The following is a 72,089-nucleotide window of genomic DNA, read 5'->3' on the forward strand; positions in this document are numbered from 1 at the left end:
ACTAAAGGGATGAGGCAAAAATAGGACTTGACTGCGAATGAGCACGGAGTTTCTTCTTGTGGTGATGAAAAATGTTCTAAGCTTACATGGTAGTGATGGTTGCCAAGCTCTGTGACTATGCTGAAAACCACTGAGCTGTATACCTTAAATGGGTAAACTGTATGCTATGTGAATTATATTTCAATAAGGCTCTACAAAAAAAAAAGGAAGGAGTGAGCAACAGCAACAAAAGAGTGTTTTGATTGTTATGATTGGGGAAGTGGTTTACATGAATAAATAATATGGAAACCCAATAGGGCCAAGACATGAAGGATCAAGAATGAGGTAACTAACCCAGGGCTGGGCAGACAGTAAGGGCAAAGGGCAAGGTTGGGAAAAAAATGAAACACTGAAGGAAATAAAAATATCTGATAAGGGGTTAATATCCAAAATATATAAAGAACTCATATGACTCAATAGAAAATAAACCCAATCTGATTTAAAAATGGGCAGAGGATCTGAATAGACATTTTTCCAAAGATGACATACAGGTGGCCAACAGGTACATGAAAAGGTGCTCAACATCACTAATCATCAGTGAGATGCAAATCAAACCCACAATGATGTATCACCTCACACCTTGTAGAATGAGTACCATCAAAAAGACAAGGGTTGGTGAGGAGATGGAGAAAGGGAACCTCTGTGCACTGTTGGTGGGAATGTAAATTGGTGCAGCCACTATGGCAAACTGTATGGAGTTTCCTTAAAAAATCTGTAATAGGCTCTGGGTGTCTGCTCTCCAGAGGACACCGAACCAACCCCTAGTACCATTGGACACACCCACCACTGGAGTGGGCACAGCATGCCACCTTTTACTTGTGTCAAGGAAGACTGTGAGCTGTGGGTCTTGCCCTCAGAGGAGGGCCTCCCATGACCAGCTGCCTGCACACTGTCCACTGACTGCCCAGCTGGTGATGTCCTTCTGCCTTGAAGTCTCGCTCAGTCCATCCAAAGTACTCCATGGGAACGATGACCTCATCAAGAGCCCACAACATTGGACAACAACTCCTAACCATTCAAGACTCAGTTCCTAGGCTGTCTCCTAGAGAGACATCACACCTTCCAGGCCAACTTAGTTGTACCATCATCTTTGCGCGAACTTCTGTGTTAGCTTTCACTACAGAGTATTGCAATTGATCTATTATATTCAGTATTTACATTTCTGTCTCTTTCACTCCATAGCAAGACCCTCCAGGGCAATGACCAAGTTTGATTTCCCTAAAGACCTGTATGTTCAGCTGTCTATAGGAGATCTCCATATGGGTGTCCCACAAGTACATCACCATATCCAAAGCTGAACACATCTGAAGAAACCCCCTTAGTGTCCATACAGCACCCAAGCCTCTTTCATTGCATCTTGTATATTAGAGTGTAGTTTCCTATTATAGAACTATCTCTCCCACTAGACAGAGAGGAACTGAGGGCAGAAACCATGCAGATTTCATTTATCTCTGTATCCCTGGAGCCCAGCACAGTGCCTCTCACATAGGTGTTATTCAATAAATGGTCACTTAATTGAAAAAAATTAATAATAGAACTATCATATGATCCAACAATTCTACTTCTGGGTATTTATCCAAACAAAATAAAAACACTAACTCGGAAAGATACAGACACCTTCCTGTTCATTGCCACATTATTTACAGTAGCTAAGACATAGAAACAACCTACTGATACATGTCCATCAATAGATGAATGGATAAAGAAAATGTGGTATACATATATACATACAACAGAATATTATTCAGCCATAAAAAAGAAGAAAGCCCTGCCATTAGTGACAACATGGAAGAACCTTGAGGGTATTAAGTGAAATAAGCCAGAGAGAGTCAAATACTGTATGATTTCACTTACATGTGGAATCTAATAAAAAACCACAAGTGAATTCATAGATACAGAGAACAAAGTGGTTGCCACTGGTGGGAGGTAAGGGGGTTGGTCAAAATGGGTGAAGGTGGTCCAAAGGTGCAAACTTTCAGTTATAAGATACAGAGGTTTGGGGGCTGTTAACATACAGCATGGTGACTATACTGTGTTGTAGATTTGAAAGATGCTAAGAGAGTGGATTGTAAAAGTTCTCATCACAAGAAAAAAAATTGTAACTATGTGAGGTGATAACCAAACTTATCATGGTAATCGTTTCACAATACATACATACATCAAAGCATTATGTTGTATGTCTAAAATGAACACAGTGTTAAATATCAATTATATCTCAATAAAAAGAAATTTTAAAAAGAATTCTAAATCCTTCCCTCATAACCTCCAGGCCACACTCTTTCATTGATGCCCCCTGTTCTACATGACTTGGATGAAATCTGCAGCATTGGCCTTGAAACTCATGGGCCAAGCAGCTGAGCCTTGACTCACATAGAGAAGGGCTCTGTAATCTCTGGGGAGGCTGCCCCCAGGGAGAGAGTTTTGTGTGCAGTTCCTGGAGGGGAAGATGCATTGTGCCCCCGGGAGGAAATGAGTCTAAAGCTGCGTCGTCTTATCTGGGCTCTGGGGTCTGCTCTCCTCCTGGCTTCAGTTGTACATCACCAGGTTCATCCAGTGAGAAATAAGCATCCTCATTACAACACAACTTTAAACTAGTTAGCTTAACACAGAGCAGGGCAAATGGTACCCTCTTCCCTTGAAATATCTCAGTCTAGTCTCATCAACCTTTTCCAGCTAATTCCAACCCAAGCAGGAGGTCTCGGCCCTCTATTACAGCATATTTTCCGCTGCTCCCTGAATAGCTGGGCACTGAGAGGGACAGCTCAGGTCAACCAGCTGGCTGGGCCAGGAGGCTCTTTCTAAAAACTCACCAGGAGTAAGTTTAATGTACAGTGAGCTCATGGGGCATCCCTGGTGGCACAGTGGTTAGGAATCCACCTGCCAATGCAGGGGACACGGGTTCAAGCCCTGATCCAGGAAGATCCCACATGCTGCGGAGCAACTAAGCCCCTGCACCACAACTACTGAGCCTGCACTCTAAAACCCGCAAGCCACAACTACTGAGCCCGCACGCCTAGAGCCCGTGCTCTGCAGCAAGAGAAGCCACCGCAATGAGAAGCCAACGCACCACAAAGAAGGCCCAACACAGCCAAAAATAAATAAATAAAATAAATTAATTAAAAAAAACAGTGAGCTCCGCAGATGTTCCTTAGTTCCCTCCTGGATTTATGGCTCCCACACAATCCTCTGCTTTATTAAGCTATTGGAAAAAATAAAATCTGTCTGCCAGGATCCTAAAGCAGCCTTGGCAGCCAGCAATATATAAAGGCAGTAATTGGAGGCGGGGGGCCGGCAGCTTGGCTGGCCTTTGACAGACTGTTCAATAACCTCAGGGAGAGAAATGCCCCCTGAAATCAGGTGAGGAGAGGTAGCCTGGGGTTGTGCCCTGTCTCTGTGAGGGGAAGGTACCTCATCTCCACTTCTGTCAGGTAGAGTCCTTTTCCGTCCTTGGAGAGGTTCTGGAACGCTTCTAGGGTAAAGAGGAGGAGAAGAATCAGGACAGGCCTGGGCCCACGTGTGATGAAAGCCAACGTGGTGATTCTGTGGGAAGCCCTAGAGTGTGCTCGGCCTCCCCTCCATTTCTCTTTCTAGCCAAACTCTACACTCGTGGGAAAGCTCAGGCTCAGCCCTCAAAAGAGCCCCCTGACTGCTCTGCCCGACACGCCCCTGCCCCCGGCAGCTTCCTTACACTTTGTACTCTCCACACTTGGCTGTGGGGATGCGGGGACTTGTTTTAGCAGGTATCTCGGGGCACCTCCCTTGTCCAGCTGCGAATTCTCTGGAGCAAGACTGTGCCTCTGGCTTCTGCTTTACCCTCCCAGCGTTCTGCTCTCTCCACCTTGTTAATTGCCTGCCTCAGAGCTGCAGGGTTAGTGCCACATGGCAGGGGTGGTGCAAGGATGTGAGCGGAGGCCAGATCCCACTTCGACCTCAACCACAACAGCTCCATTTGGAGCTCTATTGTGGCTTGGGGTTTCACGCGAAATGTCATTTAAAACCAAGGGGTGTGCTGCTAAAAGGTGTCACAACCTCTGGCCTACACAGCTGGCTTTCTGAGGCCTTGTGGGGGGACCTACTGCTCCCACTTACTCGCTGTGTGTGTGCAATCCTTCAGCAGGGATCAAACCATTCGCTGCATGACTAAAGAGTAGGTTTAAACCATAAACACAATCTGGAGAGGGCCCACAGCGATTTAACCTGGTTCCTAAGAGAGGTGCTAGTAGGGTGATGAGGAAATGAGCGATCTGGGGTGGGGGAATGTCCTGGGGAGAAAAGGGTGCAGAAGGGAGGTTGGGGACTCCAGGCAACTACGCCATCACACAGGCTAACGGTGGCTCTGTCCCCTGGGACGAGCCCAGGCCTGGGGCTGGAGCGCGTTCCTGGTCCCCTCCTGTGTTCTTTGGTCACTGTGAAGGTCTCCAGGATGGCCCGGGGGTGACACTTACTTGTCATGGCTTCAAGCCGCATCAGGATGCAGACCAGGCTGGGGAAGCTGACCCTGCCTGTGCTGTCCCTATAGCAGACTCTCATGAGATCCAGCCGCTCATTGGTGACGGAGATCCCTGCAAGGAAGTCAGGGACACAGGGGGAGCCAGTGAGCGGGGAGGAGGCCGGGAGTTGGGGTGGTCCTGTCCTCAGAGCCGAGAGCTCAGGTGGTGGCCTCAGGTGGACGGGAGAGAGCTGCCTCTCCCTCTTCGAGTCCTGTGATCGTGCGTGTCTAGTTGTGAGCTCCAGGGGGGCACTGACCACAGAACCAACAACGGCAGACTGAAAATCAGGGGGGCCTGTGCACCCCGGTGAGCCAGCACAACACTGTAAACCAAGCCATCCATCAAGGGGACAAGCCTGGTGGCCTGTGGGCCCCATACAGCCAGAGACATGTTCGGTTTCTCCTGCAGAGCTAATAAAATGTGAATTTGAAAGCCTTTAGATAGGGCATGCCTCTGCAGCTTGCATGTTCTCAAACTGCCCCCTCAAGTCACATCAGCTCTGTTGCCCCTTTCAGTTACCGGACTGGCCCCTGCCAGCTCTTCAGCCAAATTCCAACTATTCTCTTTCTCCCTTTTATTATTCTGGAGTCATTAGTGAGGTTCTCCTTTAAAGGTTTCGTCTTTCACTGGCCATTCAGTGGTTCTCAGAGTGTGATTTCCCCAGACCAGGAGCTTTGGCTGCACTAGGGAACTTGTCAGAAGTACAAATTCTTGAGCCCCACCCCAGTCCTCCTGAAGCAGAAACTTTGGGCAGGTGGTGAGGCTCACCAATCTGCACTTTCACAAGCTCAGGCTCAAGTGTGAGAACCACAGCCCTCGGCTGTGAAAACAAGCAGCCGCATAGCACAGGGAGATCAGCTCGGTGCTTTGTGACCGCCTGGAGGGGTGGGATAGGGTGGGTGGGAGGGAGGGAGGGAGACGCAAGAGGGAAGGGATATGGGAACTGATGTATATGTATAACTGATTCACTTTGTTATAAAGCAGAAATTAATACACCATTGTGAAGCAATTATACTCCAATAAAGTTGTAAAAAAAAAAACCCATAAGGCGAGGATAGAGGCTGAAGCGGGGGTGCGGGCAGCAGCGCAGGTTTCTACCCGCTCAACAGGCTGAGAGCCCCTGGGAGGGAGACCGTGGAGGCTGCCCCTCCAGCAGGGGGCCTGCTGGAGCCTGATTTTACATTTTATTCAGGAAGGTGGCAATTTGCTGACTTAACCTTTTTGTGAGCCATTTCCCCCATGGGTACAGTGAGGATAATGATTCCTGTCCTTCCCAAGTTCCAGAGCTGTTGAGACAATCAAATGAGGTGACGTGAGTGCAAGTTCTTGCTGAAATAGGAAGCATCTGCGCCCTGCGGTGTTATTATCATTCTCCCAGGACTGAAAGCTCTTGCCTCCTTGAAGCAGACAGAGGCCATTTGATTTCACTTAGCCCCAGACCCTCTGTAAAGAGAGCGCATCAGCCCACCTGTGGGTATTTAACCCCGATGGCCCGGATGCTGAGATGGAAGCATCTTCAAGGCAAGCTAGATTTCTGGTAGGGTACCAACCATGCGGGGTCATTTTTACACAATTAGAGCTGTGCTGGGGAGAGAAGGCAACCAGGAGAATTGACTGGCAGGCGAGAACTCAGGCGGGGGAGGGTGGAGTCTGTTTCTGGAGCCAGGAGGCTCACGGACCCAGTGTAAACCAGGGGAGGGCACAAACACTGTGCTCTGCTTTCTCCCCGCCATGCCCAGCACCTCTCTACCAGCCTTGCCTAACACACACACACACACACACACACACACACACACACACACACACACACACACACACACACACACACACACACACACACACACACACACACACACACACACACACACACACACACACACACACACACACACACACACACACTCGCCTGCTTTACCTGTGTCCTTTACGGCCTTCCATAAATCCGAGCTCGGGAAAACTCCAGAGTTCTTCCGGGAGTGTTGGAAAACATTCTGATATGGGAGAAAAAGCAAGAAGCCCGTGTGAGCCCCAGTGTCCACCTGGGAGAGGATGTCCTGGGTACCTGGGTAGAGGGAGGTCCCGATAAATCTCGTTCCCAGCCCTGGAGGCTGCTTCACTAAAACACGAGTGGGCCCAGCTCAGAGGTCGGCAGGGTGCATAGCTGAGGCCGGGGGGTTGGGGAATGGGTTCTGCTTGATAAAGCTGACTGCCTGGCCGTCAACTGCGGGGCGGCGGGTCCCTCTCCCAGGCCCGCACCTTCCCCTGGCTCCCCCACCCTGCTCTCCTTCCTCTTCCTCACCCCCTAGACTGGGCTCCTGCCTCCCCGGGAGGCTTCCTGCTTTCCAGGGAGGTAGAGAGCTCCCTAGAGTTTGCCTAGGGTGGGGTTAATAGCACAGATGTTACAACCAAATCGCTGAGTATAAATCCCAGCTTGACTATTTACCAGCCTTGTAACCTGGGTCAAGTGACCTAACCTTTCTAGGCCTCAGTTTCCCTCTCTGTAGCACAGGGCCAATTACAGTACCTACCTCATAGGTTCGCTGCAAGGAGTAAATGAGCACATCTTTATAAAGCGTTTAGGGGCGTGCCTTGCACGGTAGTGAGTGCTGTGTAGGCAGCACTGAAGGCACGTGAGAACCGCGCCTGCGACCAAGGTGTGGGGTCACCTGAACACACCGATTTTGTACAGGGCGGCTCTCCGTTTGCCCAAGACTTCTCTCCCTCCCCCTAATTCTCACTCGAACCTTCAGGCTCCTCCTGCTTCCCAGGTGAGGACACTGGTGGGTGAGTAGCTTGCCTTGAATGAAGCAGGCAAGCAGCGCAGGACTGAACCCGGGACTCCTAATGTTGGCCTATGCTCAGCTGCTGCCCAGGAGCTGTTTTAAAGCAAAATACCCCCAAGCAGGTGTGCAGCTGAGGCAGATCATGGGAGCCGATTACTGTGAAATAGCGGCTTGACAACTTTTTTCTGGCCTTAGTTGGCTTTTGTGAGTTCAGAGACTTAGCGTGTTCTCAATTAGGTATGGACTCATTCATTCAGTCACGCATTCGTTGGGTCATTTGTTCAGCACTCTTGAGTGCCTTCTGTGTGCTGGACACTGTGGAAGGCGCTGGAGAAAAGGATGAATATGAGGGATCCCTGCCCTGGAGGACCCTGCAATCTAATGCGAGAACTGTCAGCCATTGCAGTGCCTGGTGAGAAACCAAATGTCCCCAATCAGGGATTAGGTGATATAAATAAATAATATGTAAATAGAAAGTGTTTTTATTGTATTGTTGTGGGTTCAAGTGTTAGGAGCTGAAGGGGGGCTCACTGGGCCTTAGGGCGGGGCAAGGCCCCCAGGGGAGGCCCCTCAGGGAAGGGGTTTTGGGGCTGGACCCGCAGGCTGGGTGGGCATCAGGCAGGCTCTGAGTGCAGGGACGGGAGAACAAGGAGTCTCATAGCTGGGGTCCGATGGGGTGAGCGGGATGAGGGAAAGGGCTTCTCCTGGACCCCAAAGTGGGTCCCGACTCACAGGATCTTATGTATAGCTGATGAGTTTCGACTTTGTCCTGAGAACAACGGTGAGGCCACACTGAGGCCACAGACCACAACGGTGATTCTGATGTATGTTCTGGCAGATGGAGGGGAAGGCGATGAGGTGAACTAGCGGCCGAGAGGATGCTGCAGTGGGCCCGGGGAGAAATGAGGAGGGCAGTGCTAGCTGTCAGTTTTAGCTACAGTCACTGTGACCCGTTTCTCCTCCAGCCTCCTAGAGCGGTCCTCAGCCTGCCACCTGCCCGGGCATTGCCTCGTACCTTCTAGTGGTGCATGTACAGATCCCTAAGCAAAACAGGGGCCCTCCTTGAGGGTGGGGGTGAGTTTCCTCTCCTTTCATAGCCCTCAACCCTGGTGTAGGATCGGGCTACCCTGTAAACATATGCTAAACCAGACAGAATAAGAGTGCTAGCCAAAAGGGAACGCGCAGGTACCTGGCAGTGGACAAGACGCCTCCACAGCCTTGAAAACTCCTCTTGGTCAAGCCGCCCATTCACCTTCAGCTGGTGGGGAGTTAAGAGTCAAGCAGTCCTTCGTGCAGTGAGCAGAGCAGCCCCACCCACCAACGAGTAACACAGTCCAGTGTCACCTGGATGTGGCCCTACACCAGCTGGCTCTTGCTGTATCTGAAAGGGACCTGGCTTAGATTTATTTCACAGGGAAAACAATCAATTGGAAGGAGAAGGCAGCCCTGAGAAAGGAGCGCCAACAACACTTGCACCCAGGGGAAGAGAGCGAGCCCCCAACACAGCCCTCACCCGTTGGGGTGGGGCCCCGGCAGGGGGGAGTGGGGGGCAGCTGGGGGGAGGAGAGCGCCTTGCAACTCTGGAGGCAGCACGAGACGTGAGCGCACCCGCTAAGCGTGCGCCAGTGGATGGACTGCGTCCTGTGTATTCAAGTCAGCCCTGGTCACTCCGTACGATGGGTTTAATGAAAACAATGGATCTCTGAGGAGCTGGAGGGGAGCTGGTGGGTGAGCAAGAGGAAGGGTAGAAAAGACCTGTCTGCTTTGCAGGGGTCCTGCAGACATGACCTCCCCTAGGGTTGCCTGCCCCAGGATGTGGGGCTGCCGAGGGCCATTGGACTCATCTGCAGGGATGAGCAGTGTCTCTGGGTGATTCCAAGCCACAACCAGCAGAGACAGGGCCTGACTGATAATTTCATCAGGAAGGCTTCTTGTTTGACTATGGCTGGCTTCACATCCCCAGTTGAGCCTTGTTAAGAGTGAAAGTGCCGGGGGATCCGTGTCACTCCAGGGAGACCGTGCACACCTGAGGGAAGAGCTGCAAGGCAGCAGCTGGGGGATACACCCACGAGGAGCCAGAGGGGAGATGGGGAGGGCAGGGGAGAAATGGCTCAGGGGAGAGTGGAAGTCAGGATGGGAGGCAGGAGACCTGGGGTTGGGTCCCAGCCCTGCCACTTGTGGCCATGGAACGTGGGCAGGTCACTGCACTGTCCCAGCCCAGTCTCATTTGCAAGTGCAGCACAATAGTAATAATGGGGTGTAACTGCCGTGCAGACTGAAGAGTTTTCTGCAAGTGTTGGTGGTTGTTATCTTTATTGAACTGGGGGCTTGCTGGGCAAGGAATTTAAATAGTGAGGACTCCTCCAGTGGTAAGGAGAGGTGTGTAAGGACGATAGTTCCCACAGGTGCTACAAGGAGGCAGTGAAGGATAATGTTAGAACATAGACTTTGGAGGCTGAAAACTCCAACTTCAAATCCAGACACAAACTCTGACTAGCTGTGTGATCTGGGCTGAACCCTTGTTTCTTCCATTGGATCATGGGACAATACTTCTTATATCACAGGGGTTATTGCAAGAATTATGAGGGAAAAAAATACATATCAGTACAGTTCTTGGCACGCAGTAGACGCCTGATAGGTGGTAAGTTTTATCGTTGCCATGGAGGTTCTGGAGAGCGAGTTGGTGCAGAATCCCCAGGAGCCCAGGCTCTTTGCTGAGCCCTCAGAACAGAGAACGAAAACAATGAGGGTGAGAAAAGTGTTCCTCAGTGTCCTAAATAGACCCCTGGGGAAGCCCACGGAGCAGACAGGCTCTTAGAGCTGGGGGAGGGGGGATGACTGCAAAGGATACATCCGTCAGAGCCACAACGCTCCAGCACTCATCCAAAGAGAATGTGTCCCCTGGAGGTCCTGAGGGGGAGAACAGGAAGGACTGAAATGTCAGAGAGGGTGGCATAGGACTGGCGTGGCCACGGGGATGGGGTTGGGGCCAGCAGGTCCCTCCTAACCTTTTAGGAATTCCTGGTTGAGAAGGCTCTGGACCTGGGTAGCATCAATGTCCGGCCCCTGATCCAAATGAGGAAGGGATGCAGGAATCACATCGGTGCCCAGAAGCAGAGGGGCACACCTGCCTGACTGTAAAAGCACTGGGATTTCTGAGCACTTAGTTCCCATCTCATCTTTGTCATGAAGCCTTCCCTCCCTCCCTCCCTCCCTCCCTCCCTTCCTTCCTTCCTTCCTTTTTTTTTGGCTGCGTGGCATGACTTGCCGGATCTTAGTTCCCTGACCAGGGATTGAACCCGTGCCCTCGGCAGTGAAAGCGTGGAGTCCTAACCACTGGACCACCAGGGGATTCCCATGAAGCATTTCCTGATTGCTCCAGGCCCTGGTGATAACTCCCTTCCTGAACATCTGTAGTGCTGATTACTCCTGACATTTGATACCTGGTGTGGGTCACTTTGCATTTCTCTCTCTATTCATTACTGGGCTGAAAGCTGTGTTTGCTTCCTCCCCACCATACTTGGCACTTGGGAGCCCCTCAGGAGAAGTATTGTTGAATGAATCAGTTCAGCCCTACAGGTGTGTTCCCCCATCTGCTTCCAGAAAGTAAGTGACAAGTTGCTCTAATTGAGCACATAACTTAGCATTAGTCTTCTCAGCCACAGAAGCAGAAAGGGAGACATCATGGTTTTCCTCGGATAAAAAACGGGAAGCAGCTGAGGTTGAGGGGAGAGAAACTTTTCCTGGCCTGAACTTCTGAAGGTGTTAACTGCCTTCACTTTTCTGTTGGGGACACTGGCCAGTTTTATGGGCAGCAGATTCTGTGACGATTTGACAGAGAAGCAGAGCTGTTCTCCATGCAGCTGTTTCTTTCACCCAGTCTGGTAAAAAGCCTAGGGCATGATGGGACATCACCACCCTGGGGAAGCTTTTCCACGGGAGAAGGAGTTGGAGTGAGGGCTCCCAGCAGGTGGCTAGTGGCCTGGCACTAGGTCAGGAGGAAGGAGGTGCCTCCTTGGGGTCTTCTGAGAACCAGCACCACACAGACAACAGATAAGCAGTCCCCAGGGTGGCCTCACCACCCAGAACAGAAAGCAAAAGCAGCCCTACAGTTTGTCCTTACTGGAGTCCTTTAGCTGGAAAAATTACCCCCAGTGATGTCACCAGTGCAACACATCCTGCCAGCATCTGAAATTGGCCCTTAGGTCATCCCTCCAACGTCTCACTGGTTGGTTACGTCAGGGAAGTTGGTGTTGTGTGCCCGCCATCAACTGAGTTTTTTCCTCGAAAGAATCATGGCACCTCACTATAAAGAGCAGTTGCCACGGTGAGGAATGCCAACTTACATGGAGTCACATGAGAATGTAAGCAGCTGTGGGGCATGGATCACATCCCCCACCCTGGGATAGCCCCTGACCTGGTCCCTGCACCCAGTAAACATCAGAATGTTGGAAGAGATGGGGCTAGGAATGGAGATAAAGGTTTTCTGAACAAAACGCCCAAAGAATCGCACGTTGGCCTCTACCACCTCAATGGAAGATGCCTAAGGACTGATGCTTTGCTTTCCTTGGAACATCCTAGGGTATTTGTACATGTTTGCTGATTGAATAAATGATAGATGATGGATGTGGCCTGTCCCAAAGGCTGAGTGTGTCCTTCCTTATCCCACAGGCGGAGCCTGGGTTATGGTACCACCACCACTACTATGGCTGATAAAGGGGTACAAGAGATTGGGAGACAGGACAGAGTACATGGACGAATATTTGGCTCTCAACTTTCTTTTGAGGACACAACCTCTGAGGATAGTTTTCAGGTTGTGCAGAATGATACCAGGTTGGCCCTGCTCAAGGGTGTCCACCAAGGGGTGAAAAGAAGTTGGAGTCCCGTCTGGGTTCTACTCTCGAGCCATGCACCTTGGCACAAAGCTCCATCTCTCTTCTATTCTAATTCCTACAAAGGCCTCATATGGGCTGCCAGTTACCCTCTATGAGAAGACATTTGGTTGTTGTTTGGAAAAGTCCTGATTAGGGAATCTGTACCACTTATCATATGACAAATTATATTTTGTATTTCAGAGGTGCAGGTTCATGGACCATGTTGAGGACTTTGCCACCTGCCCCTGAAGGAAGCTTGGTCTCGCGTATCTTAATCTGGTCCTGCTGATCACCTAGGGGAAGGGACCTTAGCTAGAGCATCTGCTCTGGGGAAGTAGATCTGTCTTAACTCAGTGCAGATTGATTGAGCACCTTCTCTGTGCCAAGGACAGTGATAGTTATTGGGGACAAGGAATGCGTACGATGTCATCCCTGCCTTCAGAAGCTCACAGAATGGGGACATTCACCATAGTAGATCCTGTTTTGCATCAAGTGAAGTGCTTTCTGAGTCAGCCCAGATGTGGGCCTGAACCCTGGGCTACTGTTGATTTCAAGGACGTTCATACTGAGCTGTTCCCTATAACATGTACTCTCATGCCAGCCACATTCTTCATCTCTCCTTATTTTTATCCCTGGGCCCAGGCTACCTGAATAACTTCCCTTTGGCTGCCTCCTGGTTACCAATGCCCTGTTAGCCTTCTCAATGCCTAGCATCTTCCTGTCCTTGGCCCCTGCCTGCCCGAGGCCGGCACGGTACACACGATCATCTATATGGCTTTCCGCTTCCCACACCGACATGAGGACTAATGGTAAAAGGCCCAGCGTGCAGAGCCCTTGGCAGCTGTTTTTTTTTCCTGACAAGTCAAGGAGTTCCTTATAACGGCTTATTAAACCATTAGGAAAATCCCTGGTGCACGTAGGTGCCTTGGCAGGAAGCAGGCTGTTGGTGCTTTCTGAAGCTGGCCAGCTCCCAAGAAGATGGATGCCATCGTTGGTGGGAGATGGCAGAATGGGAGAAGGAAGACTTCAAGGGGTATTGCCAATTGCTTGTTTAAAGATTTAAAAAGCTCACTCCCCTATAATCAGGCGCTTCCTTTCCAAACTACACTTCACCCCAGATGTCACCCAGGTGGGGCGCCCCGTCTCTCCAGATCAGCTCTGGACATCCAGGGAGAGAGGCTGACACGACCACCCATCAAGTCATCTTCCTCTCTCTATCCTGATAAGGACCTGGGAGAGGTTTCCTTCCCTCTGGCCCCTCCATCACCTGTCCTATGTAGGGCCCCTCACCGTCATGCTAACTACTGTACCTGCTGAGCGTATCTGTAGAAAATGCTTCATTGGGAGGCACTTCTGGACGACTTGCCTGGATCTAAGGAAGAAGAGCCAACATCAAATTTCTGGGGAAGGAGGCTGCCTGTCTGATACGGTGAGGGCCCCAGAACCTTCCACCTGGATCTGAGACAGAGGCTTCATCCAGCAATTGGATCAAACCTTTCTGGGGAATGGGAATTTGTGGAAGGAAGATGGTTGGGTCCAGCCTGGCCTTCAAGGCCTGGTCTTCTCACCTCATCCCTGCCCCTCTGAGTCATCACCAGCCCATTGTGGTATCTGTGCTTTCATTGGTCAGTGGCGAGGCAAGAAGGAAGGAGATAGAAGCTCTCGGGGAGGGGACGTGACCCAGTGAAGTTTGCCAACCAAGCCTTGCTGCACACTTACCTGCGGTGGTCTGAGGTTGAGATTATCGCCCAAGTTCCTAGAAAATCAGGGGGACAGTGTGACAAGGATGACCAGCTCACTATTCAAAGGAGGCTCACGCCTACATGTGGCAGGCACCCCTGCAGGCATTGGGCATCTACGCCAAGGACACACGTGGAGAGCCCTCAGCACAGCCAGCTGTGAAGTGGGCAGCCACGGCAGTCAGCAGACAGATGAGCATCGTGACCTCGTGTCCAGTCTTTCGGGTGTGGCCCTCCCCTGGTCTTCAAACCATTTTGTAAACTGCTCCTTTCACAACCAGATACACGTGTATCATAACCCCCATTGCCAGGATGGCAAATAAGATTGGTCTTAGGTTCCAACTCTGAATGGTGGCACAGTGACCATCTGGCATGCTGGACTGAGAAGGCCTCGTCCATGCTCAACTGTAAAGACTGCCATGATTGTAGTGATGTCTGCCTCGGGGCCAAGAAGGCATGAGGTGCCCAGCAGGGTGTGTGCTTGTTGATCCCAGTCTTCACTGCAGTGAAGAACCTCCACCATCAGACTCTATCACTCAGGCCCATGTCTCGCTGTCTCCCTGATGTACCCCACATTCTGCCTGCATTTCAGACGATTGCCATGCATGCCACGTACCACGTTCCTGTGTGTATGGACAACATCGCTCATTCTTCAACAAGCCCCATGCTCACCCACTTCCCTGCTTCTGCTCATGCCTTTTTCCTCCACCTGCACTGCCTTCCCCTGGGAAACACCGTTAGGTTTTCCATCGAGGACTAGCTCACATTCCAAGTCCCCCAAGAAGCCTTCCTCTGTCCCTCTTGCCGGGAGGGAATCCCTCCACTCTGTCCTCCCACACACCCCTGCACTTCCGTCAAGCAATGGCTGCATCCTGTTTGTGGTCTACTTATTGGTTCACAGACTCTCTCGCCCCCACTTTGTGCTGAGCATCTTGAGAGCGGGGGCCGTGCTGTGTCCCCTGCTAACAGAGTGTGTTGCTGCACAGAATGATGTAATGCGTTTTTATAAAATTAAGTAGAATAAAACGTTTAGAATCCCAGAAGTTCTGTACCTGTCACTGTCTGGCATCTTTAGGAAGATTCGGAGCAAGAACTCAACTGCTTCTCTGCCTGCGGAGACGACCACCACATAGGTCCCAGGGCTCAGGCTGAAACACTCTGTAAGGTTGCATGTGGTTTCAGAAACGATGTCTTCTCAGCAATTCTGAACTTGGAAAAAAATTGTGGACGGCAATCCCTCTCGGAAATGCTGGAACTGGAAGAGACGTGATGATGGTAAGAAACCCCTCTGTGCATGGGCCCCGGCTACCAGGAGAGACCCCTACCTCCCAGACCCCTCTCCATCCACCAAAACAGCACTACAGGCCCTGAAAAGGGAGACACTGTTTACCCGAAGTCTCGAAATGCAATAGAGTTCAGACTGTTATTTAATATAGATGCTAACACTACAATGTATGGGGGGAAATATGATACATGGTTTTACCTCATTAAATCTTACAGCATCCTGGGCTTCTGGGTTTATCTGCCTGCTTATATACAAAGACGAATCATGAAAACTAGTGAGATTGTTCCAATACTGAATTAATTCAGTAATTCAAAACCTAATTCAGTATTGGAATTTGGAGTCCTTTCTCTCTGGACCCTTTTGCAAAGCACTCCTTGGACCCCTGCAGAACTGCAGGGCTGGAGTCCTTTCACTCCCTCCATTTCTTCCTTCCAGTAAAGCCCTGAAATGCCTTCTCACTGGAGAATAATAGGCCCTGATCATTTTCCTTCTATTTCAATATTTTCTTAGAGATAAAACAATAAATATCATGCAGTTCCTATTACCGGACGTCACATACATATGACATGATAAAAACCCTTTACTAAATAAGTTTTCCCCAACACAATTGAGATGGGGATTCCATTTAGAATGGTCACGCAGCACGAAATGATTGCTTGTGAGCTCTGCCTTGGGGGGAAACAAGGAGACGGGGAGAGGGTCTTTTCAAGGGGTGGGGACCAGGCTGGGCTGCACACTGAGGCTACTGTTGCTGGTGTGCATCGGGGCGCTCGGCAGAGTCTCCAAACTGATGCTGCTGACATGATCAGCAGCGCTAGTGTCTCTGGAGCCTGCCTTGCTTGGGCCTTTCTGGCAAAAGAAATGATGAGACCAGTTCTTCTCCAGACAGCCAGCACTGTTCTCGTGTGTGTGTGTGTGTGTGTGTGTGCGTGCACACGTGTGCACATGGGGAGGCACTGTGTACAGACGTGTGTGGGCTTTGAGCCTCCTACAATCACAAGACCTGACCCTCTATTTCTAGGGATGCGGCTCATGCCTTTTATTCGATCGAGTCCTCACCTCGTTCTCCAGGCCTGGGAACTAGAACCCTGACTCGTTCCTTGCACCTGACTGCTTCCCTTGAAGCCCTTCCAGAAATTCTCATTCCATGACTGTTGTGCTGAGAACCAGAGTTGGATCCTAAACCCAGCTCTGTGGCTGGGCCGCCGCTATGACAGGCAGACCTCCTTGCTGTCTGCTTTCTGCCTGGGGTTCTGTGTATCCCCTGCTCAAGGACCCAGCCTCTGTCTCCCTGTTGGGGGACGTCTGGAAGGGCCGGAGGAGCTTCCCTGGACCTGCCAGCAGGCTGCAGTCACCACCCGTTGGCTGTGGCTACATCCTGCTCCCTCCCTTTTCCCTTCCATCCTCCTGGCACATGTACCTCCCCTTGGGCAACAGACGCATCACAGAGTTCACATCTAAAGGGGTTTGAGTGCCTGTGAGGTTGGGTTTCCCAAACTCCATCTTTCTGTCTCCATCCTTACCCATATTTTGGTCACCTTTCACCCATGCCAAGCCAGAATATTTACTGGCCGGGGGTGGGTAGGGGCAGGTGGTAGTGGGTGGTCGGGAGGGTGGGGAGGGAGGGTGGTGGCAATGATGTGGTTGTAAGAAGAGTTGGAGGATGTGCCTTGAACTTGCATTTGCATTGCATGCATCCTGGTTGTGGTGGGTTTGGGGGCTGACAAAGAATACAGAAAGCTAAAGATCCACCCCCGCCCCACCAGGGACCCATGAGCCCTGTCTCTCATCTTAAAAGGAACGGGAAGCGTCAGTCTTACCTATCATGGGCCAAATGCTTGAGGATGGTTTCATGGTTGCATTCCCTCTGGAACGTCAAACCAGAGAACAGCCTAAGGGATCCAGCTTTAGACAAGGACAGCTGAAATATTCCCTGCATTGTTGACCTGTTTGGAAGTTCTAAGCTTGTATCTATTACAGGACGTAGCAAGACTGAATTGGCAGCCACGGAACAGCGAGAGACACGTTGAGGTCAAGGGTGTTGGAAGAGGCGTAACAATACGGACAGACGGCAGCAGGGGCGGTGGCCATACCTGATAGTCGATCTGAGGGAAGAGAAGAAAGGCAGGTTCAGGAACTCAAACTAAAACCCAAAGGCGTGGGCTTCCCTGGTGGCGCAGTGGTTGAGAATCTGCCTGCCAATGCAGGGGACACTGGTTCGAGCCCTGGTCTGGGATGATCCCGCATGCCGCGGAGCAACCAGGCCCGTGAGCCACAACTACTGAGCCTGCGCGTCTGGAGCCTGTGCTCCGCAACAAGAGAGGCCGCGATAGTGAGAGGCCTGCGCATCACGATGAAGAGTGGCCCCCGCTTGCCGCAACTAGAGAAAGCCCTCGCACAGAAACAAAGACCCTACACAGACAAAAATAAATTAAAAAAAAAAAAAAAAACCCAAAGGCGAGCAGATCTGAGAAGCCTGGCTCAGGGCCCTGCGTTCCTTTTTGTTGCACTTCCAGCCTGTTCCCTGGAACACCTGGGAGTGAACAGGGACCATCACTCATTCTCTGTGCAGAGCTGTGACAAAGGAAACCCAACTGCTGTAGGGAGCATGAAGGGGACAGGAAATTGAAGGGGAGGACGGTGTGTGAGAAGAGGAGACTCTCCCTTTCTCATCTCAGCTTGGTTACTCTTCACAGCAGTGACGATAAAACTGGAAGGAAAAGAGACAGTGATGGGAACTGGAGGTAAGACAGAACCTGGATCAAATGCAAATTCCCCAGAGTTGGAGCTCCAAGGAGAAGGAAACTGTTACTCCAGCAGACCACTGTAAAGCATGATGGGAATTTGTTCTAGCATTCCCCTCCTCCCAATCACTGTACCTCAGTGTTTGTAGGGATGTATGTGTGTGTCTGAATGTGGAAATACCTATGTTTCCGTCTGTCCATGTTGCATAAGGAGGCACTGAAGATGCAGTCCCATTTTTAAGCCACTTCATGGTTTGCAAAGTATTTGCATGTAATGTGTTGAGTTGTCACAGTAATCCTAAGCATATGCTAGGCTCCTTATTTTATGGGTGTGGAAACTGAGGCTTTGCAGTCTCAGTAGCAGAGGTGAGAATAGAGCAAGCTGTGTTGCTTTTTTTGTAATTAATACCCACCACCTCCATGCACTGTCTTCCACAGTTGGCATGGGTTTCAGTTCTATCCTACTGCTGATCCTGGGCTCCGCTTAGGTGTACAGGCCATTTGATTTGCCTGGGCAGACTTATCTGGAGATCAGGAATGAGCTGGAAGGGAGGTGGAAAGTTCCAGCCTGGGGGAGGATGGAGCTTATCCATCCTTGCTCTTTTTCTCTGTCCTGTCTTTTCCCGGCCTATTTGTACACCACCTGTGTTCGGTTTGATGCAAGGCAGAGCAGTGCTCCCATAGCAGTTGGAGAGACACAGGCCCTTGCCAAGGTTGCAGAAATGTATGTAGCTGTCCTCTGGGCAGCGCTGTACCCATGAACACCAGTAGAGCCCTGGAGTCTCAGAGAGCCTAGTTGCTGGCACCAACATAGCCTGTTTCTCAGCAGAGCTGTGAAAGGAACCCAAGTGTCTCTTGAGTTGTCAAGGTCTGGACTGTTCTTTGGTGTTTAACTCGATCAGGATCCTGCAAGATCCAAAGGGATCTCCAGGGAGCCTAAGGAGGTCACAGGTCTGCATGCCCCTTCAGCAAAAGGGCATCTGAGAAATAAGGTATCTCTGGCCGAAAAGTAGACAAATGGGCTTGGCAACATTTAAAAAAACAGATATGATTACAATATTGCCAGGGCTCCTGAACTGTAAAGACTTTGGGCAAATCAGTAAACACAAGGCTGCTGTGTTGCTCGGCTCTGGGGCACTAGAATCAGAGGAAAATATGAGCAGTACCTCCAGTTTTTGTGCATGGGGGGCAGACCTCATACCCTCTCTGGACTTCTGTCTCTCCTCAGGAAAAGGAAGAGCTGGCTGAGATATTCTTAGGAGTCCTGTCTGGTTCAGGACTTGAATTGAATTGTTCAATCCCTGCTGGCAGACCAGATCTCTCAGCTGCCCAAGATGTCTCAGTCCAGATGAGACAGATGTCTCAGTCCCTTTCTAGCCCTTCCCAACTCCTTTCATTTTGTTCTTCTCAGAGGTGAGATTAGGGGACTCTGAGGATGAGGATCCTCTTAGAAGGTACCTGAATCAGTTGGGATCCTTGGCAGAAAACAATGGAAACTAATCCAGGATGGGGTGAACAGGAGGTCATTTATGGGAAAGATAAATCAGAGTCAATGGGAAATCTGGAGAATGCAACTCAGAAGGTGGGCAGGAATGAAAAGAGGTGGCTACACAGCTGGACACCACCACAGGATCTGCCTGCATTGCTGCCCCAAAGATTTGCTGCAAAGAATCCCTCGGCTGGTCCTAGCTCCTTTAGTTACTTCCTCAAGACTCAAGGCCTAGAGTAACCAAGAACATCTAATTGGACAAGCCTGGGCCACAAGTCTACCCCTTTGCATCCAACGGCTGGGGAGAGGGAATATTTGGCCTCTTTGACTGCTGCAGTGGGGGACCAGGCCCTGCCTTTCACCAAGGTTCCCCCCCGCACATGGAAAGGGTGTTCATGTGCCTAGTGGTGATGAAAATGACAACTGTCCACTACTGCATCCTTAGGAGATGTTCTTTGATAGTCTCAGCTGGTTTGCAGAACCTCGAAAGTATGGTGCTAAACCCCAACAATTTCTTTTCCATTGATTTCATGCAACTAGGATGTGGAAATGTGCTCAGAGAGAGCAGAACCCAAAGGGTTCTCCTCCTTCTAGAGCCAGAAACATATTTTTGTTTGAGCTGTGAGCACCACCAGAAAGGCAAGTGCCTATGTCCTGCTGAGAGCCCTGGTCCTGGGACCACAAGTTCTGGTATCGGGCACTCCCCTGTCACCACCCAGCTGCACCTTGGGCAGGTCATTCACACTGACTTTTGGTTTCCACATCTATAAAAGCAGGAGTGCTGGGGTTTTTGAGACAACGAATGTGAACATGTTTGGAACTCTGAAGTTCTCTATCAGTGAGGCCTTCGTATTAGAGTGAACCACAGCCAGCGCACAGGACGGTTTCAGGACCCAGGAGCCCTGCCTGTCCATGACGGGGCTAAGGCCCTAGTTGTGAATGTTGCCTTAGTCTCAGTGAACATTCCTGGGATCCTTCGTAGAGAGGCTGTAATCAGAGCTCCAGCCACACAAGTGATGGGTGTGTTTGACTGAAGGCTCGAGGGACTTCTGGCACCCGGTCCCCAGCTCTGCCATTAACTCTGACTGTGTCACTTCACATCACTGGGCCTCAGTTTCTTCACCTCTAATATGGGGACAGGGGATCCCAGCATTTGATGGTTGCACGATCTTAGCTACCCATGTTCGTGCAGAGAGGCTGTGGGGCGTATGATTTGAGAACCCTTCACTTTATCTGTGGGATGCATTAAACTATTTGGAAAAGGAGGAGAGAGCACAAGTATCAGATTTTCTTTTGTAACTCCTTTCTTTTGCATGGTATTAAAAAAAAAAAAGAATTCCCTGATCACCTACTCACAGTTAGTGCCTGTGCAGGTGAGTGTGTGTGTTGGGGGGTGTGTGGCGGGATGGCCCCTTAGGAGCTGAAGGGCTGGCTGAAGAGCCATCAGAGGGGAGGGGAGGCTAGGTGGAGAGGAAGACCTGGCCTTGGATGAGTGGCCAAGCAGATGCTCATAAGCCAACCATGGAGCTTTGACCGATTTTGGTGTAAGCATAAGAGAAAAACGTACCTCCGGCTGTATACCCAGGATTGTTTTTTTCCTTAAACTCCTCCCAGAGTTTAGCCAATGATTCTCACACATGTCTGTGTATAAGCAGTCCCTGGGGAGCTCATTACAATACAGATTTTCATGCTCCATCCATGGAGATTGGGACTCAGAATGTTTGGGGGTGATCCCAGGAATCTGCACTGTTGCAACAGCTGGTCTTGGACCAGACTACTTTTTAAGGAACAAGCATTAGAGCCTGCACCAGGAAATGCTGACAAGTGACAAGGGCAGGAGGTGTGTCCCACTGTAATCTCCTTTGTCTCCGGTTTTCCTGCAAATTTACAGAGTTGGACCAACTGAACTCTATCACCCTTTGGGTTTTATTTCTGAGTCTGCAGCTGGGTGAAATCTCCCAGCCTAGCTGGTTGCTTTCTCCAAGGTGTACAGAAATGTCCTCAAAGGGCAAGCCCGGAAGCATGCTGCCTTACCTTGAACACCTCGGACTTCAGTGGAAATGTCCTGTATTTTGCCTTTAAATTTTGTGGCATGACAAAATTGAAGGACACGATGACATTGTTGTTTTCCATGCTTTCTGGCGCAGAGAAGATGTACTGCATGTCCCTCTGGGGCCCTGCATGAAAAAGGGCAGTGATTGGACTTCAGCTCATCTCTGGCATTTCAGGATGGGACCATGACCACTTCAGAGAGCCAGTTCAATGGGTTGTGATGGAAACTCTGGATTTGGGCTAATAGACCTAAGGCCTGAGTCCCATTCCCCACAGTTACTAGTTGTGACACAAGCTTCTTTATTTTGTGAGCCTCAGGGTCCTCCTCTTAAAAATAAGGAGGGAAAGTATAGTTCCTACTTGGTGAAAATGTTTCTTAAACTGTAAAATTGAGGGCTATTTTTATAATAATAAGTGGAATTCCAGAGGCCTCAAGTACGCATTGGTGACAACCATGGAGCCATGAAATGATGTCAATCCCCCAAGCATCAATGGAGACAGAGGAAGAGAGGCAGAGAGATGGCAATTCATAGAACTCTGCTACCCAAGAGTCCTCACCAAAGCCAGAGGGAGACAACTAATGTGAAAACCATTAGATTCAAATGCACGAGAGATCGGGACTTCCCTGGTGGTCCAGTGGTTAAAAATCCACCTTCCAACACAGGGGAGGTGAGTTCAATCCCTGGTCGGGGAACTAAGATCCCACATGTCGCCAGGCAACTAAGCCCGCGAGCCATAACTGCTAAGTCCGCGTGCCTCAACTACTGAGTCCGCGTGCCACAACTACCGAGCCCACACACCACCACTAGAGAGCCTGCATGCCGCAACTACTGAGACTGTGCACCACAGCTAGAGAGAAGCCTGCTCACTGCAACAAAGGGCCTGCATGCTGCAACGAAAGACCCGACACAGCCAAAAAAAACAAAACAACACAACCAAATGCATGAGAGATAATGTATGAAAAATAAATGAAGATGAGACAAGCTAGAAATGAATTAATAGACATCAGAAGATTGGGGTATGATTGGGAAGCTCTGAAAGGGGAATAGGGAGACATAGAGACCATCTCGGTCATCGGCTTTTTGTGAGGATCAAACAAGATGACACACTCAAGTGCACTTAGCAGCACAGAGCAGGTGCTTGCCGGCTGTCTCCCTTCCCCCTCTCCCTTGTAAGGAATTACTAAAGATGGCACCAGTGTATAATTTTGGTCAGTTCATCGATCTGCACTAATATCTGGGGGTGCTGGCCCACAGTCAGACAGGTGCAGCTCAGGAAGATGAATCAGTAAACTTGCTGCCCGAGCGACTCAGTGGTTTCTTAGAATCTGTCCATGATCTCCTGGTGACTAGGTTCTCTGACCAGCAGAGTGAAAAGCCTGGAGGCGTGGGATCATTCAAGCACACCTTCTCGACAGGCTGGTGCCAAGGAGAGGGAATGCACATGTCGAGGTGCAAACACACATACACACACACAAACACACACGCACAACTATGTTGTTTGCATAGCTTTTCGTATCCAGGATGTGTGAGCACGCTCAGGTTCATCTTCAGAGGGTGATATTTCACTCAACCATGTCACAGATGGGGAGCCGGAGGTGCAGTGAGAGTATGTCACTCACTCTCTTAAAATCATATCAATAAGATTCATCTCCAGGGAGCTCAAAGACAGGTTCTGAGGTGCCCACCCTGGGATTTCAGTATGGTGCTGCAGGATACATCAATTAACATGGGCAAGAATATGCTCCCTGATGCTTGGATGGTGCTTTGTGGCTTCAAGGGGAAGATAGAGGTGAATAAATTCCACTATGTACAGTTGGGGAGACTGAGGACAGAGAGACCAGAGTCACAGAGCCAAAATGTGGCAAAAACAATGGTTTAACCCAGGCCCTGACTTCTGTCCAGTGTTCTTTTCATAGCTCCTCCAATGCCCTGGATAATTACTGAAGAGCAGTGGGCCCGTTCTACGCTTGGGAGGTGGGTGGAGCTTAGTAGAAGGACAGTGGGAAAGCAAGAAAGCAGGGGATTCACACTGGAGATTCTCCGGCCCACCCCCACCAGCAATCATTTCCCCTGGAGAAGTATAGCTGTCCCTTTGGGTTGACAAAGTCCTCTTCTCCTTCAGGTCTAGAATTGAGGGTCACTGAGAGCTGAAGCTGGGATAGGGCAAAGGCTGGCAGCTTCCCATCTGGCAGAATAATTACCAATGTCATAACTACCTTCCGCATTTCCCGGAATTAAGTGGTTCTTAAACATCAGTTAGGACCATCTTTCATGGAGTGTGTTTCCATGGTCCAGGCTGACTGGAACTTGGTTACATATAAATAGGCAGAAGAAGTTATCTCGGAAATCTTGACATGACATCCTGTTATAAAGAGAGACACATCACTTAATGACTACGGGTTTGTCCCATAACTTCACTGTACCTCTGCCTATCAACTATAGTATCCATTGATTTACCACTGTCCTACCCAAAGGCCAGAGCCCCATTCTGGTTCATTCGTGGTCAGATACACTTCTGATGTCTCCAGTGGTTGGAAGGACAAGGACAGAGTCAAATTATGAGTTCTTCAGGCCCCTCCCATGGCCAGCAAGACGACTGCCAGTCTCCTTCTGTTCTGGGTCCTACACACGGCTAGGAAAATCACCTTCCCCTAGGGCCCTTTGCCAAATGCACTCTTGGGGTCTTATCAGAATACAATGGATTCAACACCTAAAATCACACCTGTGATTAAAGTTGCGATACTGGAAATATTCTTCCTCCTAATTTATATTTCTCCCTCTGATTCTTAATTACTTAGACCCAGTCTCTTTTTCACACATGCTAAATTTTATTTAAGTATGTCATTGAATAAACCAGACAACCCTTCAGAGAAATGTCCATCTTATTCTTTTTTTTTTTTTTTCTTTTTGCGGTATGCGGGCCTCTCACTGTCGTGGCCTCTCCCGTTGCGGAGCACAGGCTCCGGACGCGCAGGCCCAGCGGCCATGGCTCACGGGCCCAGCCGCTCCGCGGCATATGGGATCCTCCCAGACCGGGGCACGAACCCGTATCCCCTGCATCGGCAGGCGGACTCTCAACCACTGCGCCACCAGGGAGGCCCCCATCTTATTCTTTAAGATGTGAGCATAGCGCTGGGGATGTGTTGTAAAACATCTAGTCCTACATAGCTGCTGGGTGATGACATCGATGTCTCACCCAGAACTCTCGAGTCGGGGCTGGGAGATTAACCCCCATGTTCCTCTCTTGCAATTCATGCCAGGAAAGACTGTGGCACTCCAGGGCTCCAAAAAAGATGCCAGAAGAAGTTACAGGCATGATAACCATGCATCCTGGTTTCCAGGAAACTGTTGGTTTCAAAGCTTTGGTGCCAATATTCCCTTCTACCATTAACATTTCCTGCGAGTTCTAACATTTCAGAGAGGAAATACCTTTCATGCAAAGAGAGAACACACAATTTCCTTTTCAAAGCTTTTGTGTCTTGGTGGAGAAAATAGCCTCCTTCTACCTAGGTCTCTGAAAAGTGAATCTTTATTCTCACAAAAGTTTAGGGAAAAGGGTGGGGATTGAGGGTTTGGCCAATAGCTAAAGATTTAAAATCTAATTTTGAAAAAAGAGTAAGTACCAAACCTCGCCATCAGCCTTATTTTCATACAACTGGCTTTTCCATTTGTCGTGGGTCTCCTGCCACTCCAGAGACCTGGGCATGGAGAGACAGACCACAGGATGAGACTTCATAGGATGTTTCATCTCAACCACACGTGGCCCGAAAGGGGCCCTTTGCAAAGGCCTCCAGTAGTTTCTGGGTGCGAGTGGACAGTGTCGCTCTACCTGGTGATTCTATGCTGATGGCTTCCAAGCTGTCCCCCAGCCCCATCCTCTTTCCTGAGCTTTAGATGGATACATGCTATGGTCCATTCCTTGTCTCCACCAGAGCCCCACCGTGACCTTGAAATCAACGTATCCCAAAATGTACTCATCCTCTGCCTCCTTCTATTGCCCAAGTGAGAACATGAAGGGTTATTCTCTCTCATACCCTCCACGTCCAAGCCATCACCAAATATTAACGATTTATTGATTCTACCTCCTAAACCCCTCTCAAAGCCATCTAATTATTGCTGTTTTTAAGTTCAAGAACCCTCATCTCCCTCTTGGACGGCTCACTGGTCTCCCAGAACTCAGTCCGGCCCGCTTCCCTATTCATACTCTACACCTCCAATCAAAACAATCTTTCTAGGGTTTCCCTGGTGGTGCAGTGGTTGGGAGTCCGCCTGCTGATGCAGGGGACACGGGTTCGTGCCCCGGTCCAGGAAGATCCCACATGTCGTGGAGCGGCTGGGACCGTGAGCCATGGCTGCTGAGCCTGCGCGTCCGGAGCCTGCGCGTCTGGAGCCTGTGCTCCGCAACAGGAGAGGCCACAACAGTGAGAGGCCCGCGTACCACAAAAACAAAAACAAACAAAAAAAAACAATCTTTCTAAAACAGAAGACTGGTTAGGGTACTTCCCTGCTTAAAACATATCAGTGCTGCCCTTTTACTCTCAGGATGAACTTCAAACTCTGAAACAGAACTTGGCCTCTGCCTACCTCTCCAGGTTTACCCGAGCAGCTCCCTGTCCCCCCGCCCTTGAACTGTACACTCCAGCAATAATGAACATCTTCATTTCCTTAGAAATACTTGTCTGTCTGGTGGCAGTGGCAGCACCCAACCCAGACCCGCCTTGGCCTTCACCTTGATGCTCCCTCTGCCTGGAATACACTTCCTCCTTTCAGTCCTATAACCCAATAACTTTTACTCATCTTTCCTCCTAAAAGGCACTTCTGCTGGGAAACCTTCCTTGTCGCCCCTGTGGTGCGCTTCCTTTGAGCCCGCATGGCACACTGTACCACTCCCATCTCAGCACTTAGCACCCTGTGTTACTAGTGCTTGTTTATTTCTTGCTGTCCCCCATTAGACTCCAAGTGCCATGAGATCAGTGACCTTGCTCACCATTATATTATCCGTCATAGGGCTTTAACACAATGCCTTGGCACCTAGTAGGATGCCATAATTTTTTGCTGGCTTAATTAGTTAATAATTAAAGCTGTCTACTTCATTGGGATAATGTGTTCCAGAAGCTAGTCCTAAAGTCTGCAGTGAAGGAGGGAGACCTCACAGGCAGAAGGGAGCATCTGTCACTTCCCAGCCCACTCCTGAAAGTGGAGGCACATCCATAGGCGACGGGCCCCCAAGGCACAAAAGTGTAATGAGATCCTTCTCTGGGACTGACTTGCATGGAGGGCCTGGGTCACCTCTGTGCCGGGAGAGCAAGGCAGGGACCACTCAGGCTTCTGGCTGAAGGCTGAGCCAGTCAGATGTGTTATTGTAAAATGGCAATTTTATAATTAAGTGATAATTACATTTTCTGCAGTGTGTTAGGGAAAATAAATGTAGTGTAAATCAATACACTATTGATTCATGCAAGTTTGTCTTTAAGTGTGTGTGATTGAAATTTCCATTATGGTTGAGATTAGACCACCCGCCCTCCCCATCTGTCTCCATTCCTTAAAACGTAGGGAAGGGGCTTCCCTGGTGGCGCAGTGGTTAAGAATCCTCCTGCCAGTGCAGGGGACACGGGTTCGAGCCCTAGTCCGGGAAGATCCCACATGCCGTGGAGCAATGAAGCCCGTGTGCCACAACTACTGAGCCTGCGCTCTAGAGCCTGTGAGCCACAACTGCTGAAGCCCCCGTGCCTAGAGCCCGTGCTCCGCAACAAGAGAAGCCACCGCGATGAGAAGCCCGTGCACCGCAACGAAGAGTAGCCCCCGCTCACCCCAACTAGAGAAAGCCCGTGTGCAGCAACGAAGACCCAACGCAGCCAAAAATAAATAACTGAATAAACAAATTAATTAATTTTTAAAAACGTAGGGAAGAAATCGACCAGTGCACGGAGACAGTGATGATGCGGCCATATCGCTTCCTTCCAGCCTGCCTGGTTGCTCGTGGGGAATGGTGAACCTCAGCCCTCAGCCGGGGTACGTGATCCTCCAGAGTAGGTGTGGCAGGGTCCATCCCCCGTCCCTGCTCTGCACACTTCTCCTCCCTGCTCAAAGGCCTTTGTGAACCCCCATGCCTGTAGGTACAAATCCAAACCTCTCAGCTGGCACCAGGCTCTCTGGCTCCAGCCCCCGACACGTCTCCCCCAGGTTCCTCTGCCTCAGGCCAGCTTCTTGGCCCTGAACACACTACAGATGTTCCTGGCTCAGTGCAGCAGCCAACACTTCCCGCCTACCTAGGGATGGCTTCCAAAGTGAGTCATACTTTGTTTTTGGTTGAACTCCAGTTCAATCCCATTCATGAAGCTTTCCCTGAATAGGCCCACCCATGGGAAGCTTCTCTTCCCTGACCTCTGGGGTCCCTTATTGCCTTCACTGGTCAATTGATCGTTAGCCCGGGGAACATGGGCAGAACATCAGCTCACATGAATTTCTTGCCTCTTCCACTCAAGGGGACTCTGTGCCTCTGACATCTGTGCTTCCTCCGCTCCTACTGCAACAGCCAAGCCCGAATCAGGGATTCTGGCTAATCGGATCCCCCCGCCCCGGGCCATATTGGGCAGCTTGGGGTGATGATTGGGAAGGAGGGCTGGAAAGGGCCATGGATATCCCCAGGGAGGAAGAAAGGACAGAGGCAAGATAAAAGGAGAGCGCGCGGCGGGGAGTAAAATATCGTCCAGTGGTTCATTCCCCTTCTGTGCGGGAGGAGGGGATTCAGCTGCCCTGTTCTCCAGGGAGCATCTGAGGGAGGTCACACCCAGGTTTATTCTAAGAATTCATGTCTCTCCCTCTCCCTCTCTCTCATATTCCTACCCTCCAGCCCCACCTGTGCAGGCACCTCGGCTGTTGGGCACCGCCCAGGCTGGCACGTCAGGCTCAGGGCAGGGACAGGAGAACTCTGCATTCGCCTCCAGAACACACTTCGCCCTGTGTTGATTTTCACTGCTGGCTGGGGCCTGTTCTCCTGCTTGAACGCAATGTATTTCCTTTCAGATCATGTTCTCCCTTGTGCTAAGCTGCCACAGCTGGCCAACATGTCTCGACTCTTTCCGTGGATCTAACACAGGCCCTCAGAGACCTGCGGGCAGGCTGGGCCTTGCTGGCTGCTGAGAGGAACCAGTCCCCTGTGGCTGGCCTGCCAGCCCTCTCAGGACTGTCATCTCATTCTTAGTCAGCAAAGGGGTGGGGACCAGGGATCAGTCCTCCTGGCAGCTGGGAAACACCAGCCCAGCTCTCCAGAAACTACAGACCACACAGCAGGGGCCCCATAGGTCAGCTGGGTCAGCGAGTAACTGCCTGGGACACGGCCAGCAGAGGCATCTGAGACCCACGTAGCTTTGTTCACTCCTACCACCAGCAAGGCACCAGCTGCTCGTGGGAGTCTGGACCAAGAGGGCAGGATGGACGACGCAGGTGGACTTAGTCAAAAAATCAGCCAGGTCTTTGCCTCAGCTCCCCAGCTCCCCCTAGAACGAAGTCTTGTCCATCCTGATGACATGGCATCATCTGGATCAGAATCCCATGGGATCCTTTTATGGAAGGAGACTCCTTCTCTCCATCTCTGTCTGCCAAGTAGAACTTGACTCCTGCCCTACCCTATCCCTTTTAATTTTGTACTTATTCTAGGTATATGGGTTCATCGCTCAAGACTGTTTCCTTCTGGAGGACAGACACCGTCTCTTGTCATCTGTATGCATCCCACAGCACCCACCCAGCACAATGTACTTACTCCAGAGTACACAGCAGGTGTTTAAATGATGCTTGGTGAATGGCATCACGGGAGTGTGAGTTCGACTGAAAGTCACACACAGGTGTGAACTGGACAGACCTACAGTGAGATCCACCTGCTGCCCTCACGGGCCAGAATGCTCTCCAAACACCGGGTCTCCATGAAGGAGAGAGAGAGGTTTCCAAAAGCCATACCTGTCGGGCTTCCCTGGTGGCGCAGTGGTTGAGGGTCCGCCTGCCGATGCAGGGGACACGGGTTCGTGCCCCAGTCTGGGAGGATCCCGTGTGCCGCGGAGTGGCTGGGCCCGTGAGCCATGGCCGCTGGGCCTGCGCGTCCGGAGCCTGTGCTCCGCAACGGGAGAGGCCGCAACAGTGAGAGGCCCGCGTACCGCAAAAAAAAAAAAAAAAAAAAAAAGCCATACCTGTCACTCCAGTGCCCTCTCCATTCACTCTTGCCCCAGGGGTTTCACAGGCGGATAAGATATTCCCAGCCGCTCCTGTACTGAATCTGCAAAGAACAGAAAAGGAAAACTGTCAGTGTTCTCCAGCAAAAGTCAGCAGAAGGGATATGAATGTAGCTGCTTTTCACCTCCAAGGACTAATTTAACTTCTGACCTCATTTGGCTGTAGCAGGAAAAAAAAAATGGAAAGGAAAAAACATCAATGTCTCTGCCCGTGTGGAGGTGCAATGAGACCGAGGAGAAGAAGGTCCTTCTTTCTGTGCAGCACCTTGCAGGGTAGGTGCAGCCTCCTCAGTCTGTACGACTGCATCCTAAAACCTGCGCCAGCTGAGACGACAGCAGATAAATAGCGCGGATGGTGCCATGGGCTGCAGAGGGGCGATCTTTATGGGTCTCCATCCTCCTCCATGCCCTGTCGCAGCCGGCATCTCTATTCCACTCAAATAGCTGTTTCTTTGCTGGCGGCCCCTTGGGAGCTGTGCTGGGGTCTCCACAGCACTGTCCTGAGCAAGGCCAGCAGGAGGCTGATTTGAGCAAGACCAGGAGCTTTGAGGCCTGGGAGTGGAGCCCTCCTAGCCTGTGGCCCCGGGGCTGCACCCGGCCCCCCGGCAGCCTGCCTCTGTCAGCGAGCAGGGTATCCCTGTGGCCTGAACGTTCCTTCCTTCCCCAGGGGATCGCATCATCATCTGTCCCAGATACAGAGGCCGGCACACTTGCTCCTTCAGACCACTGAGGCCAGAGGGCAGGACTGTTTGTTGAAAAGTTACAACAAAACAATCACAACCCTTTGAACTTATGTTCCTGGATCCAGGAGGCCTCCGCGTGGTGAGAGGAATTAAAGCATGATTGAGTTGTAGCGGCAGTATTGATCTGTGCCAATGTAGTCTGAGGAGACAGAGGTCTGGAGGGGTGAGGAAGGGGCGGACTTGTTCACTGATTCCAGGTCACAGGAGAAAGTCCCGAGTGGAATATCCCCACGTGGAAAAGAAACCCGTGTGTGGAGGCAGGGCTTGGAGACAGGCCTGGCTGAGTGTGTGACGTGCACCACGGCCTTCAATCCTCTGAGGTAGACATTCATATAATCCTCGTCTTGCAGAGGAGACGGAGCATCAGAGAGGTTAAGCAACTTTCCCAAGGCCACAGAGTAAGTGGCAGAGGAGGAATTCTGATCCCAGCCACTGTCAGTCTCCAAAGCCCAGGCTCTTAATTTTGGAATTGGGAGTGGAGAAAGGATACAGCTGATCCAGGGCCCAGCTCATTCTCACATGTGGACGAGACCCTGACCTTGCACGTAAACCCTGGGCCAGCACGTGATCACCAGTAGGGCAGTACCATGAAGGAGCGATGTGGTCAGACAAGGGCCCAAGAACCCAGCTTGGGTATGGTTCTTTCCTTGTCTACTTCTGTCTAGCTGACACTGCAGTGGAAGGTACTCTTTTAATGCCACATGGGATGGGGGTGCCCCTCTCTGCCCCCCACCAGGCACCCCAGGCTTTGCACACAGTGTATTATTAACTGCCAGCAGGTGACGGAGCCCATGGAACAGGGACATGAGAAATGGTCACCTGGTGGCCCAAAGAGCTTAATGAGCCACCCTCAGTGCCTAAGGGACAGTCAGGGGCTCAGGCAGGCACAGGGGAGAAGAGTGGCCAGTGACTGGAAGGGGCTGAGAGCAGGGCTAAATGAGGCATGCAGAGAAACACGTACCCCCCGGCCCCGGGGAGTCACTGACCCAGCTAGGTGCATAGTAAAAAATGCCAATTTCATTTATCTTCCTGTCTGTGTCCTGCCCAGAGGTGGATGAGCAGATTAAAAAGCACACTGCATTTATGGGCTGGTTTAATCTTAGCACTTGTGGTCAGAGTTATAACCTCCTCTTTCTGCAGGAAGAACCTTTAATCCAGTTCTTGGGCTCTTGTCTGACCGTGTCACTTCCTTTGGACAGTGCTCTGTTGGTGATCACGTGGGCCTTGGCCAAGTGCCTCAGGGGTAACCTTCGAGGCAAAGGTCACAGCTGCATCTGAGAATGGGTGGGCTTTCTTGCTTCACTCTCCTGGCTGCTGACTGTACCCTGACCCTGGTCAGATCTCTCAGAAAGGGTGCCACTGGGAAGAGGTGATCCAGGTTATCTATCCTAGGATAATTAATTCCTTGAAAGTATTCTCTTGAATGCAAGTTCCAGAGGCAGTTAATTGTTACTCCTAGAAAAAAAAAAATGGTTTCATGGCTAATGGTAGATTAAAACCAAGCTGTACTTATATTGTTAATACAGGCCTTCTCAGAGCCTTTAACATGTTAACATCCAAATACTGCTTTCATAGAGCGTCTCACCAGGCTGGTGCTCCTTTGAGCACAGGCTGGGAAGTGTCAGCAGCCACAGAGGGGCAAGAATGGCGGGAATGGATCATGCAGGACACACGGTCTTCATCACCTACTGTCGCAGGAGTGTCCTGTTCAGACTGCTGTGTTATAAGAACCACTCAAAGTGTGTGCTGTGGGGGAGGAAACATCCGGGCTGTGGGCAGAATCATCACGAGCCCAAACTCCAGCCAAGCCCGCACTTCCACTCCCCAGTCCACCTCCGTGACCTTGGCCCTAGGTGTTTACTTGGCTGCTCTATAAGCCAGCAGTCACTGCCATCCCCATGCCCAGCCTCTGCGGGACTCACATTCCATGGCCATCTGGACCTCTGGATACACAAGTCCCTTCTCCCCTGCATTCAGAGGAGAAAGAAAGGCCGTCTCAGTGTATAAAAAGGGCCTTGCCAGGAATGGCCAGCACATCACGCAGGTACCGTGGCTCCTTTCTTCCATGCCCAACACAGATATCATTCACTGATCACAGTTCTCTTTTTCCAAATCTGGAAGCAGAGCCAAAGTCTTGTCAACACAGTAAACCAGGCAGCATTGCCTGGATCAAGGCTGGCACACAAGAAAGCTGACTTTCTCTCCCTAACCTAGACTTGTCCACATCTGGGATGGGGAGCTACAGTGAGCAGAATGTCCATCCGTGGCCAGATGTGATGATGGTATCGTCTGTCTCCACTGAGAATTCAGAGAAGGGCATGGGATATCCCAGAGGAAGAGCATCTGGAACCACTGGGACTGGGATCTCTTATGGCTTCGGTTTATCAGGGCCTCTTCCTTGTTTGTGGGAAATGTCATTTGAGCTCCTCACATATTCTATGATGGAGAATCCGTGATGTCATCCTCATAGGCCAAAGACAAATGCATTCATTCACTCATGCAAGCACATTCATCCACTGATCCAGCAGGCATTTATTAGGTGCCTACTCTCCTCCAGTTGCTGTGCAGAGGAAGCATTTTGGTACTGATTTCCTTAGGGAGGAAGGTGGGAGACAGAAAATATTGCCTCTGTTTTCTTGTTTGTTTGTTTGTTTCCTTTGTTTTGTTTTGTTTTTTAACATCTTTATTGGAGTATCATTGCTTTACAATGGTGTGTTAGTTTCTGCTTTATAACAAAGTGAATCAGCTATACATATTCATATATCCCCATATCTCTTCCCTCTTGCATCTCCCTCTCACCTTGCCTCTGTTTTGCAGATTGGAACATTCACCCAAACACAAAACAATGGAGTAACTGGCCTTAGGTCAATGGACAGGAGAGACAGATTGACACGCAGAGAAGGAAGGCAGATATGAGAAACAGGCCATAAATAGAAGCTGATACTCTGCATTCCTTGGCCCATAAATACCTGTGAAAAATGGACCCTGGGGTTTGCGACACTGTCTCTTATGACCTAGAAGACATGATCAGACCTCAAGAGTTGTGAGAACTACAGAGATGGGGGAACATTTGTGGGAAATCATCACAAGGCCAGGAAGTGCTGTCCCTGCACGGCTGCGTGATAAGCATAGATGGGAATTCAGGAGTCGTGGTGTCTGGGCCCAGCCACGTCAAGCAGCTGTGTCACCCTGACCTTCCCCTCTCAAGTGTCAGCTTCTCATTTACGAATCAAGGAGGCTGGACTTTAGTAGTGTTTTCCAGACCAAAAGCTAGTGCACACACTGATGATATGCATTATTGTCCACCCAAAGTCGGCTGTTGCATCAAGGAGAAAGACTGTCCCCCAGTAGCCATCCTCCCCTCATTCATGGGAATAAAGTTCTCGCTGGGCATATGGCAGCCCAGCTAGATGGTATGTTTCCCAGACAACCTTGGGCCTCAGGGTGGCACATGACTAGTTCCAGACTCATGGGATCTGAGAGGAAATGGTGTGTGCCTTTACTGATACGTGCCTTCCTTAGGGATGTATAAGTGTCCCCAGCCTCTTTCTCCTCTCCTGGCTGGGAAATGAGGGGACCTGAGGCAGCTGTCCTGGGCTCACAGATAGAAGCCCCATGTTGCAGATGGCAGAGCCAGCTACCAGCTCTGGAATCGCCTGCCTAGCTGAGAAGTGAACTTGATCTTGTTTGAGCCCCTGCATTTTCGAGTGTCTTTGTCAGAGCAGTTCAGTTGGTACGTAACAAATAAAACCCTTTCGGGGCAAAATTTCCTCCAAAGTCAATTGGGTAGTTAATTCTGCTTTCTTTTTGGGCTAATCCCCCAGCCTAGTTAGACAGTCTGCCTGTCTGAGGCCATTCAAGGATAGTAAGATTTTTGGTGGCTCCCTGGGGGATGAGTATACTGGGCACCAGAACTTCAGGATGAAGAGAGGGAATGAGGTTGTCCGTGATGGGCCTGACCATGGTGGAGGCAGGGGTGATCACTACTTGTTTCAGCTTGTTGGGCTCCCTGAGGCAAGTGATTCTGACTCCTGTGCAGAGGAGCAAGAACCCTGGGGCACCGTGTTCACGGGGAGCCTTACCTGCTCAGCGCCAGTCACTGTGTAGGCATGCCGACTCACCAGCCTGTTTGCCATCCTCGTGGACTCACGTGTCGGCTTCAAAGGAGGAAAGCAGACCAAGTGTTAAACATTCACACATTCTTCAAAAAGATAGAAAAGCACTATTCAATCAGCAGTTGGGCTGTGGCCAGATGAAAAGCATCCCACTGACTCACGTTGGAATGGCATGTGTTCCTGGATTTCTTTTCTAGAGAGGCAGAGTCTGAAGGCTGTAGGGTGCTTGAGGCGCCAGCATTTCACACCTCAGGGGACCACCCATGACAGACAGAAGGCCACCAAGTCCTGAGGACGTGGGCTGCTGGCTTCTTCAATTATTTGCTATCAATGAGACACAACACAAGACATAACTTCTGGGCATTTTGTGGGAGTTGGGAAGACCTACCACCTCCAAGCTATGAGGAATTGGGGTTTAAAGTGCATTCTGGTTTCATGTGGCATTTCAGACTAGGGGTGTGTGACTCAAAGCCCACATGGTTAAAGAGTGAAGGAAGTGTCCTCAGGGATACGGTGTTGGCTGTCTCAGAACAGACTCAAATAATTTGGAGAGTCATTCAGGCTCCTCAGAATGGGGCACTCTGCCTTTGGGATGCTGCCTTTAAAGCCAGTGAGAATCAAAGGGCCCCCCGATCACTCTGGACCCCGCTGCTTCCGGTCATAGGGAAGCACTAGGCAAAGGCTTCAGTATCAGACAACAGCATTTGAACCCCTGCTCAGCCACTCACTGGCTGTGTGGTGGTAAGCATTTTACTTAGTCTCTCTGAGCCCATTTCTTCTTCTGTAAGTGAATTCTGCAATCCCTATTTCAGATGGAGGGCTATTGTGAGGAGTAAATGAAGTGGTGTCGGTAAAGCACAGCATCAGTGCTCCATGAGGGTCGCTAGCTGAACACTCCTGGGTGAGGAAAGGCTCGAACCAGTGCAGCGAGATTCCTGGTCTACTCACCCTGGCCAGGGTGCTGCAGGTCATCAGGGAGCCTGCCTCAGCTACCATCTTCACCACTGTCATCAGGTCAGACGAGGAGGAATGCAGGCTGATGTGGGTGACCACCCCTCCCGTGAGGTCCACCCGGGCATCGGGGAGGTAGTCACGGTGCAGGTTGACACAGGACCCATGAGACCTGGGAGGGATAAAGGCAGATCAACCCCTGTGGTGCCTTTGGTGCCCCCAGAAAGGGAGGTTGTACCCGGACCTCTGCATATTTCCCAGGACTTCCCAATCACCCCTGGGCTATGGCAACCTGCCCACCTTCTGTTCTCCTGGTTAAAGAATCTAGCGATGTGTCACCATTACTGCTTCCTTCTCCTGGTCTCCTGGGCCTGGGGAGCCCCACAGGTGGCAGTATTGTATAGAGCTTAGGAATGCAGGTGCTGGAGCCACAGGCCAAGGGTTGAATCCCAGTCTCACCAGATATTTAGCTGCTTCACCTAGACAAGTTACTTAACCTCCTAGGGCTGGGCTTAGCGTAGTGCCTGGCACATGGGAAGCCTTTAATAACGATTGGCTATTATTATGATAAGGATCCACTGTTTCAGTGTGGAGGTTCCTTAAAAAACTACAAATAGAACTACCATATGACCCAGCAACCCCACTAGTGGGCATATACCCTGAGAAAACCATAATTCAAAAAGAGTCATGTACCAAAATGTTCATTGCAGCTCTATTTATAATAGCCAGGACAGGGAACCAACCTAAGTGTCCATCAACAGTTGAATGGATAAAGAAGATGTGGCACATATATACAATGGAATATTACTCAGCCATAAAAAGAAACGAAATTGAGTTATTTGTAGTGAGGTGGATGGACCTAGAGTCTGTCATACAGAGTGAAGTAAGTCAGAAAGAGAAAAATAAATACCGTAGGCTAACACATATATATGGAATCTAAAAAAAAAAAATTGGTCATGAAGAACCTAGGGGCAAGATGGGAATAAAGACGCAGACCTACTAGAGAATGGACTTGAGGATATGGGGAGGGGGAAGGGTAAGCTGTGACAAAGTGAGAGAGTGGCATGGACATATATACACTACCAAACGTAAAATAGATAGCTAGTGGGAAGCAGCCGCATAGCACAGGGAGATCAGCTAGGTGGTTTGTGACCACCTAGAGGGGTGGGAGGGAGGGAGACGCAAGAGGGAAGAGATATGGGGACATATGTATATGTATAACTGATTCACTTTGTTATAAAGCAGAAACTAACACACCATTATAAAGCAATTATACTCCAATAAAGATGTTAAAAAAAAAAAGGATCCACTGTTTCCTGTTTAACAACAGTGGTAAGTACTGGCTGTGTGCAGGGTACTTTGCTAGGCACTGAGCGTTCAGAGATGGATGAGACCCTGTTCCTGCCCTCCAAGAGCCCACAGTCAACAATTGTGATGCTCGCTGTGGCCATAAGCAGCCTCTATTCTTACTCTGTGCGAAGCTTGACCCAGAATCCCCATTCCCATCCTCAGAACTAACCCACTCCCCCCAGAATCACCAGGGAGGTGATGTCACTGAAGGTAACACAGGTGAGGGTGAGGCTTACATAACACATCCCCAAAGCAAACCACCTAGAACTCTCAGACCTGTTCTCCAAATGCCTCTTCCGGGACTTCCCTGGTGGTCCAGTGGTTAAGACTCCATGCTCCCAACGCAGGGGGCCTGGCTTCGATCCCTGGTCAGGGAACTAGATCCCGCATGCTCCAAGTAAGAGCCCGCATGCCACAACTAAAGATCCCATATGCCGCAACTAAGAGATCCCGTGTGCCACAATGAAGATTCCGCATGCAGCAACTAAAGTTCCTGAGCGCCACAACTAAGATCTGGCTCAGCCAAATAAATTTAAAAAATAATAAATATTTTTAAAAATGCCTCTTCCCATCCTCCCATGGGGTTTCTGCTTCTGGACCCACACCCTGAGAAATGCCCTGTCTTATTGCCCTATCTTGCCCCCCTCCCAATTCTCCCCCAGTCACCTACTAGAGAGGCAGATAGTCTCCAGATTCAAGAGCCAATCTGCTCAGCCCAACTGCTGGCCTCCCCTCTCATGAGCTCTCCTCTCAGGCGGGAGGCAAAGGCCCCCTTTGCTCCTCTGGAGAATGGGCTATTGTGGTCGTGCTGCCAGGTGAAGCACACACAGCACGTGGAGAGGGTCTGGCTTGTGGAGGTGTGCTTGCTATGAGCACGAGCAGGACAACAAGTCCATGCTCACCTGCTTCTACCGTCAAACTCATCCACCCCTCCACAGCAGCACTCACCACCCACATGCTCTCCCCTTAGAAGGACGTGTCAGGTTGCTTTGCCTTCCTTGGGTGTCTATTTGCTGTGAGAGCGCGTGGATCACCTTGGAACAGAGAGGAAGTAACTGGGGGTCCCGGGAAGGCTTCTGAGAGGGGGCACAACTCTGAACTGAGTTTTATCCAGGTCTGGACAGTGGGATGGTCATTCTGGGGAGGAAGAATCACATCAGGTAGGCTCCGGAGCCGGAAGAGCGTGGTAGAGTGGGGTTGATGGTGGACTGACTGGTATTCCCGGGAGAGAGGGAGGATTGATCACTCACAAGGAGAAACACTGAAGCAGGGGCCCGATGAGGTCAGATTTGTTCTGAGAACTCAAGTTCCTGTTGATGGGGTAAACTTGAAAGGTTCCCATGGGCTCCTAAAATATAGGCAGGGCAAACCCACAACAGCATGGAGCTGAGCCAGGCCAGGCAGGAGACCCCGCCTCTTGGTGTCAAAGCTGTCCAGTGGGCAGGTTCCCACACTGCCTGGTCACTCGGGCCTCCGGCTGGGTCCTAAGCTTTCCTGTCCCTGACGGGGAAGCAGAGGCCAAGCCCCATACAGGTCGGTAGCCGCAGGAGAGCTCCAGCTGTGGCTTGCTTTCTGGTGATGCAAAACCACGTGGGGGTCAGGCGTGCATCCACCCTGCTGCCGCCTCTACTGGGGTCCGAGGCCTCGGACAAGACCCCTCCCGGTCCTCGGCCCTTCACCTGGATCGGCTCTGGGGCCCCTCAGACACCCCTCTCTCACCATACTTCCACCTCTGCAGTTCTCTCCTCCTGGGGTCCCCCAGAATTCACATAAACTCACTTCAGCAAATACAGATCAAGCAGCCACTCTCAGCAGGACACTGTCCCAGGCACAAACACCATGGACGGCTTAGAGAGTCTTATGTTAATGAAAGCAAAGGATCCACAGAACCCAAGGGCCATTCTACAGGAACCAGGTGGCAGATGGATCTCAACTTGTTATTAAGCTGGTTCTAAATCTTATCTTTCTGTCTCTCCCTCTCTCTGACCAGGGCTGTCTGGTATTAGACTCTTATCTCTGCAGTGTTTTTAGTCAACTGCAAAGCTTCAATGGATCGATGGTGCCTAGGTAGGTCTCAGCATCTGACTCACTTGATTTTCCACATGTTTTCTGGCTCTGGGTCCTAGATTAAGAGGGCTTTGCTGAGGGTGCTGGAAGATCACCAAGACTAGGGTTCTGGAACCCATTCCAGAGCCCACCAGCATGACCTCCATGTTGCCACACCCCCTTCTGGCTTCCAATAGAGCTTCACTGGAGCCACACCAGGAAAGCAGCTGTTGGTTCTGCCCCGTTAAGTCAGGGCCGCTGCCTCAGTGTCCACGGGCCTCGTCTGATGGTCTGACGTCATGCACCTCCCACTCTCTGCAGTCACCACAGAGACACCCAATGCAAGGGGAGGGACCCATGGCCAGTGTCCCCCTCGGTGTCTTCCACAGCCTTCTCTTGCTGTGTCTCCACGATGCCCATGAAGCCTGTCCCAGAAGCAGCTGGGTGTTTAGACAATGAGCTCTCCCTCTCTGCTTTACAAACATGAGCTCACAGATCCTGCTCATGCTTCAGGGACAAGTCAACTCTTCTTAGCTCCCTTTGCTGCCAGGAAATAGAAAGGGAGAGAAAGAGAGAGAGTACTGTGTTCGCCACACCTGTCACTACGCGTGTCACCTGAACCCAGGAATTCTGAGAGAGCCTTGTTCTCACCCCTCGGCTTCAGCCTCATTTTGGGGAAATGTCTACATGCCTGGCAATGATATGAGAGAGGGAAGAATTCAGATGTCAAATCGGGATCCAAAAAGGATGCTGAAAGGCTATAATTCTGAGCCACAGAGATTTCCGAAAGGATGCTAGGCAGCTTACAAGGTCTTGTCTCCCACTCTTCTATTTTATGACCTCTGGGGAAAAAAACCCTGCAAACAAAGATTTTTTTCCCCTCCACATCTGACTCACTTGACCAATTCATTTCTGACTCCCCAGCTGCAAGAATGGTTGAAAGTTTGGGATCCACGTGTTCACTCAATATTGCCTACACCCCTGGAGGGAAAGAGGACCATCTCCACCTGGACAGGTGGGTTCTCTATGCTTGCGCTGTGGTCCCTCTGTGCCAGACACTGAGTTCCAAAGAAGCAAAAAGACAAATCATTTTCCTCTAGGACTGACAGTATCAAGAAGTGATGGAAAAGCACGTGACTGGGGAGGACAGACCTGATCCCATCTTGGCCTCAAACACGGTGTGACCTTGGGCAAGTCATTTCACCGCCCCCACCCCGAGCCTCAGTTTTCTCATCTTTCAAAGAAGGTAGGGTTTGATGCTGACAGAGGCTCCGTCTAGCTCTGATGTGCTATAATTCTATTTGATTTCCTCCTGCATTCTATAACCCTCTTCTTTGGATGGAGGGAAAAGCTTTTAAATAGCTTTGGAGTTTGAAACATCTTCTCCTGCACTAGATTTCTTCAGGCAGTGGAATGTGGATTCTGGGTCCAGTTTCCCATTTCTTTTCAAGCTGAATGATTGCTTTAGGTCAGCTGTTAACAAAATCGGGTCAAAGTCATCATTTCATCTGCGAGCTTTCTAATTCTCCAAGTGAACTGCCATGCTCCCCCCTTTCAATAAGGAAAAAAAAAAAGAGGCCCTGGAGCGGTGAGCACTGAATCCACCCGGAAAGATAATGACAGTGTTTGCATAAGTAGCTTAGAAGTGAATTAACCTCCCCAAACATATGGATTGCTTCATCCACCTCGCCTGTTTTCTGGGCTTCATTCTCAAATGCTAACGACCAGCTCTTCCTGACACTGGAAACGAGCAACAGCTTTAGTTTTGCACAAGCTGGCTCAAAAGAAAGAACGCACAAAAAAAGCCCTTGAGATGTGCCTCCAGAAGGACAAGGACTGGGGTAGTCTGTGGGGTCGTAACCACTCCTCAGGGCCCAGGATTGGATGGGGCGGGGTCTTCAGTCTTGCCAAATGATGTCACCTGATCAAACGACCAAAAACCTCAGCAGACTCAGGTTAATCGCTTACACCTGCCATCACATCACTATTCAGAGTCTTGGCTTCCCCATTTGTCATTGTGAGGCATTGGTTAGGAAGATCTTTGGGGAACCTAATTCCAGGACACTCTCCACTATTCATTTTTCTCCTGAAATGTGTGGTCCCCTGACCTTTTGTCTCCTAGCATTGATTTCCAGCTCTGATGTGTCCCTCACTTGTGTGGGTCTTGATGACAGCGACCTCTTACACACGCACATACTCTTGCACACCCCACCTGAGCCAGCGTGAGCGTCTCTTCCAGTGCCCGGCACAGTGCCTGGACTATGATTAAATGCACCATACACATCTGTTGAATACAAGCAACCCAAATTGTCTAAGTGAAACAGGTGACTTGGGGAGTTTATAAGTCCTCGAGCTTGTTAACACCAGAAGGTAGTCCCTGACTCCTGGTGTTTGGACCATATAATAATAAGCAGCTCCCGCCCTGCCCCCAGTCATAAATGCAATCTCACGGTAGCCACACCAGGTCCCCAAGTGTCCCGCCGGGTCACTGCTCACATCACTCCCCCCCTCGTATCTCCTCTCTCTCTTCTGAAATCCTACCCATCCTTCAAGGCCTCGCTCAACGCCACCTCCCCTGTGCAGTCCCAGCTGAGTCTCTGAGTCAGAACTGCCGTCCCTCCCCTCTGCCCCTCTCAGCAGACTTTGAACATGATACTACATTTTATTTGGGCCCGGACACCAGCCTTTACAATAATACCGTTGTCAGTGCCTATCTCTGTCCAGCTCTGCCCTGCCCACCCCTCGCCGTGTGTCTCTGGGTCCCTCCTCTGGCTCCAACTGAGCCTTGCGCACAGTGATTAGTTATAGAGGATGCCCAGAGAGGTGGCAAAGGCTCTGAAGCTCCCAGGGGCATCGCTCGCATTGAGCAGAGCTGCCAAAAGTCTTAGCGCCGGCTGGTGGGGAGCATCAGTCAGGGCAAGTGGCTGGGCGGGCAGGGCCAGCATCCAGGCCCTGGGCAGAGGGACGGGCCCGTCCTTACTTGGCGTAGGCTTTCTCCAGCAGGCTCGGCCAAAACTCTTGTTTGTTGCGAGGATTAACAAAGAAGTACTCATTGCTCAGGACCGGTAGGCGATCGTCAATCACCACTTCCACCCACTGGCCTCACTGCCAGAACTGGAGGAGAGAGAGGGGAATATACTCCTTAGTAGAGTTGGGGCAGGAGGGAGGTGCTGGCCCCCCGACCCAGGCCAAAAGATAACCACCATCGCCACTTAACCACCACGGTGCAACAAGGAAGTCTATCCAGACCAAAATCCCAGCCCAGGTTGGCGGACAGGGGACCGGACTGTCATCTCCACGGACAGGTGAGTCACAGATCAAGTTAATCAAGGAAAATACAGCAGGGACGAAGGAGTCTTGGGCTCCAGCTGGACTTTGTGGCCAACTCCTGCCTCACTTTGGCAAGTCCTTTGTGAGATTCAGGCACACTGAAGACCCTCCGGGTACATCTTGTATACAAAACGGCAGTAGGGGAAGCAGATGCTGAATAGCAACGGAGAATGGGAGGCATAGAGTGTTGTGATGGGGAAGGAGAGCCTGTAGGGAGCTGAAGGCTTGAGAGAGGAGGCAGGATTCCAGCAGGTGGCGAGGTGCAGGGAAGGCATCCCAGAGGCGGCGGCGACAGTGTGGGCGGAAGCCTGGGGGCCGAACGGTGAGGTTGCTGGGGAGGACTGAGCGGTCACAGCCTCACCCTGGCCCTCCTCTCCTCACGTCCAGCTGTCCCTGCCAGCAGAGCAGCGGCCATGAAGCGGGCTGGCACTGTTGCTGCTAAGCGCGCAAATGAACCAGATGCTCCTCCAAAACAGAGTGGCTTAACCTTCAGCATTCAACTCTTAATGGTTCACCCGGGGGCATTGCCAAATGAGGATAATTCATAACAAAGTCAGCTTTTTGGATTGGTTTGCTGGTCTCTGGATCAGCAACAGGGCTTCTGGCTTCAGGCCTGAGTCTTGACAAGACTCAGGCAAGCCTCCGATAGTTGGGCTTGGAGTAAAGCTGGGGGGATGCAATCCATCATCTGCTTGGTGGTGACAGGGAGCCTTGCCCACAGCTGGATGTCCCAGATGTTGGGCTTTTGCATACAGATGAGGATGCACTTTTGAAGCAGGGAGGGAGACCAAGACAGAGATGTCAGTGGAGACAAGACAAAGAAGATGTGTCCTCGCAGTGCACTGGAGCTGGTGTCGCCCCAGCTGTGGATCTGCATCCCGACTGCAGTAAGATGCACAGGAGGGTGCGGCTGGGAGCCAACAGGGATGCTATTACAGTGAGATCGTGAAAGCTGTCTGAAGCATCAAGGAAGCTAACTCTAGCTCCTTGAAGGAGGATACTAGAAGGACAGACCCATCTGGATTTGGGGTTTAATTGGATAGCAAAGTGTAGTAAGTGGTATCCAGCCAGTGGAACTGTGCTCCAGTCCTGGTTTTGTTTTTTTGTCCTGAGCAATAGCTATTGGATAAGACACTTAATTCTCTGTGATTCAGTTTCCTCATCTGTCACATGGTGGTAAGAGTAAGAGCTACCTCCTACTGTGATGGGATCAGATGAGTGTGTGAAGGTGAGATCACAGTTTTGAAAGTAAGAACTGTTTTTCGATAGGCTTTTCATTCAGCACTTAGGGTAGTGCCTGGCACATAGTAGGCCATAAAGAACGAGTGAGTCCTGGCTTGAACGAGATCCCCTTGTTAGTTCTACCCTCACTCACATCTTCCCACACCAGTAATGCTGACCAGACTTGTTCTCCCTATACAAAGGGAACCTCAGATAAGATCATCGTTCCCAAAAAGGATGAAAATGGCCTGACTGGTGATCAAGAATGAGGCCACCGATCAGTGTTTCCGGGTTCACTGCTCTGGGTGAGGAGGGCTGGCACCTGGATAATGTCTGCACCCTTCAAGAAGCTGGCTGGTGCCATTTAGCCAGTACCCAAGTGTCTGAGGGAAACCAGAAGTGTTTTGGGCAAAGCATGCAAGTTGCCCAGGCACTGGGCCCTTTCCAGAGAAGAGTGCCCAAGCTCAGAATGATGAGATGTACAGAGGTCAGCACTTGTAGCTATTTCTGGGGAACTGTGGGACTATCCTCACCACCCAGAAGGGCAAAGCATGTCCAGCCTGGGCCTCAGTTTGTCCTAACTACCTGTCACCCCACCAACACTTGCACCCCTGAGGTGAGCCCAGACACAGCTAAACACTGCACCCTCTGGCTAACTCCTCAGTGTGACCCTTGGACCAGCAACATCAGCATCATCTGGGAGCTTGTTAGAAGACCTAGCATGCTAACTGGACTTCAGGAAGAGAGCAACAGGATAAAGGAGGACACCCAGAAAAAAATGGAGGGAAACAGCTGAGCAGAAAAAGGAGGCAGGTCTTCAGAACGAAAGTGCTCACTGAATTCCAGGCAAGATGAATCTTGCCTGGAATTCACACATCTGGACATTTCTAGAGAAATTTCTGAACCAAGGAGAGAGATCGCCTCATATAAACTTGCAATTTGAGAGAATATGTTGCATACAAGGTCAAGAGAATAGATTAGCATTGGATTTTTCTTCTGCAACACTGGGGAAGGTACAAGACAATGGAGAAATGTTTACAGTTTCTTGAGAAAAAGGAATGTAATCCAAAAATCCTAAACCCAACCGAAATATTGTTCTTAAGTAAGAGCAAATGAGAAATACTCATGTAATCTGAGGAAACTATTCAAGGAACTACTCCTACCAAATGTGGATGAAATTAGAACAAAAATCTTAAGAGGAAATGAAGGCTGAAAGAAACAGTGGTGAGTAATGAGTTTTGAATATGCTTTGGACAAGAAATACACTGGTAACGTAGTGAAAATGAAATTGATAGTGAAAGGATGAGCAACGATATAATAGGGAAATGTAAGTAACAGGAAGCTGGAGTAGCAATGTGAATATCAGATAAAGAGGAATTCAAGTTCAGAAGAATTAAATATAGCAAAGAGGGATACTGTGTAAGCTTTATTGCAACAACCGGAGAGCAAGAACATAAATATCTGGTCACCAAAGAATATAGCAGGAAAAGTATAAAGCCAGAACATGAGGGACCCTCCAAACTATAACTTTGGGGAAGAACTTTAACTCACTTCTTTTAGAATATGACAAATCAAATAGACAAAAAATAAGCCAAGATAGAAGAGATAATTGCAGATTATACAATCTGCAAATCAGACAGCTTGATTCCATGTATCATGGATATATTATCATCAATAATATATACTCTTCTCATATGTCCATGAAGCATCTATAAAAACTGTTGTGGACCTGGCCATGAATAAAACTTTAATAATTTCCCCAAATGTGAGAGTTTATGAATTATATTCTCTGATCATAATCTAATAAGTCTAAAACTCTACAACCAAGGGATGATCCCCTATTAAAACTTAATCAAAACTAAAAACATCATAAAAAACCTAAAAACATATTAACTTAAAATTAATAAAAGACATTTGATATTAAAACCGATGGATACAGATAAGATCTGAGAAGGAAAATTTTAGTCTTAAATCTTTTATCATGAAGAAAAAAAGAAAGAATATTAAGTGTATAGTTTCAGAAAACAAAAAACCAATAAAATTGACCAAGAGAAAGTAAATGGGAATTAATAAAAATAAATTGAAATTAATTATATGGAAATCAAAATCCTAAAAGAAAAAGAATAGAAAGAACAATGAAAATTGAAAGTTGAGTCATTCAAAAACCAATACAGTAGATTGGTTGGATTAAGAAGAGCTGGATTAAGAAAAAAGGAAAAATAAAAATATAGTTTAGGGATTAATAAAGCTGACTTAATCACACATTAGAAGAAATAAAATAAATTTTCAGAGAATTATATAAGCAATTTGGGGCAATAAATTTGGAACTACAGAAGAAACAGTTGGTTCTCTTGGCAAAATATAAATTTCAAGAATTAACTCTAGAAGAAATAAGAGGCCCAAGCAGATCAACAGCTATTGAACATGTCAGAAGAATTTAAGAAATCATATTTAAAAAGGAGATAGGTCCAGATGATTTAACTTTTGCCTATTTTACTTTTAAAGAACAGATAATCAATGATTAACAGCCATTATACAAATTATTTCAGATCAAAGTAAATCTCAATAGGTTCATATTAAAAGGCAAGCATAACTCCATAGTAAAAACAACAAACAATGGGAAGTCAATTCTAAATGTGATATAGATGTAAAAATTCTAATAAAATTTTTAGCAAATTTAATCTAACAGTGGATTAAAAGAATGACAAACCAGGAAAGTATGTCACTAAAACCAAGAGACAGCAGGATTTTGCTCATCACTCTTATTCAAAATTGCAACCTTCTAATTAATGCAACAAGGCAAAAGAGCAAAATAAGCTCTATAAATATTAAAAGAAGAGACAAAATTATCTTTGTGGATAATATTAGATAACTAAAAAAAAAATCCTGACACTACTAAAGAGAAAAATTAGAACTAATAAAAGAATTGGGTAAGGTGGCTAGATACAACTTAATATAAAACAAGGAATAGCTTTCCTCTTTTTAGCAATGTCTAGTTAGAAAAATCATTCATATTAGCTACAAACTCGTAAAATATCTGAGAATACATTTACCAAGAAGGGTATAGCATGAATATCAAAACATAACTATAACATTTTTACTGAAGGGCATAAAACTAGTTCCAAATAAATGGAAAGATATACTGTCTTTTTGGAAAGGAATAATTACAATAATAAAAGTTTGATTTTTCCAAATTAATACATAAATTTAATGCTGCTCTATTCTGCATCACAGTGGCTTTTCTTTTTAAGTAGACACAATGATTTAAAAATTCTCATAGAAGAATAAATGTGCAAGAATCACCAAGATAAAATATTTTTGAGGCAAGCATAATGAATAATGAAGGAGAACCTATGCCACCAGATATTACAACTCATTCTAAAACTACTGTAATCAAAATAACAAGACATGGCACAGGAATAGACAGACAAAATCTCAATGACATACAGGGTTCTTGATGACTGACTCTTTTTTGCTGATTGTTTCTGCCATTCTTTATATTTACATGAAAACACTTAAACTCTCATCCTCCCTATGTGTCGTCAGATCATGAGCCAACACAGAGTAACTAACACATAAGTGTCTTTTCCACATCTCGGGCTGCCAGACCAACAGAACTTTCACGACGGTCACCTTTCTGTGCTCACAGAGAATCCCATTTAAGGAGCATCCCAGCAGCACACTTACCGGAAAATGGAAAATCCCTGCATATTGGTATGAAAAGCTTTGGTCCATTAGGATCTTCTGCAGATGCTGTGGGTTCTGTGTCAAGGAGCCCAGTGCTGCCAGGAACCAGCAATCTCCTGGGAAGGGACATAAGCCATGAGAGCTGACTGAACACAACTGGAAGCCCCATCCCATGTACTGCACAGAGTCAGCATACCTCCTTCTGAATAACGCATTTTTTTCTGTCTGAGAGAGGAGAACTGGAAGAAAGATTCACTGGGTTCAGTTCCAAACAAAATAGAGAAGGTGGTGGTAGTGGTTATGGAGATAGTGGTAGTGGTGAAAGGGGTGATGGGGTAGAGGTGGTGATGGGGTAGAGGCGGTGATGGTGGTGATGGGAGTGATGGGGTGGAGGTGGTGATGGGGTGGAGTGGTTATGGGGTGGTGGTGATGGGAGTGATGGGGGTGGGGGTGGTGATGGGGTAGAGGTGGTGATGGGGGTAGAGGTGGTGATGGGAGTGATGGGGGTGGGGGTGGTGATGGGGTAGAGGTGGTGATGGGGGTAGAGGTGGTGATGGGGGTAGAGGTGGTGATGGGAGTGATGGGGGTGGGGGTGGTGATGGGAGTGATGGGGGTGGGGGTGGTGATGGGGTAGAGGTGGTGATGCAAGTGATGGGGGTGGAGGTGGTGATGGGGTGGAGTAGTGATGGGGGTAGAGGTGGTGATGGGAGTGATGGGGGTGGGGGTGGTGATGGGGGTAGAGGTGGTGATGGGGTAGAGGTGGTGATGGGGGTGGAGGTGGTGATGGGGTGGAGTAGTGATGGGGGTAGAGGTGGTGATGGGAGTGATGGGGGTGGGGGTGGTGATGGGGGTAGAGGTGGTGATGGGGGTAGAGGTGGTGATGGGGGTAGAGGTGGTGATGGGGTAGAGGTGGTGATGGGGGTGGAGGTGGTGATGGGGTGGAGTAGTGATGGGGTGGAGGTGGTGATGGGGTGGAGTGGTTATGGGGTGGTGGTGATGGGAGTGATGGGGGTGGGGGTGGTGATGGGGTGGAGTAGTGATGGGGGTAGAGGTGGTGATGGGAGTGATGGGGGTGGGGGTGGTGATGGGGGTAGAGGTGGTGATGGGGGTAGAGGTGGTGATGGGGGTAGAGGTGGTGATGGGGTAGAGGTGGTGATGGGGGTAGAGGTGGTGATGGGGGTAGAGGTGGTGATGGGGTAGAGGTGGTGATGCGAGTAATGGTTTTACCGAAATAGCACATACAAAGTATCTAGCACAGCCTTGCAGAAGTTCAATTAACGTTTGCTTCCCTGATGCTTCTCTCTACTCAGTGCTCAGATTAAACTCTGTGTCTATTTGCTCCTTTTCTTTGATAACTGCTCTCCCCAAAGGGCTCTGCACACCCGCTGCTGAGCCGACTTCCAGGCTGAGGGTCTGGGCGTGAATAGCCCACCCACAGCAACACCGAGGGTGCCAGCCTTGCCTCCTCAGAAGATGGGGCAGCATTCTGTGGGTCTGGGTGGGCACTGCTCTTGACCCCCCCTACTCTGAGGCTGACTTTGGGCAGCCTGCGTCAATCCAGGGCTGGAAAGGAAGAGGCTGAGTTCTTACCTGCCTCCCCGTTGGATGTCGAAACTGCTCACGCCTTCCAGGATGAAGTGAGGCTCTGAATTACCCTTCAGTAAATCCTTAGAAAAGAGGGAGAAAAGCCATGAGCATCCTTCATTCCTCTGTCTCCCAGTGTGCTACCCGAGACATCACTCCCCTTGTCTTTGAGGGGTAGAGCTTACTTCTTAAACAGCTGTTTAAAATCTGAGCTAGGAAACTGCCCTCATTCCTCAGGTTTTATTGCCAACATCAAGGTAGATGTCAAAAGGGTGTGTATGTAACTGACCAAATAGGCAATAAAGGCATAAGCAATCTGTGCCAAGAGATAAGGACTCAGGATCCTTACATCATGGTACCAGCCATCCTGGTACCAACAGCACTGTTTCATTAGGAGTTTATAAACAACCAAAAAAGAATAGGATGCCTTTATTAGAGGAAACTTTTATAAGCATAACCACGCTTTCCTTGTGAAATGTCATCTCTCAGAAGTCAGTGTAGACATTCTGAGTTCCAGGTTCAAGTGCAGCCATGTGCTGTACAGGACAGAGGATGTGCATTATTCAGGTCTTTGTCCTCTCCCTGGCTAACACACAGACTGATTCTGGAAGGCCCCAAGCAGCCTCTAGGTTTTCCTGCTACCAGGAGCCCACAGGATTATCCTGAGCATCCTCTCTGTGCATCTCTTCCACTGTGTGGATCTGTATAATTTGGTAACTGTTCCTGTATCATTTCTTTTCACATTGACAAATAAGTCCCCAGAGAGCAGGGCGGCAAAGTAGAGTCATCTACTCAACAGCCATGAACGTGTGGAGTCCTGTATCTTGTGAGACCTGTCAGCCCTTCGTATACTGCCGGCCGGTTTCCTGGTGGAGCCGCCAAGGGGCAAACAAAGGTGTGCGTGTCTGCAAACAGTCAGCCAGCCCACCTCACCAGGCCTCCTCCCACCATCTTCTCTGCACATAACCAGCCCTCTCTGATGGCCAGGGCAGGGCGCTCAGGCCTAGGCCCTTGCGATGGAGGCATCCAGCTGACCCTGTGCCCTACCCTTGGCTGCTCAGAACCTGGGGTCTCTCCCAACACCAGCAGGAAGGACAGCTCTCCGCAGGGCCCTGGAGGGAGCAACTCTCCCAGTGTCACAGCAACTTGGGGCACTTCAGTGGCTTTAGCTGTCCCCTCACCTTCTACTGGAAAAGGGAACTCAAGGTCTCAGGGGAGGCTAGCTGGCGATCCTCCACTCAGGAATTAAAGAAGAGGGTGGAGGCCATCAGGGTTTTGGATGGGGTAAAAAAGACAGTGTGGCTCAGCTTTCTAGACCCAGCACATCTGCAGCTTCTTCGTCGTTTACCCCTGGTTTACCCCCATGATGTGCAGAGGAGGGGTAGGTGTGCTGAGAGTGATTGAACCGAGCCTGGTGTGGAATCCTGCCTGCTTTGTTCCCTGGGTGACCTTGAGCAACCTTCTTTACTTTGCTGAACCTCCGTTTCTTCATATGTAAAATGGGAGTCAAATGAGAAAGCTATTGGTGCCCTGGCTGCTGTTACCAAACCCTCACCGAGGACTAGATGCTTCATTCACAGTGGTCTCCGGACAGAGTTGCAAAGCAGGAGTCTTCACATTTACAAATGAGGAAGGATGTGAAATACTTAGTGAAGCATCAGACAAGGGAACTGTTCAATAAATATTGATTCCGTTTCTGTAATATTTGCAAAATTAAAAAGACCACACTCATGGATAAACCCAGCACCTCAAAGGCATTCATTATAAAACGAGAGAAAATAAAAACGTGGATTACACAGTCAACTTTTAGATATTAGAAAGAAAAAAAGAGCCTCACAAACATAGGCGGAAGGAAATGATAAACAGAACAACTGTTGAATTACAAAATAGAAACACAGCAAGATCAGTAAAGCAAATATTGAATACATTGTATTTGGGGAGAAGGTTTACTTAGACCCAACCTTTGGCTAATATGCTAGAGAAACCCAAATAAAATTAGAAATAGAAAGGAGGTTTTAGCAGTATAAAAACATGACGTAAAATTCTATACTAATCAGTTTAAGCATTCTGATGATTTTCTGACAAGAATTAACATGGCCAAAATGATCCAAGTTGGTAAATAACCTGAAAATCAATAACCTTGAAACAGTATTTTTAAATGATCAAAGAATATCTCCCTATTATCTCTGTCAAGGCTTCTAAGTACTCAAAATTTTCTTGCTGAGTTCTCTCAAACTTTCAGGAAATAATTCCTGTGTCGCTTACAGTTTCAGTGTTTAAAAAAAGAAAGAATCCTGCCACCATTTATTTTAAGAAGTCAGCACAGTCTGGATGCGCAACCTGAGAGAAAGACACACACACACATCACATTACATCACAGACTGATTTCATTTATGGAAATATACTGAAATAAATACCCGGCAAATGAATCAACAATAAATTATACAACTAACCCACTACCATTAAGTAGGGTTTGCCATAGTAATGCAGGATGCCAGGATGGTTTCCTATCAGGATATCTAATAGTATAAAATACCATTTACATGGGCCAAAGGAGAAACAATTGCTATCTTTCCAATAAATGCCTTGAAGGCATTTGATAAATGCACAACTTTCTCTGATTTACCAAAATAACAAAATCGAAAATGAAAAAAACCAAAATTTTAGTTAATTAGGAATAGAAAGATACTTTAATTTATGAAAATTAAGGATAATTATTTCAAATAAAAAATCAATTGTCAACATCAAATTTATGGGCAAACACTAGAATTGTGTGCATAAAAGTTAGGCACCAAACTAGCATTTTTTATCTCCTGTCCTGAGCTGCCTGTTCCTTCCTCACTCTGGGCTTTAGAGGGGTGCTGGGTGATCCAAAAAGAGCAAAGGTAGGAGGAGTCAGAAATTAAACCCAGAAGCATTTCAGTCTGCCGGGCCGACTTTCTGAGACCAGGCCCACAGAGAAAATAGATCAAGATGGTTGGAAGATAAAAATCCCCTGGCTCTGGGCAGGTCCCCTGTCACTAGGTGGGCTGGGCACACCAGGGCAGTAAGAGAATGTGGTAAGACTGGTGATGGGCAGTCTCTACCCCGAGTGTGACTCAGAATCACGCAGGAGCTTCGCAGACATGGAGACTGCTGGAGGCCGCCCCCCATGACCTGGATTTAGTAGGTCAGATGGAGGTAGAGTTCAGGATCCACACAGCTCCTCAGGTGATTCTGAGGCCCAGCCAGGGCAAGGAGCAGGTTCAGTGAGGTTGAGTGATTTATCCTAGGTCCCACAGGAATCAGGCTGTGCATCAGGCACTCCGCTCCCATAATGCCTTCCCCATGGACCACACTGGCAGGCAGGGTCTTCAGTGTTTTCTGACTCTGTAAGATGGATTGGCCCTTTGAGGTCTCTGCAACATCATATGTACAGAAGGAAGCTGTGATAGTTCATTTTATGTGCCAATTTCACTGGCTCATGGAGTACCCAGATTTTTGGCTACACATTATTTCTAAGGAGTTTTAGCATTTGAATCAGTGGACTCAGTAAACAAGATTGCCCTCCCCAACATGGATGGACGTCATCCAATGTACTGAGGGCTTGAATAGAACAAAAGGTAGAGGAAGGGAGAATTCACCCCTTCTCAGCCTGACTACTGAGCTGGGACATTGGTCTTCTCCTGTCCTGGGACTGGAAATTACATCATCAGCCCCCCTGTTCCTCAGGCCTTCCCACTTGGACTAAACTACACCATCAGCTTTCCTGGGTCTCCAGCTTGCAGACAGCTGATCTTGGGATGCCTCAGCCTCCATAATTATGTGTGCCAATTCCTCATAATAAATAAATCAATAGGATATATCTATATAGTTCCTGTTGGTTATGTCCTATAGGAGATCTCAACCTCTCCCCTCTCCTCCTCCCTCTTCCCCTCTGCATCCACACCCATAACCCATACCAAACAAGGCACTCCCCTGCAGTTGTCTCTGGAGGTGTCCCTTCTAACAAGGCATCACTTCCTATGTTTTGGACAGTGATTCCTGTGTTCTTGTCAAAGGCACCTCATGCCCTCCCCCAGATGGTGTGCTGCTCTTGGATGAGGAAATACCCAGTTTAGCGTGGGTACACAGGCCCTTTCAGCCGGCGGCCAGAATTCAGGCTGCGCCAGGTGGCAGCGTCACTCCCTTTTCTATTTTTGCTAGAGAACTTTGTTTTATTGGAATCAGAGTTCTTTGGTTCAGGGGCAATTGGCTGTTGGTGTGCTCTCTTTTTGTTGCCTTCTGCTACCTGTTGCCTTCACAGCCTACATTCAGAGCTCCACTTTGTTAACCCCTTCCTTTCTGGAATAACTCATGCTGAAACCAAGGTGAATCATTTATAGTAAATGATCCTTTCGGAAACTCTGCTCTGGCTACTTGGAAGATGAACATCGGAGTCTGGGTAGGCAACACTTCATTCTGGGATGGCCACAGGCCAAAATCCACAGTGGAGCTGGGTGCTAAGTCCTGAACATGTTTTGGGCCCCCAGCCCATTCTTCAGTTGAGAAATGAACATTTTTTTTCACTAAAGAATGGGGACAAAGATGAAATTTCAATCCCTCAGTCTGACACAGTGGCAACTCTGCTGTGAAGATCTATGTCTACAATTCTGTGTCTTCCAATATGGTAGTCACAAGCCATATTGGTGACTTACATTTAAATTAAATTAAATTAAATTAAATCAAATCTTCAATACCTCAGTCACACTAGCCCATTTCAATTGCTCAATACCAACATGTGACTAGTGGCTACTGTACTGGCAGAAAGGACATTTCCATCATTGCAGAAAGTTCTATTGGACAGTGCTGGCCTACTGAATGAGGATAATAATATTATCTACCTCATAGGACTGTTATGGTCATTAAATGAAATGTTGTATGTAAAGTGCTTAGATTAATACCTAGCATAGGTAAATGCTTGATAAATGGAATTCGTTATTATTCATGAAATAAAATTTTTAGAAGAAAGTGACTCTAAGTGCCAAAGTCAGTTCAGGGAAATATCACAGAGTCTCCAGGTATAAGTGTAATTCTCAGCATTGTCTCTTGCTGAGGCTGGTGTTGCAGAAAGCATTGAGGAGGATGAGGAGTTGGATCCTTTCAGTGTGCCATTTGCTCCAGGCACAGTCACAGGCATTTACAGAACCTGACTGCCTGCTGGTGGAGGGAGGGGAGGGTGTGGGGAGTGGGTTACCAATTCCTCAAACCCAGGAAAGCTGAAGGAAGCAATAGAAGGAGCTTCTACAGCAGCAAAATGGATTAGGGTTAATTGTTAGAGAGAGGGAAGATAAGAAGAAGGAAGAGGTAGGCAAAAGGAGAGAGAGAGAGAACATGAACTATGGGATGTGAAACAACTTTTCTTCTTCATGAGGCGTAGAACGCTGAGCCTAGTTTCACGCCCCTGACTCTTGCATTGTTGTTCAACCTACCCAGCCTAGATGAGTACGAGAGGTAGAATGATATCCATGATGGTTTAACAGTTGCCTAGAGTATGAAGCTTTCCCATTATCTAGAAAAGCCTAGAATGCAGAAATGGCCTAAGGAGCCTTGGTGCCACCTCAGCCATTATGTAATTGAAGTTTAGGGGATGCCAGTCAGGTCTCTGGTTAGGCACTGAGCAAGCTTTAGATTGGGAGGCAAGCTTCTAATAGTGATAGGCAACAGAATGTGAGAAGAAAAGCACTATGCACACTCCCTGCCAGGCTACCCTGGCCTCCCCAAATGGTTTCCTCTGACCCACATTTCTCCTTAAAAGTGTTTACTGAAATTGGCTGAAGACTGAAGCTGAGATGACTGGACAGTGAAAGCCCAAGAAATCCTAGAGGATGGCCCCTGTGGCTGCTACTCTATGCCATCCCTCCCAAATTAGTCACAGTAACAATAGCTAGTGTTTAGTAAGTGCTTACAATGTGCTAGACAATGTTCTAAGTATTGTCTTCATTTATTCCTTAAAATAATCTTGTTAGGTACTGGTATCATTTTTATCCTCATTCTTTTCACCTATAAAAATGGAAGGGGATAGACAGGGATTGATTCTGTTACCCAAAGTAGGAGATTCTATTGGTGCACAAGATATTATTAGCAGCAAACAGGAGCCTAAAATACATCACGAGCTTATGATGAAGCCTTACAGGAGGCGATACAGTTGTGGTGTTAGGAATATGTCTCAGAGCCAGACTCTAGGATTCAAGTTCCAGCTCTAACACTTTAGGCAGGTCACTTAATTCTCTGTTTCCGTTTCTCAACTGTAAAATGGGGCTAATAATAGTACCTCCTCAGAGAGTTATTATGAGGATTCAGTGAGTCAAAGCACCTAAAGCCAGGCCTGCCATGTGGTCAGCACTATCTAAGTGTTGGCCATTACAGGTAGGATTGCTCCATGCTGGCTGGAGCTTCTCTTTCAAGGCTCTTTTCAGTCGCAGCTGTGAGCTGTGGCAGTTGAGGACGTCACCATGTTTAAGGGGTGAGTACATCAGCTTTCTCCTCCACCATCTTACTTGGAAAACAAGCCAACTCAAGAATTCTCTATTATACATGTAGAACTTGAAACCCATTTCAGGTGCCTGTGGACAGAGTCATTCATTCACTCATGTATTCATTCACCCAAATCCTAACAGAATCCTGTGGGGGCACACAATCCTATGTGAGGAATAGTACAATATGTGGAGTCAGAAATTTTAGTTTAAATCCCGGCTCTTTCCCTCACTAACTGTGTCACATTGCGCAAGTCACATCACCTGTCTGAACCTATTCTCTCATAAAACTGGGAAAGAACATGAGACAAAGTAAGAGAAGACACATGGAAAGCTCTGGAAAATACTATACAAGTTTAAGTGCTGCCAGTTGTGATAAGGGATACAAAGAGATATGACATATCCACATATACATTTTAAAAGAAATGTTGGAATGAAAAATGACACCCTGGTAGAGCTTTTGGATGAGAAGAAGAACGGGAGTAAAACGTATCTGGCCCCTGGCTGCCTCTATTTTGGGTTCCTGGAATGATTCTGTGTGAGTCATTTCATTTCTGTTTGCCTCAGTTTCTCCTGGACCTCAAAAGACAACACAATTTGAGATGTTGCTGGAATTAGATAATAAAAAACTCTCAACCCTTTCTAAATAAAAATGTTATAAATTCTTTAACACTATAAATATGGTCTCACATCTATTGCTCAGTACCTTGTGAAAAAAAAACATTCTAAAAGAACCTCATCTGAAAATAACAAAGGGAGAAAAATATAATCCTTCCAAGCTTTAAATAGAGTTCTCTGCTCAGCTCTCCTTAGGAGTGAAGTCCAGAAGTAGGGAGTCATTGTTGGGGACTTATTGCCTCTGGATGGCAAGATGGATTCTAGAAGCTTGAAGCACCCCCATCTTAACTAAGTAGCATCCTAAGCCCCACCTGATCCCCACTCACCATCCCCTTCCCCAAAGCTACAAATTGGTCCTGAGTTAGGACAAGAGTTGTTACCTCTAGAGTTTCTGTCTTGTTCTATGTCATCAGAAAATACCTATTCTGTATAACCTAACCTGGCTTTATTGAGTGTGTTGCACAGAGCGCTTGGCATTTCATTCACATTCAGTAATGCTTGCTGAAATTATATCATTAGCTTACTAGACATTATATTCTTTCCTCTTATTCTAGGTTCTGCTGGCTGCTTTTGGAAGCATGAACAGGTTTGGGCATCAGGGCCCTCAAAGTGGCCCTTAGCCAGGTCCTTTGCATCAATGAAAATGATATTATAAGAATGTTTAGTGGGCTGAGAAATTTCCCTTGGAGCTTCATGCCCTGAAACTGAGATAGTTCTAGAAAAACCAACAGGGCTCACCTGGCTTCAAGGTGGAGTTAGTGGTCGTCTACTGGGGTGGGGGAGTCAGGGGGTATGAACATTGCCATGAAATACCTCCCTAATTTTACAGCTGATGTTTACAACTATTTTATAGGTGATCAGCCTTTACAAGATTGAAAATACAAATATACATGACAGAGTCAAGGTAATTGTTGAAATTCATCCTATTGTATAAGTGACTGACATGTTATCTTCCCTTTGAGTGAAGTCTAATAAGGAAAGAAAAAAGATAAAGACAGTGATACCTGACAGAATAAAGAATGATGAAGACTGACAGAGGGGCTCATTTACGGAGATTGAAGAGACCCCACAGCTACTACTACAATCCTCCTACCCATGCGTTCCCATTTTTTTATGTGGGAATCCTGAGGCATGTAATCTAGTGACATGCTGTCTTAGAACGGGGGTCCTGCTTCCCGGTACAGGGTCATTCCATCCCACTGTGGATACAACACTGTAGCTGAGGGACCAGATGAACTTCAGTCTCCTTGCAGTTTGGTTTGGGCCAGCCGTGAAAACCAGGTCTCAGGCCCTTCATTTCAGGGCGAGGCACCATGTGAGGCACCATGTCAGAGGGTCCAGGAGCTGGGTGCATCCCTAGAGAGGAGGCTCACTTACCTTTGGCCGCATCCAGCTTAGGCTGGAGAGGTTTTTTCCCTTGAGCAGCTGTAGACCTATGGAATAAGTCTCAGCAGGGAATGTCTCATCCTCAAACAGCAGGCCTCTGTTTAGGCAATAATCCCGCAAGGAGTAAAAGTCCTGTTGCTTGAACTTGATGATGGGGGTCTTGGCTAGAAGCTCCTGGTTGTGCGCCATGACTCTTCTTGAAGAGGTATAAGGTCTTTCCCTTTCAGTGAGAAAAAAAGATATTTTTAGGGGTAAGCCGTCAAGTCCTTTGCATCATTAGATGTGAACCTTTGAAAGGCACTCAGATGTCCCCCACTTTTACAAATGAGGAGACTGAGACCCAGGTCAGTGCTATCCCTGGTGACACAGCCAGTTGGTAGGTGAGCCCAGACTACAATCCAAGCATCCTTCCTTCTAGTTCAGTTTTCAGTCTGTTGTACTGAACAGCTTCTCAGGATGCTCTTACGTGTGTGAGAGACTATTCATACATGAATGAACATTTATTGAGTGCTGACTTTATACCAAGCACTTTTCTGAATGCCGGCAATCCAAAGATAAATATGACATGATCTTTATCCCCTGGGGGCTCATTAGCAAGTGGGAAAAATAGATTAGACATTTCAACAACCAGCTCTCATTCAACAGAAACGGTCTAATTAAAAATGTGTACAGAGTCTTGTGGATGGATATAAAGAGGAGGAGCTAGGAACTGCCAAGGAGAGTCTGGGGTGGTTCTCCCACAAGCACTGACATTGGAATTGGCCTTGAGGGAAGAATTTGCCAGGTGGAGAACTGGCAGGTAGGTTAAGAAAAAAAAAAAAAGTCCCTCTAGGTGCCCTGAGTAGCAACTACATGGAGGACCAAGAACTGGACTGGAAAAGTCATGGGTGTTAGAGGGGGTGGGAGGGGCTGGAGAGTCAGTGGAGTGAGGGTTGGGAGTAGAGAGTTTTGGCAGACAAGGCCAGGAAGGTAGGTTGGAAAGCTGGACTGTTTTCGTTTTATGCCCTGCAAGCACTGCAGGGCCACTGAAGAGGTGGATTATGATCAGATCTGTGTATGGGATTGTGGAGCAAGTTGGAGGCCATACAGCAGGATGGGGAGGGTCTGAGACAGGGCAGAGGCTTGGAGGCTGATGCATATTTGTCCATGGGAGAGACAGTGTTAGAGCAGTGGTAGTGAAGATGGTGGAGAGACAAGATTCCAGAGTCATTTTTTAGGTAGAACCCATAGGATTCGAGGATGAATACAGGGGCGGGAGGTTGAGGATGTGGGGGAGGAAGAAGAGGAGGCAGTGCAGTGAACAGTCAAATGAGCTTTGAAGTTTGCTCTCTGCTCTCACCACCTACCTACCAGTTCTGCAATAGTGCGTTAGTATTCAAGCCTGTGAACCTATCTCTCCACCTGTATGGATTAATGATACCAACCTCAGAGGGTTTATTGCTGTATTAAATGAGGTTGGACCTAACAGACTGAACAGAGTGACTGGCAAACAGTAGCCACTCAGTAAATGTTGGCGTTCTAATTTCTCTGAAGAGCAGTCAAGGTAGCCTGGGTTTTCTTGTTCAGGAAGCCACAGGGGTGTAACTGATGCCATTTACCAAAATATGCATCACATACTCCATCTGCAAGGCAAGCTGGCTTGGATCTGAATCCTAATCCACACTTACTAGCTGTGGGACTTGAAAAACCTCCTTAGCCCATAAAGTCATGCTTTTCAATCTTCTTTGACCAGGGTCTATAATGGTGACACAAAAGACCGGAAGGTTCATATGTCCTACCCATAACCACTTCACAGAGAAAAAGGAATCAGGTAATGATAAAGAACTGGAGAGGAACATGAAAGAACAACTCATAAAGAAAGAATATGAGCTTACAATCAGGATCTTGGATCAAAGAAAAAATATGCAAACTTAAAAAATAACTCATAATTTTCTTACGATTAACATATAATAGTAGTATGTTGCAAATTATTTAGATAACACAAATTCATCGGCAAAATAGCACCAATAAGTATCATTGTACACACATATTTGGAGGGAATGATGCATACAATTATCTAGCAAAAGAGATGAGAATAATTTATATTTGAACTATTAGGTTGGACCATATGAAACTGCCATTTTTATAGGTCAAAAATGGTTGAATATAGTCAGTATTCTATGGTTTAACCTAAGGTAAAAAGTATTGAATATGAGCAATTTCCTTTGGTTTAGCCCAGTATGATATACATTTCTTCAACCTAGTTCTTGGAAAATAACAGGTGAAAATACGTCAGTGTACCTCACCACTCCCTATAGGGTTAAGAGGAGAACCTACAACAAACTACATAAATAGTGATAAAGCTGAAATAACAGTAAGGTATCGTTCAAGAGCAAGAAAATGTTAATAGAAATTGGCTGCCAATTGAAGACAACGGCAATGACACCTGATAAGGGAGAGTTGTGAAAACTGTGGATCCACCATCTGTACACATACTTAGGGATAGTGGAGCCAATACAGCACTGCCAAGCCACCCACCTACAATTATGAGACTGTTATTAAGCAGTTCTTAACTGCAGGTAAAAATGAGTCTGAACAGTTTGGCTTGACTTCTCTAACAGAATCTTGCAAAAGGGCCTTATATTTGGGGATCAGTTCCCAGGCTCATCTGCAGGGCCCTCACTGCCCGGGCAGTGCACCAGCTGACTTTAGGAATCCTCCTTCTAAGACTCACTTTCCTCATTTGTGAAATGGAGATGCCATTAATATGCATGTTATAGAGTTGTTGGAAGACTCAGACAAAACCATCCTTGTCGAATACTTAGCACTGTGACTGGTAAGCAGAAAGCAGTCAATCAACAGTGGTTATTAGTATAATTAACATTCTTATCATTTTGGCCATGAAAGGATGGTACAGAAGTCCCACACCCTCTAAGAGGAGGACCTGCTCTTATGAATGGCAGGCCAGGCTCAGAGGGGCCTGCAGGGGTGAGGGCCAGGGGTGGGACATCAGACCTGTGCCCGCAGCTCAGCTACTGCTCTGAGAGCCCAGAAAGGAAGGAGAAGGCTCTGGGGGACAGGTGGCAGGTCTGGGTGTCTGCTGCTGGAGGAGGTGGTCTGCTGCTTTGCGAAGAAGGAGAATCTTGATGTGGAAAAGAGAAGACAGGCTGGAAAGGCAGCCTCCACCTGCACAGACCTCACACCTACTGGGCTCACCTTCTTGCTCTCCAAATTGCTAATGGCTTTACCAGGGAACAGCCTGTAGACTCACTTTCTCAGGCAGGAAGGGTTTACGGAATTTGACAACATCTTGCTTGTGTGTGCAGCAGAAAAGGCCACACAATCTTCCCACCTGTCACTTCGGGGAGGGCTCTTTGGCTCATTTCTTTTCTTCTATGTCCTACTTGCCTCACTTTGCAAAACAAAACAAAACAAAAACAAAGGCAGGAGAAGACTCTGCTCTCTTGATAAAGAAAGAAAGATGGAAGGTCTACCTGATATTCAGGATAAAAACCAGTCTTGCTGCTGGGGTATCTCTTGGGTCTAGTGAGAAAAATGGCACAGGAAGAGCTAGAAAAATGGCAAGAAGAGTTGATATCAAGTTATTTTTTTAAATTGAAGTATAGTTCATTTACAATATTGTGTTAGATTCAGGTGTACAGCAAAGTGATTCAGTTATATATATTTATATATATATATATTAGATTCTTTTCCATTATAGGTTATTATAAGACATTGAATACAGTTCCCTGTGCTCTACAGTAAATCCTTGTTGCTTATCTGTTTTACCTATTATAGTTTGTACCTGTTAATCTCATACTCCTAAATTTATCCCTCCCCCCTCCCTTTCCCCTTTGGTAACCAGCTTGTTTTCCATGTCTGTGAGTCTGTTTCTGTTTTGTATATAGATTCATTTGTATTAATTTGTAGATTCTATGCATAAGTGATATCTTATCACTTAATATTTGTCTTCCTCTTTCTGACTTACTTCACTTAGGATGATATTCTCTAGGTCCATCCATATTGCTGCAACTGGCAATATTTCACCCCTTTTTTATGGCTGAGCAATATTCCATTGTATATGTATATATCTTCTTGAACCATCTGTTGATGGGCACTTGGGTTGCTTCCATTTCTTGGCTAATATAAACAGCAGTGCTATAACAGTGGGGTACATATATCTTTTCGAATTAGAATTTTCATCTTTTCCAGATATATGCATATATATGGTACAGCATAATGACTTGACACACATATACTGCAAAATGATTACCACAAGAGGTTTGGTTAACACTCATCACCTCATATAGTTACAAAAAATGTTTTTTCCTTGTAAGAACTTTTACTATTTGCTCTCTTAGCAACTATCAAGAATACCACACAGCAATGTTAACTATAGTCATCATGTTTTATACTACATCCCCAGTACTTACTTATTTTATAACTGTAAGTGTATACCTTTTTACCACCTTCATCCAGTTCCCCCAATTCCATCCCCTGCCTCAGGTAACCACAAATCTGATCTTTTTTCTATGAATTTGGTTTTATTTATTTTTAGCTTCCACATATAAGTGAGATTATTTCTCTGACTTATTTCACTTAGCACAATGCCCTCAAGATTCATCCATATTGTCACAAATGGCAGGGTTTCCTTCTTTTTTATGGCTGCAAGATATTTCATTGTAGATATGTACCACCTTTTTTTTAATCCATGAACACTTAGGTTGCTTTCATGTCTTAGCAATTGTAAATAATGCTGCTATGGGTGTAGCTATCTTTTCAATTTACTGTTTTTTGTTTTCTTTTTTTCATCTTTATTTGCGTTACAATGTTGTGTTAGTTTCTGCTGTATTAACAAAATGAATCAGCTATATGTATACATATATCCCCATATCCCCTCCCTCTTGCATCTCCCTCCCACCCTCCCTATCCCACCTCTCTAGGTGGTCACAAAGCACCAAGCTGATCTCCCTGTGTTATGCAGCTGCTTCCCACTAGCTATCTTCCCACTAGCTAGCTATACATTTGGTAGTGTGTATATGTCAGTGCTACTCTCTCACTTCGTCCCAGCTTCCCCCTCCCACCCCGTGTCCTCAAGTCCATTCTCTATGTCTACATCTTTATTCCTGCCATTCAACTAGGTTCATCAGTACCATTTTTTTTTTAGATTCCATATATATGCATTAGCATACAGTATTTGTTTTTCCCTTTCTGACTTACTTCACTCTGTATGACAGACTCTAGGTCCATCCACCTCACTACAAATAACTCAATTTCGTTTCTTTTTATGGCTGAGTAATATTCCATTGTATATATTGTATACATATATATAAAGAAGATATATATAAAGAAGATTGTGTCACATCTTCTTTATCCATTCATCCATCGATGGACACTTAGGCTGCTTCCATGTCCTGGCTACTGTAAATAGTGTTGCAATGAACATTGCGGTACATGACTCTTTTTGAATTATGGTTTTCTCAGGGTATATGCCCAGTAGTGGGATTGCTGGGTCATATGGTAGTTCTATTTTTAGTTTTTTAAGGAATCTCCATACTGTTCTCCATAGTGGCTGTATCAATTTACATTCCCACCAACAGTGCAAGAGGGTTCCCTTTTCTCCACACCCTCTCCAGCATTTATTGTTTGTAGATTTTTTGATAATGGCCATTCTGACCGGTGTGAGTTGATACCTCATTGTAGTTTTGATTTGCATTTCTCTAATGATTAGTAATGTTGAGCAGCTTTCCAGGGACTTCCCTGGTGGTGCAGTGGTTAAGAATCCGCCTGCCAATGCAGGGGACATGGGTTCAAGCCCTGGTCCGGGAAGATCTCACATGCCGCGGAGCAACTAAGCCCATGCACCACAACTACTGAGCCTGTGCTCTAGACCCCGTGAGCCACAACTACTGAGTCCATGTGCCACAACTACTGAAGCCCGCACACCTAGAGCCCGTGCTCCACAACAAGAGAAGCCACCACAATGAGAAGTCCGTGCACCAAAACAAAGAGTAGCCCCCACTTGCTGCAACTAGAGAAAGCCTGCACGCAACAATGAAGACCCAACGCAGCCAAAAAAAAAAAGCTTTCCAAAATGAAACCCCCAGACTCAGGTGGTTTTACTAGTGAATTCTATTATACCTTCAATGGAAAAATAGCACTAATCTTACACACTTCTTCAGAAATTAGAGGAGAAGGGAAACACTGCTGAATGTATTTTATCAGGTCAGCATAACACTAACAACGAAGCCTTATAAAGGAATCCACGCCCACCCCGCCCCGAAAAAAAATTATGAATCAGAGTCCCATGTGAGCAGAGATGGCAAAGGTCCTTAACAAAATTTTAGGAAACCAAATGTAAAAAAGAAAAAAAAAACAAGGATAATATGTCAAGACTAAGCTGGTTTTATTTCAGGAATGTAAGTTTGGTTTAATTCTACAAAAAAAAATCAGTGTAATTAGCCATATTAAAAGGCTAAAAAGAAAACCAATAATTGAATTAGGATTATTTGACAAAATTCAACACATACTTATGATAGAAACTTTCGGAGGAGAGTTACCTGAAAGAGTAGGTGATGTTCTCAAACTGATGAAGGACATCTATGAAAAATCTACAGCTAAAATCATACTTAATGATGGAAGAGTGTATTTTTTTTCCGCTTATGATCATAATTAAGGCAAGAATGCCTGCTGCCCCCACTTCTATTTCACATTGTACTAGAGGTCCTTGCCAGTTCAGTAAGAAAATAAAGAGTAAAAAGATGTGAAAGAAGAAAAAAATGGTCCCTATTTGATATTTGGATTGTAGAAATGAACTACGAGAATTAATAATTGAACGTAGCAAGGTCACGAGATACAAGCAGCAAACAATAGGAAAATAGTAGTATTTTATTAAAAATGCTTGGGGAAAAATCTAACTAAAGACATCCAAGCTCTCTATATCAAAAACTACAAAACATTGCTGTGAGAAATTAAAGACCTAAATAAATGGAGAGATAGATCAAGTTCATTGCTCAGTATTGCAATTCTCTCCAAATTAATCTATGGATTCAATACAATCCCAACCAAAATTCTAGCTTGCTCGTCTTTAGAAATTGACAAGCTGATTCTAAAATTTAAATCTAAATTCAAAAGACCTAGAATAAGCAAATAATTTTTAAAAAAGAAAAGAAAAAATTGGAGGACTTAGCCAACCTGACTTCAATACTTGTTATAAAGCTATAGTATCAGCAAAAAGATGGATGAGTAGATCAATGGAGCAGAGAATCCAGAAATAGACCCAAACATATATGGTAAATTAATTTTTGACAAGGTTCCAAGGCAATTCAATGGGGACAGAAAGGTCTTTCAAAAACTGATGCCGGAGCAGCAGGATATCCACGTGGAAGAAAGATAAACACGAACCCTTACTTCATACCATACACAAAAATCCAGTCAAAATGATCACAAACCTAAAGATAAAACTTAAAATTATAGCACTTTTAGAAGAAAACATAGAAAATATTTGCAATCTTGGGGTAGGTAAATGTGTCTTTGATAGAACACAAAAATGAGCCTTAAAAGAACAAAAAATGGATAAATTAAACTTCATGAAAAGTGTGAAAGACACCATTAACAAAAAAGTAAACCATGGACCAGGAGAAAATATTCAGACGTAGCACATGTATTAGGCAAAGGACTTGTACCCAGAATATATAAAGAACTCCTATAAATCAATAATAAGAGGAAGACCACTGATTCAAAATGCTCAAGAGATTTGAGCATTTTACCAAGAAATATATAAAAATAGGCAATAACCAACATGAAAAAATGTTCCACTTCTTAAGTCGTCAGTGAAATGGAAATTAACACCACAATGAGATACCACCACACAGGCCGTAAAAAGACTAAAATTAAAAATACTGACTACACTAAGTATTGGTGAGGCAGTGGAACAGCTAGAACTTTCATTTACTACTGGTGCATATGGGAAATGGCACGACCACCGAGTACCAGTGGTTTAGCTTTTGCGTATATTCAACTTCATTAAATATGCCACAGTATTTTCCAAGATTGTATCAATTTATAATCTCGCCAGCAATGTAAAAGAGTTCCCACTGCTCTATCTCCTCGCTAACACTTGGTATTGGCAGGATCCTTATTTGTATGCATCTGGTGGGTGTAAAGTGGTAACTCCTTGCAGTCTTAATTTATGTCTCCTTGAAATTACTGGTAAGACTTAGCATCTTTCAATATGTATATTCTTCATTCACATTCCCTCTTGTATGAAATGAATATTCATATCTTATGCCCATTTGTCTATAAGTTATCTCTTCCTTATGGACTTGTAGGAATTCTTTATTTACTCTGGATATTCATATTTTGTTGGTCATATGTGTTCTAAGCCTCTTCTCCCAGTCTGTGGCTTATTTTTTTACTTCCTTTACAATGTCTTTGGATGAACAGAGATATTCTTCACTTTATAAAAATATAAATGTGCTATGAATCTTTTCTTAGAAGTTTCATTTTTATAAATTGAGCCAAATGTTAATTTTTATGGGAACTTAATGTAAGAAACTTTGTGATTCTCTTTTTATAAACAGAAGGCTTATTTGTAATTTACACATTCATTCCCCCAAAGCATTGGTTAAAATTTTTTATAGCTCTATAATATTTTTAAGAAGTATAATATTCATAGCAAAATTCTGAAATGGACTTGCAAAGAAACACTGAGTACTTAGGAAATGATGTGTGTATTTCTAGAAGCAAATATAGCCTTACCAAAATCAGTTACTTAACTTTCCCACTCTTTTTTTTTCTGATTCTAAAAATAGAGTTCCAACTCCAGAGGAACAGGAAAATGCCATATATATGGTCATATGTATTGATTTATATAAATACAGACAGATAAAATATCTTGATTTTTAAAAAGTGTTTGATAAAATCACCCTTTATTCCTTACATATAAGATGGTAAAACCAAACAAGACCACTAGACTGGGTAGGTTATATCCTACAGTATTGTAGATAAGTACAGTGTAGAGTAGCACAGTAAAGTAAAATATAGTCAATATAGTTCACAGTTTGAACCAGAGATCATAGATGAATGATTCTGGATTACCTGGGAATCATCATACTGTAATAGTCACAGAACTCTGTCCTTTGCACTAACATTTTTAATCTTGGTCCTGGATGAAGATGTTGAAATGAAAACGAAGTTACTTTTCAACGCTTTCATCATTTTTAATGATAGAAAGGAAACAAGGACAATTAACCACGCAGATGGCAGAATCCAAATTCTAAAGGACCTCAAAACCAGGAAGATGGAATTTAACCAAAGGAACTGCAAATCTGTCTTCACATTTAAAAGTTAACTGTGCAAGTGAATAGTGAGTGGGTTCTGCCTTGGCTAAATTTCACTTCAGAAATATTTTGTGTGGCTTACTTGACTTCCTGTTTTAAATGAGGCAATGTGGTGAAAGACTTGACACAATCTGAACTGCTATCACAGTAGTAAGGGGTTGCTCTAGACAGGATAGCTCCAGCCCCCTGTACAAAGCTGCTCCTGACACCACATGGACGTCTAACCCACCCTGTTCAGTTCTGGGGGCCACATTTCAAGAGGTACATCAACAACCTCACTGGTGTCCAGAGAAGGTATTAGAGTAGCATAGGGCTGCTTGCAAGGATGGTTTCCTAGCATGAGGTTATAGCCCCTGGGAAAACGTGATGACTTTTTCTAATTGGCACAAACACGCCATCAGCTAAGCATGCAAGGAACCTAGAGATTACTTCCTGGGAAATTGGAAATCTAGAAACGTTTATAGGGAGAAAGACAGACTGAAAGACTTAAAATGACTGTCAGAGCCAGCACTGTAGTCCTGATCCCCAGCCCTCTACAATAATCCCCGTCTGAGAGAGCATGGATTTAACCACCTCTGGTCCCACAGTTGGGCTCCTCCTTGCTGCTTCTCTAACCCCCAAGGTAATACTGCCTTTCGGAAAACTGGGCTTTGCCTTGTCTCTTAAAAAAAAAAAAAAGACATCATGGAATGGTGGTCAAGAGTATGTGGAATCAGGCTGGAACTTTGGTTCAAATCCAGATGTGGCTTAGTGACTGACTGACTGAGCAATGCCAAGCCCTTAATATCTCTGAGCCTCCTTTTCTTACGTATAAAATGCACTGGAGGTGGTGGTAATAAAACCAACCTTTTAGCACTAGGTGGGTATTGAAGGAGAAGCTTCTTGTAAAGAGCTTGGCATGGAACATAATGAAGTCTAGGTAGGTAAGTCTCGTGGCCATCACCCTGTGAGGATCTCCCCAGGTGCCCCCTGCCCTGTCCCTGTGACAGGTGGGGCACCCCAGGCACTGGCCAGTTACTCCTGGACTTCCAACAGGAGGTCTCCTCAGGTCCGCAAAGTTGAGCCCAATAGAGCAGCCACTATCTACATGTGGCTTTTGAGCACTTAAAATATGGTAAATGCACCTAAGGAACTGAATTTTAAGTTTTATTTAATTTTAATTAATTTACAGTTAAATTTAAATACCCATACATGGCTAACGGCCACCTTATTGGACAGAGACAAGAGTAAGAGCTGCTAATGGTAGCAATGACCACAGAACCAGGAGGGCCCTGAGCACCCTTCAATGCAGATAGTCAAGCTGAGGTTGGATGATTATTAAAGCGGGGTGCAGAGGTATCCCTGAATTAGATCCTTTCTCTTTGACCTGCTGGGGTTCTCTGCACTCAACTGCTTTTCTTCAACATGATATTTTTGCCACCAAACCACCCAGTTGCTTTCTGTCAGTGACACGATAGGACAGACCTCACAGTGACAGGCGCAAGGCTTGCCCTGGTGACCTGGCCTCCAGGCTGAGCTTAGAACATCCCAGCCAAAAAGGGGGATTCTCTTTGCATTTTGTTTTCCATCCGCTAAGAAACAGGAAGCAGCGTTCAATTGTTCCCTGGCAGGGAGTGATGCACGCCGCACTCTCCTGGCTGGTGTTTTCCAGAACAATGGAAATAAATCTGATGTAATGTAGCAGAACACGACAAGGGACAGTTTTCCCTTAACAAATACTCATTTGAAATGGTGCTCACACCCTGCACGAGGAGTGATCTATTTCCCACAACAGTGTTCCAGCAAAACCCATTACTAATTCCACAACTCAAATTAAAACTAACAGAGCTTGAAGGCTGGGGCTAATGTGCTCTCTGCCGACAAGGAGCGAGGAAGGGAGGGGGGAGGGGCCCGGCACATTTCGTGCGTATGTGTTTAATTACACTGTTTAATGCATTGAGAATAATTCAGCCACCCGAGTGGAGAAAATAAGGCACTTAACTGCTCTCTGGAGGAAAAAAGCCCCGTGCAAACCACTCTCAGCTGTGTGATACCTCGCACACCTCAGGGCTTTGGGGGCGGAGAGAGAGAGGAAGAGAGAGAAGGAGGGAAGGTAAGGAGAGACAAAGAGAGGGGAGAGAGAGGGAGGGAGGGAGGGAGGGGGGAGAGGGGGGAGGGAGGGGGAGAGAGAGAGAGAGAGAGAGAGGGAATTTTGTGCATGTGCAAATCTACTGTGGTTTGGGAGGACACGTGACTATTTCTCAAGGAGAGCTGGTATGCGGTGGTGTAAAGGTGAGAACGAACATACATTTTAGGTTTTAAAATGGAACTTAACGGTCTTCCCTGGTGGCGCAGTGGTTGAGAGTCCACCTGCCGATGCAGGGGACACGGGTTCTTGCTGCGGTCTGGGAAGATCCCACATGCCGTGGGGCGGTTGGGCCCGTGAGCCATGGCCGCTGAGCCTGCACGTCCGGAGCCTGTGCTCCGCAACGGGAGAGGTCACAGTAGTGAGAGGCCTGCGTACCGCAAAAAAAAAAAAAGGAACTTAACACCTAGACCAGTGCTTTCCCTGGATCACTCTCCCACTTCAGAATCATCTCGGTGAGGTTCCCTGCCTTGGTGGCCTGGAAGCCATGAGTGAGGTTTGTGGCCCCCCAAAAGGCAATCCTCAGAGGAAGACTACCCAGGGCTCTCTTTGCAGAAGGGGAAACTGAGGCTTAAGATCAAACAAGAGGTGTCTGGACAGTGCTTGGAGTAGACGGCTGTCCAGCCCCCAGCTTCAAGGCTGATGCCCTGGCCTGGACGCAAAGCTTATCCTAGTCCCTGCCAAGGGGCACCTTACTTTCTGTTTCATTAGGGCTGAGAGGGGTCTGAGATAATCTCTGATCCAAGGGCCACGGGAGAGGGAGTCATGAGAGAAGCCTCTCACGTGGCTTCAGATAGGGTGCCGCAGCGCCCCCGATGGGGAACAGGTGCCAGAGAAGTGTGAGTGCTCAGAATAGAACTATCCATGGCCTGCCAGTGACTCTGGGTTCAGGGCCAGACCGACTGCCAAGGAGATGAAGAGCCTGGCAAGAGAGAGGCAAAAAGCAGAAACCGCTTTGCATGGGCCACAGACGATGCAACCCTACCCTGCTCTCTCTGCTGGCCTCGCCATGTGCACCCAGCCTCTTTGGCGACTCATGGCCTGAGGGAGCTCAGAGACCTCAGCTGATGGGTCCCTCCCAGGCACCCTATGGGGTAACAAAGAGAACGCCTGCCTGGCAGAAAGGAGTCTGCTGTGCTCCACTAAATTTGTGAGCCGCGCCTCTCCTCGGGCCTCAGGTTCCCGGTTTGGGACACTGAGCAAGTTGGATTTACTCTTCCAAGTGCTTTTCAGCTGTAGTGTTCTGTGTTTCTGGAACTGAGAACGTGAGTTCTTATGCACCCTACGTGATATTGTTGAGCAGGCAGTGAAACAAGAATACAGTATTCCTTTCAGTTAGGTTTGCCACGTGCAAACACAAAAAATCAAAACGTCTTGGCATGAAATGATTCTCCTTACCATCCCCAAAGTGCTTTGGTATGTGTCACTCAATTACAGAAGAGGCCTAGAAAGTTCCTGAGTAGACTGTCAATGTATTCTGAGGACAAGGCAGAGTGTTCTTTCTGGGTTCTATAATTACATGAGTCCCAGAAACACCGTGTAATATTCGGTATGATCTTGGATTTCTGGGCATGTTTCTTTCCCCGCCCCCCCCCCATCTATAAAGAGAGGATGTACTTCCCATTTAGCTAATTCAAGCTCCCTCTTAAGCAAATTAGGGGGATTTAGGAAGTTGGGGCCTGTCATGTATCAAATGATTATCTGGTCTTAAGTGCTACTATTTCCAACCCATCCTCCCCAGATCGCTCCAGACGGCTCGCTTCCCAGCGTCAGGAACCAGAGAGGGCTAGGCAAGCACTGTGCCCACCGAGTTTAGGGCCTTTTAAATAATTTCTTTGGAAGGCGATACCACATTAAGACAATCAGTGTATTCTTAAACGATTTCCTCTTGGCCTATCTTCTTAGGCTTTCAATGAAATGAGACAAAGAGAAAGAAAATGGATAAAACAGAGAGACAGGGACAAAGAGACCCAGACAGACGGGGGCAGGGGGGCAGAGAGACAAAGACAAAGCCAGCCAGCCAGCCAGTGGAGACGGAGATGGTGATGAAGAGAGTGGGAGGAACAAGAGGGCCAAGATATGGAGAAGGACAAGTCCACTAATAAAAAGCATCCATGTGCATCCGTGTGCAATGCCAGCATACGACTGTGCTGAAATCATATCCAAACATCATCGTGCTTTCTCACCCCTCAGACGTGAGCACTTGAGGCACACCTGGAAAACAGATGTGCAACGACTGAGACTCCCTGGTGGAGCTCTTTGAAGTTCCCTCCTGCTGTGACAGAGCCACATGTGGAGATCCAGGGGATCACCCAGGGGAGAGAAAAAGATGGACACCAGCAGTTGGACCTCTAGCCAGGTTACCTCAGGCATCGTGGTCTGTACCCAGCCACCTCTGGGCATCCCAGGCCTGTGGAGACCACAGAGGTGAGTGGGCCGAACCTTGGCCTGGAGCCTGCTTCTGGCTCTGCCAGTGTCCACGCCTCACTGTGGTGTGAGGATGCGGGCGGGGAGAGACGTACACTCGCACCAGCACCCAAGCACTGTAAGGGAGAGACTCTCTTTTCTGACCAGTTCAGGGACATAAGATGATGGTATGTCCCCAAAAGGCCCAGGCCAAGCTAGTTGGTCTGAGACTTTTCTGAAAGCAGGCTTCCATCCAAGTGGATGGAGTCATGCTTGTGGGGTTGGGGACAGGGCACAGGTCAGCAAGAGGGGAGAAGTCTTTTTGAAAATAAGAGTTTTCTGAGGGACTTTCCTGGTGGCGCAGTGGTTAAGAATCCGCCTGCCAATGCAGGGGACACGGGTTTGATCCCTGGTCCGGGAAGATCCCACATGCCATGGAGCAACGAAGCCCGTGCACCACAACTACTGAGCCTGTGCTCTAGAGCCACAACCACTGAGCCCGTGCGCCTAGAGCCTATGCTCCGCAGCAAGTGAAGCCACCATAATGAGAAGCCCGTGCACCGCAACGAAGAGCAGCCCCCGCTCGCCGCAGGTAGAGAAGGCCTGTGCGCAGCAACGAAGACCCAAGGCAGCCAAATAAATAAATAAATATTTTAAAAATAAAAAGAAAAGCTTTCTGAATTAATTATGTTGAAGAGCATCACAAAGGAGAATGAACTTAGAACACGATTCTGTGTGTGAGCATGTGTATAAACGTGTGTGTAAGCGGGTGAGTGAAGCAGTTTTGAAAAGCAGGTTGAGGGGGGTTTTAAGCCTCTCAGGGCTCCCATGCTCTTTTCTTCATTCTTAAGAAGCAGAGACAGTAGGAAGAGAAAGGAGCAGAAATGGTCTAGGAGCTGCTGCTTGCAGGGGGGGCCGGAGGGGAGGTGGTGGGAACGACAGGCCAGGTGGGAGAGGGACCGCGCCTCCATCCCTCCAGCGGAAGATGGAA

At 47.6% G+C, this 72,089-nt stretch overlaps 1 protein-coding gene across 1 annotated transcript; it reads right to left on the reverse strand.

Annotated features, from left to right (window-relative positions):
- Positions 1–2,565: 2,565 nt before the first annotated feature.
- CAPN13 (calpain 13) lies at positions 2,566–57,436 on the reverse strand. Its single transcript, XM_060116935.1, is given in 21 exon segments — positions 2,566–2,592; positions 3,453–3,508; positions 4,485–4,616; positions 6,448–6,520; positions 8,502–8,570; positions 10,164–10,222; positions 10,321–10,378; positions 13,497–13,558; positions 14,985–15,180; positions 17,304–17,315; positions 21,478–21,620; positions 23,714–23,859; positions 25,121–25,195; positions 29,681–29,766; positions 34,548–34,622; positions 35,529–35,703; positions 41,908–42,041; positions 47,166–47,281; positions 48,548–48,553; positions 48,760–48,832; positions 57,239–57,436. Coding segments are annotated over 21 exon segments (1,971 nt in total).
- Between the last annotated feature and the right edge of the window lie 14,653 nt (positions 57,437–72,089).

The sequence above is a fragment of the Mesoplodon densirostris genome, chromosome 14 (assembly GCF_025265405.1).
Source record: "Mesoplodon densirostris isolate mMesDen1 chromosome 14, mMesDen1 primary haplotype, whole genome shotgun sequence".
Taxonomy (NCBI): domain Eukaryota; kingdom Metazoa; phylum Chordata; class Mammalia; order Artiodactyla; family Ziphiidae; genus Mesoplodon; species Mesoplodon densirostris.